The sequence below is a fragment of the Triticum urartu genome, chromosome 2A (assembly GCF_056163025.1).
Source record: "Triticum urartu cultivar PI428250 chromosome 2A, HENAU_Tu73, whole genome shotgun sequence".
NCBI lineage: Eukaryota > Viridiplantae > Streptophyta > Magnoliopsida > Poales > Poaceae > Triticum > Triticum urartu.
In genome coordinates this window covers 38,233,036-38,305,124 of record NC_141874.1, presented here as the reverse complement: position 1 = coordinate 38,305,124, position 72,089 = coordinate 38,233,036, and the positions used below count along the sequence as shown (strand labels likewise).

The window sequence follows — 72,089 nt, the reverse complement described above, 5'->3', positions numbered from 1 at the left end:
TGCTCCAGCAGCAGGCCTGGGACCCAGCGGTGCTTCCAGGACGTAATTCTTCTGTGCAACAATGAGGATAATCCTCAAGTTACGGACCCAGTCCGTGTAATTGCTACCATCATCCTTCAACTTTGCTTTCTCAAGGAACGCATTAAAATTCAATGGAACAACAGCACGGGCCATTTATCTACAATCATACATAAACAAGCAAGATACTATCAGGTACTAAGTTCATGATAAATTTAGGTTCAATTAATCATATTACTTAAAGAACTCCCACTTAGATAGACATCCCTCTAATCCTCTAAGTGATTACGTGATCCAAATCAACTAAACCATGTCCGATCATCACGTGAGATGGAGTAGTTTCATTGGTGAACATCACTATGTTGATCATATCTACTATATGATTCACGCTCGACCTTTCGGTCTCCGTGTTCCGAGGCCATATCTGTATATGCTTGGCTCGTCAAGTATAAACTGAGTATTCCGCGTGTGCAACTGTTTTGCGCCCGTTGTATTTGAACGTAGAGCCTATCACACCCGATCATCACGTGGTGTCTCAGCATGAAGAACTTTCGCAGCGGTGCATACTCAGGGAGAACACTTCTTGATAATTTAGTGAGAGATCATCTTATAATGCTACCGTCAATCAAAGCAAGATAAGATGCATAAAAGATAAACATCACATGCAATCAATATAAGTGATATGATATGGCCATCATCATCTTGTGCTTTTGATCTCCATCTCCGAAGCACCGTCATGATCACCATCCTCAACGGCGCGACACCTTGATCTCCATCGTAGCATCGTTGTCGTCTCGCCAATCTTATGCTTCCACGACTATCGCTACCGCTTAGTGATAAAGTAAAGCATTACAGCGTGATTGCATTGCATACAATAAAGCGACAACCATATGGCTCCTGCCAGTTGCCGATAACTTGGTTACAAAACATGATCATCTCATACAATAAAATTTAGCATCATGTCTTGACCATATCATATCACAACATGCCCTGCAAAAACAAGTTAGACGTCCTCTACTTTGTTGTTGCATGTTTTACGTGGCTGCTACGAGCTTAAGCAAGAACCAATCTTACCTACGCATCAAAAGCACAATGATAGTTTGTCAAGTTGGTGCTGTTTTAACCTTCGCAAGGACCGGGCGTAGCCACACTCGGTTCAACTAAAGTTGGAGAAACTGTCACCCGCAAGCCACCTATGTGCAAAGCACGTCGGGAGAACCGGTCTCGTGTAAGCGTACGCGTAATGTCGGTCCGGGCCGCTTCGTCCAACAATACCGCCGAACCAAAGTATGACATGCTGGTAAGCAGTATGACTTATATCACCCACAACTCACTTGTGTTCTACTCGTGCGTATAACATCAACATATAAAACCTAGGCTCGGATGCCACTGTTGGGGAAGGTAGTAATTTCAAAAAATTTCCTACGCACACGCAAGATCATGGTGATGCATAGCAACGAGAGGGGGCGAGTGTGATCTACGTACCCTTGTAGATCGACAACGGAAGCGTTAACTTGGTTGATGTAGTCGTACGTCTCCACGGCCCGACCGATCAAGCACCGAAACTACGGCACCTCCGAGTTCTAGCACACGTTCAGCTCGATGACGATCCCTGGACTCCAATCCAGCAAAGTGTCGGGGAAGAGTTCCGTCAGCACGACGGCGTGGTGACGATCTTGATGTACTACTGTCGCAGGGCTTCGCCTAAGCACCGCTACAATATTATCGAGGACTATGGTGGAAGGGGGCACCGCACACGGCTAAGAATATGATCACGTGGATCAACTTGTGTCTCTCTGGGGTGCCCCTGCCTCCGTATATAAAGGTCCAAGAGGGGGAGGCCGGCCGGCCATCATAGGGCGCGCCAGGAGGAGTCCTACTCCCTCCGGGAGTAGGACTCCCCCATTTCCTAGTTGTAATAGGATTCGCGAGGTGGGAAAAGAGAGAGAGAGAGAGAGAGAAGGAGGGGGGCGCCGGCCCCCTCTCTCCTTGTCCTATTCGGACTAGGGGGGAGGGGCGCGCGGCCCTGCCCTGGCCGCCTCTCCTCTTCTTCCACTAAGGCCCATATAGCTCCCGGGGGGTTCCCGTAACCTCCACGTGCTCCGGTAAAATCCCGATTTCACCCGAAACACTTCCGATATCCAAATATAGGCTTCCAATATATCAATCTTTATGTATCGACCATTTCGAGACTCCTCGTCATGTCCGTGATCACATCCGGGACTCCGAACAAACTTCGGTACATCAAAATGCATAAACTCATAATATAACTATCATCGTAACCTTAAGCGTGCGGACCCTACGGGTTCGAGAACAATGTAGACATGACCGAGACACGTCTCCGTTCAATAACCAATAGCGGAACCTGGATGCTCATATTGGCTCCTACATATTCTACGAAGATCTTTTATCGGTCAGACCGCATAACGACATACGTTGTTCCCTTTGTCATCGGTATGTTACTTGCCCGAGATTCAATCGTCGGTATCCTATACCTAGTTCAATCTCGTTACCGGCAAGTCTCTTTACTCGTTCTGCAATACATCATCCCGCAACTAACTCATTAGTTGCAATGCTTGCAAGGCTTGAGTGATGTGCATTACCGAGAGGGCCCAGAGATACCTCTCCGACAATCGGAGTGACAAATCCTAATCTCGAAATACGCCAACCCAACATGTACCTTTGTAGACACCTGTAGAGCTCCTTTATAATCACCTAATTACGTTGTGAGGTTTGGTAGCACACAAAGTGTTCCTCTGGCAAACGGGAGTTGCATAATCTCATAGTCATAGGAACATGTATAAGTCATGAAGAAAGCAATAGCAACATACTAAACGATCGGGTGCTAAGCTAATGGAATGGGTCGTGTCAATCAGATCATTCAACTAATGATGTGATCCCGTTAATCAAATAACAACTCTTTGTCCATGGTTAGGAAACATAACCATCTTTGATTAACGAGCTAGTAAAGTAGAGGCATACTAGTGACACTCTGCTTGTCTATGTATTCACACATGTATTATGTTTCCGGTTAATACAATTCTAGCATGAATAATAAACTTTTATCATGATATAAGGAAATAAATAATAACTTTATTCTTGCCTCTAGGGCATATTTCCTTCAGATACTAGGGATCAAACCCTAACAAAACTAACTCGATTACATGATAAATCTCATCCAACCCATCACCGTCCAGCAAGCCTACGATGGAATTACTCACGCACGGCGGTGAGTATCATGAAATTGATGATGGAGGATGGTTGATGATGACGACGACAACGAATCCCCCTCTCTGGAGCCCCGGACGGACTCCAGATCAGCCCTCCCGAGAGGTTTTAGGGCTTGGCGGCGGCTCCGTATCGTAAAACATGATGATTTCTACTCTCTGATTTTTTTTCTTTCCGAAAGCAAATATATAGAGTTGGAGTTGGCATCGGAGGGCATCCAGGGGGCCCACGAGGTAGGGGGCGCGCCCTCGGGGGGGCGCCCCCCACCCTCGTGAGAAGGGTGTGGGCCCCCTGGTCTTCATCTTTGGCGATGATTTTTTATTATTTTTTTCTAAGATGTTCTGTGGAGTTTCAGGTTATTCCGAGAATATTTGTTTTCTGCACATAAAACAACACCATGGTAATTCTGCTGAAAACAGCGTCAGTCCGGGTTAGTTCCATTCAAATCATACAAGTTAGAGTCCAAAATAAGGGCAAAAGTGTTTGGAAAAGTAGATACGATGGAGACGTATCAACTCCCCCAAGCTTAAACCCTTGCTTGTCCTCAAGCAATTCAGTTGACAAACTGAAAGAAAGAAAGAAAAACTTTTACAAACTCTGTTTGCTCTTGTTGTTGTAACTATGTCAAGCCAGCATTCGAGTTCTCAGCATAGATCATAACTAACCACATTTGCAATAATTGTCAGGTCTCATGATTACTCATATCAATAGCATAATCAACTAGTAAGCCATAATAATAGATCTCGGATGACAACACTTTCTCAAAACAATCATAATATGATATAACAAGATGGTATCTCTCTAGCCCTTTCTGAGACCGCAAAACATAAATGCAGAGCACCTTTAAAGATCAAGGACTGACTAGACATTGTAATTCATGGTAAAAGAGATCCAATCAAAGTCATACCCAATATAAATTAACACTGATGAATGTAAATGACAGCTGTGATCTCCAGCTAGTGCTTTTTAATAAGAGGGTGATGACTCAACATAAAAGTAAATGGATAGGCCCTTCGCAGAGGGAAGAAGGGATTTGTAGAGGTGCCAGAGCTCGGTTTTGAAATAGAGATAAATTGTATTTTGAGCGGTATACTTTCATTGTCAACATAACAACTAAGAGATGACGATATCTTCCATGCTAAACACAGTATAGGCGGTTCCCAAACAGAATGGTAAAGTTTATACTCCCCCTCCACCAACAAGCATCAATCTATGGCTTTGTCGAAACAACGAGTGCCTCCAACATACATCAGGTCCCAGGGGGAGTTTTGTTTACAATTAATTTTGATTTAGTTTGCATAAATCATGGGACTAGGCATCCCGGTGACTAGCCATTTATCTCGTGAGTGAGGAGCGGAGTCCACTCCTCTTGAGAATAACCCGCCTAACACGGAAGATAAGGACAACCTTGGTCGATACATGAGCTATTCGAGCATACAAAACAGAATATTTATTTGATGGTTTAGAGTTTGGCACATACAAATTTACTTGGAACGGCAGGTAGATACCGCATATAGGAAGGTATGGTGGACTCATCTAGAATAACTTTGGGGTTTAAGGGATTGGATGCACAAGCAGTATTCCCGCTTAGTACAAGTGAAGGCTAGCAAAAGACTGGGAAGCGACCAACTAGAGAGCGACAACAGCCATGTACATGCATTAAAATTAATAAACATTGGATGCAAGCATGAGTAGGATATAATCCACCATGAACATAAATATCGTGAAGGCTATGTTGATTTTGTTTCAACTACATGCGTGAACATGTGCCAAGTCAAGTCACTTAAATCATTCAAAGGAGGATACCACCCCATCATACCACATCATAACCATCTCAATAGCATGTTGGCACACAAGGTAAATCATTATAACTCATAGCTAATTAAGCATGGCACAAGCAACTATGATCTCTAATTGTCATTGCAAACATGTTTATTCATAATAAGCTGAATCAAGAACAAGGGACTCATCATATTTACAAAAACAAAAGAGGTCGAGTTCATACCAGATTTTCACATCCCAGTCAGTCCATCACATATCATCATAATTGCCTTTCACTTGCACGATCGAACGGTGTGAATAATAATAAGAGTGTACGTGCATTCAATTAAGCTGGAATCTGCGAGCATTCAATAAACAGGAGAAGACAAGGCAATATGGGCTCTTGGTTAAATCAACAATAATACATATAAGAGCCACTTCAACAATTTAATTATGGTCTTCTCCTACTTACCCCCAAAGAAAAGAAAAGAAATAAAACTATTTACATGGGAAAGCTCCCAACAAGCAAAAGAAGAACGGGAAATATTTTTAGGTTTTCTTTTTAATTATTACTACTACAGCAGAAAAATAAACTACTACTAATTTTTTTTGTTTTTCTTAAGGTTTAACAAACACACAAGAAGAAAGCAGGAAAAAGAAAATAAACTAGCATGAATATTACAGTGAAAAAGTATGAGCACCGACATCTAGCAATGAGTGTGTGTGAACATACATGTAATGTCGGTGAGAAATACATACTCCCCCAAACTTAGGCTTTTGGCTTAAGTTGGTCTATGGCCACGGCTGGCCTGGCGGATATCCATAATAATAGTTGTTGGGGTCGTACTGTGATGAGGAAGAATAGTTGGGATCATACTGATGTGCAGCGGTTATCACCTGTTGAGCTGCAGCGTGGAGTCGAGCTGCCTCCGCTCTCCTCTCGTACTCTTCTGCCTCCTCTCTGGTAATAACATATCTTATTTTTGTCTGTGAATCAAACAAGGCAGGAGCAGGGAGAGTAATACGGAAAACACGTTGTTTATAAAAAATTAAACGATATAAGAGAGGTGATTCAGGCCTCTCGACAAACTGATGCAAAGCCATAGAGTTATAATCTAAATATGCAGGAGGCAACTCCGTATCACCCTCACGAATGTCAATCTCAAGAAAATGAGCTAAGCGGGTTGCATAAATTCCTCCAAAGAAATCTCCATTATGTCTATTATGATGCAACCTACGAGCTACAAACTCACATATGATAAGATTGGTCTCCTAACATAGCACTCCTAAGAATGCTAAGATCAGGGACACACATGTAACATGCTTCATCATTAGCATTTATGCATCTACCGATGAAGAGAGCAAAATAATGTATGGCAGGAAAGTGAATGCTCCCTATGGTAGTCTGCGTTATATCTCTAGATTCCCCTACAGTTATACTAGCAAGGAAGTTTATAAATTCAGATTTACGGGGATCCCTAATACTGCCCCATGATGGAAGTTTGTATGCAAGAGTGAAATCCTCTAGGTCCATGGTATAAGATTTGTCATAAAGATCAAACATGACTAAAGGAGAATTACGCGAAGATGAATACTCAAACCTCCTCACAAATGAACTTGTGAGATCATGATACTGGGGGCATTTGTTAGCCTCAAAATCCTTAAGACCGGCATTGCGCAAATATGCTTTGAATTCTTCTTTAATCCCCGCACGGTCCATAAAATTTTCCGACGGCCATTCGCAAGGCCGTACTGGAGTGTCTCTTGGTGGATCCTCGTCAGCATCACACATAGCAATCCTAGGTCCTTGCTTCTTAGAGGAACCACCTTGGAACATCTTCCTAAGCATATTGTTTTTCTCTGAAAAAATCTGAAATTTTTAGTGACTTCAAACAAAAGTAAACCAACTTCAATAAAACTGATAGCAACTACTCCTACAAGTGCCTAGAGCCTATATCAAGCATTAGAACTACTTAGAACCATATAACTTTGACATGCAAGCTCAAGAACATGGTCACATATGCATCATAATTTTGCAAAGAATAAAGCACTAGAACAAAAACTAATTGGACCAATGGAGGAGTCACATACCAAGGAACAATCTCCCCAAGCAGTTTTGCGAGAGGTGCTTTGAGCAAGGAGATCGAAAATCACAGCAAAAGTGGCTGGAACTCGTGCTTGAGTTGGTTCTTCGGGTTTGTGTGAGACAGAGGAAGAAGATGGGTGCTGGGATAAGTGGACGAGGGCCACCGTGGGCCCACGAGGCAGGCGGGCGCGCCCTAGAGGGGGGGCGCCCACCACCCTCGTGGCCAGGTGGCAGCTCCTCCCGTGGTAATTTTTGCATAGTAAATCCTCAAATATTCCCGAAAAAATCATATTAAATTGGCATGGCATTCTGAGGACTTTTATTTTCGGGATATTTTTATATTGCACGGATAAGTCAGGAAACAAACAGAAAAATACTAATTTTACTTTATTTAATATAAATAACAGAAAGTAAAAGTGGGGTACAGAGGGTTGTGCTTCTAGTTTCATCCATCTCATGCTCATCAAAAAGAATCCACTAACAAGATTGATCAAGTCTTGTTAACAAACTCATTCCAATAATCATGAAACCGGAGAAATTCGAATAACACTAAGTTACCTCAACGGGGATATGCACATCCCCAATAATATGTATATCATATTTCTTTTTGACAGTAGGAAGAGGAAATTCAAAACCTCCAATTATAATTGATGGAATTTTTCCAATGGAGTTGATACTATGAACTTGAGGTTGTTTCCTCGGAAAGTGTACCGTATGCTCATTACCATTTGTTGGGGAACGTAGTAATTTCAAAAAATTTCCTACGCACACGCAAGATCATGGTGATGCAAAGCAACGAGAGGGGAGAGTGTTGTCTACGTACCAACGCAGACCGACTGCGGAAGCGATCACACAACGTAGAGGAAGTAGTCGTACGTTTTCCCGATCCGACCGATCCAAGCACCGTTACTCCGGCACCTCCGAGTTCTTAGCACACGTACAGCTCGATGATGATCCCCGGACTCCGATCCAGCAAAGCGTCAGGGAAGAGTTCCGTCAGCACGACGGTGTGGTGACGATCTTGATGTTCTACTGTCGCAGGGCTTCGCCTAAGCACCGCTACAATATGATCGAGGTGGAATATGGTGGCAGGGGGCACCGCACACGGCTATGGAACGATCACGGGGATCAATTGTGTCTCTAGAGGTGCCCCCTGCCCCTGTATATAAAGGAGCAAGGGGGGAGAGGTGCGGCCAGCCTTGGGGCGCGCCAGGAGGAGTCCTACTCCCTCTGGGAGTAGGATTCCCCCCCCCCCAATCCTAGTTGGAATAGGAATCCTCAAGGGGGAAAGAGAGAGAGGGGGGCCGGCCACCTCTCCTAGTCCTAATAGGACTAGGGGGGAGGCGCGCGGCCACCTAGGGCTGCCCCTTTCTCCTTTCCACTAAAGCCCACTAAGGCCCATTTAGCTCCCGGGGGGTTCCGGTAACCTCCCGGTACTCCGGTAAAATCCCGATTTCACCCGGAACACTTCCGATATCCAAACATAGGCTTCCAATATATCAATCTTTATGTCTCGACCCTTTCGAGACTCCTCGTCATGTCCGTGATCACATCCGGGACTCCGAACAACCTTCGGTACATCAAAATGCATAAACTCATAATAACTGTCATCGTAACGTTAAGCGTGCGGACCCTACGGTTCGAGAATAATGTAGACATGACTGAGACACTTCTCCGGTCAATAACCAATAGCGGGACCTAGATGCCCATATTGGCTCCTACATATTCTACGAAGATCTTTATCGGTCAGACCGCATAACAACATACGTTGTTCCCTTTGTCATCGGTATGCTACTTGCCCGAGATTCGATCGTCGGTATCCAATACCTAGTTCAATCTCGTTACCGGCAAGTCTCTTTACTCATTCTGTAATACATCATCCCGCAACCAACTCATTAGTTGCAATGCTTGCAAGGCTTATGTGATGTGCATTACCGAGAGGGCCCCAGAGATATCTCTCCGACAATCGGAGTGACAAATCCTAATCTTGAAATACGCCAACCCAACATCTACCTTTGGAGACACCTGTAGAGCTCCTTTATAATCACCCTTTTACGTTGTGACATTTGGTAGCACACAAAGTGTTCCTCCGGTAAACGGGTGTTGCATAATCTCATAGTTATAGGAACATGTATATGTCATGAAGAAAAGCAATAGCAACATACTAAACGATCGGGTGCTAAGCTAATGGAATGGGTCATGTCAATCAGATCATTCAACTAATGATGTGACCTCGTTAATCAAATAACAACCTTTGTTCATGGTTAGGAAACATAACCATCTTTGATTAACGAGCTAGTCAAGTAGAGGCATACTAGTGACACTCTGTTTGTCTATGTATTCACACATGTATTATGTTTCCGGTTAATACAATTCTAGCATGAATAATAAACATTTATCATGATATAAGGAAATAAATAATAACTTTATTATTGCCTCTAGGGCATATTTCCTTCAGTCTCCCACTTGCACTAGAGTCAATAATCTAGATTACACAGTAATGATTCTAACACCCATGGAGCCTTGGTGCTGATCATGTTTTGCTCGTGGAAGAGGCTTAGTCAACGGGTCTGCAACATTCAGATCCGTATGTATCTTGCAAATCTCTATGTCTCCCACCTGGACTAGATCCCGGATGGAATTGAAGCGTCTCTTGATGTGCTTGGTTCTCTTGTGAAATCTGGATTCCTTTGCCAAGGCAATTGCACCAGTATTGTCACAAAAGATTTTCATTGGACCCGATGCACTAGGTATGACACCTAGATCGGATATGAACTCCTTCATCCAGACTCCTTTATTTGCTGCTTCCAAAGCAGCTATGTATTCCGCTTCACACGTAGATCCCGCCACAACGCTTTGTTTACAACTGCACCAACTGACAGCTCCACCGTTTAATGTAAACACGTATCCGGTTTGCGATTTAGAATCGTCCGGATCAGTGTCAAAGCTTGCATCAACGTAACCGTTTACGATGAGCTCTTTGTCACCTCCATATACGAGAAACATATCCTTAGTCCTTTTCAGGTACTTCAGGATGTTCTTGACCGCTGTCCAGTGATCCACTCCTGGATTACTTTGGTACCTCCCTGCTAGACTTATAGCAAGGCACACATCAGGTCTGGTACACAGCATTGCATACATGATAGAGCCTATGGCTGAAGCATAGGGAACATCTTTCATTTTCTCTCTATCTTCTGCAGTGGTCGAGCATTGAGTCTGACTCAACTTCACACCTTGTAACACAGGCAAGAACCCTTTCTTTGCTTGATCCATTTTGAACTTCTTCACAATCTTGTCAAGGTATGTGCTTTGTGAAAGTCCAATTAAGCGTCTTGATCTATCTCTATAGATCTTTATGCCTAATATGTAAGCAGCTTCACGAGGTCTTTCATTGAAAAACTCTTATTCAAGTATCCCTTTATGCTATCCAGAAATTCTATATCATTTCCAATCAGCAATATGTCATCCACATATAATATCAGAAATGCTACAGAGCTCCCACTCACTTTCTTGTAAATACAGGCTTCTCCGAAAGTCTGTATAAAACCAAATGATTTGATCATACTATCAAAATGTTTATTCCAACTCCGAGAGGCTTGCACCAGTCAATAAATGGATCGCTGGAGCTTGCACACTTTGTTAGCTCCCTTTGGATCAACAAAACCTTCCGGTTGCATCATATACAACTCTTCTTCCAGAAATCCATTCAGGAATGCAGTTTTGACATCCATCTGCCAAATTTCATCATCATAAAATGCGGCAATTGCTAACATGATTCGGACAGACTTAAGCATCGCGACGGGTGAGAAGGTCTCATCGTAGTCAACCCATTGAACTTGTCGAAAACCTTTTGCGACAAGTCGAGCTTTGTAGACAGTAACATTACCATCAGCGTCAGTCTTCTTCTTGAAGATCCATTTATTCTCAATTGCTTGCCGATCATCAGGCAAGTCAACCAAAGTCCATACTTTGTTCTCATACATGGATCCCATCTCAGATTTCATGGCTTCAAGCCACTTTGCGGAATCTGGGCTCACCATCGCTTCTTCATAGTTCGTAGGTTCATCATGATCTAGTAGCATGATTTCCAGAATAGGATTACCGTACCACTCTGGCGTGGATCTTACTCTGGTTGATCTATGAGGTTCAGTAGTATCTTGATCTGAAGTTTCATGACCATCATCATTAGCTTCCTCACTTATTGGTGTAGGTGTCGCAGAAACAGTTTTCTGTGATGTACTACTTTCCAATAAAGGAGCAGGTACAGTTACCTCGTCAAGTTCTACTTTCCTCCCACTCACTTCTTTCGAGAGAAACTCCTTCTCTAGAAAGGATCCATTCTTAGCAACGAATGTCTTGCCTTCGGATCTGTGATAGAAGGTGTACCCAACAGTCTCCTTTGGGTATCCTATGAAGACACATTTCTCCGATTTGGGTCCGGGCTTATCAGGTTGAAGCTTTTTCACATAAGCATCGCAGCCCCAAACTTTAAGAAACGACAACTTTGGTTTCTTGCCAAACCACAGTTCATAAGGCGTCGTCTCAACGGATTTTGATGGTGCCCTATTTAACGTGAATGCGACCGTCTCTAAAGCATAACCCCAAAACGATAGCGGTAAATCAGTAAGAGACATCATAGATCGCACCATATCTAGTAAAGTACGATTACGACGTTCGGACACACCATTACGCTGTGGTGTTCCGGGTGGCGTGAGTCGCGAAACTATTCCACAATTTTTCAAATGTACACCAAACTCGTAACTCAAATATTCTCCTCCACGATCAGATCGTAGAAACTTTATTTTCTTGTTACGATGATTTTCAACTTCACTCTGAAATTCTTTGAACTTTTCAAATGTTTCAGACTTATGTTTCATTAAGTAGATATACCCATATCTGCTTAAGTCATCTGTGAAGGTGAGAAAATAACGATATCCGCCACGAGCCTCAATATTCATCGGACCACATACATCGGTATGTATGATTTCCAACAAATCTGTTGCTCTCTCCATAGTACCGGAGAACGGTGTTTTAGTCATCTTGCCCATGAGGCACGGTTCGCAAGTACCAAGTGATTCATAATCAAGTGGTTCCAAAAGTCCATCAGTATGGAGTTTCTTCATGCGCTTTACACCGATATGACCTAAACGACAGTGCCACAAATAAGTTGCACTTTCATTATCAACTCTGCATCTTTTGGCTTCAACATTATGAATATGTGTATCACTACTATCGAGATTCATCAAAAATAGACCACTCTTCAAAGGTGCATGACCATAAAAGATATTACTCATATAAATAGAACAACCATTATTCTCTGATTTAAATGAATAACCGTCTCGCATCAAACAAGATCCAGATATAATGTTCATGCTCAACACTGGCACCAAATAACAATTATTTAGGTCTAATATTAATCCCGAAGGTAGATGTAGAGGTAGCGTGCCGACCGCGATCACATCGACTTTGGAACCGTTTCCCACGCGCATCGTCACCTCGTCCTTTGCCAGTGCCCTCTTATTCCGTAGTCCCTGTTTCGAGTTGCAAATATTATCCACAGAACCAGTATCAAATACCCAGGTGCTACTGCGAGCTCTAGTAAGGTACACATCAATAACATGTATATCACATATACCTTTGTTCACCTTGCCATCCTTCTTATCCGCCAAATACTTGGGGCAGTTCCGCTTCCAGTGACCAGTCTGCTTGCAGTAGAAGCACTCAGTTTCAGGCTTAGGTCCAGACTTGGGTTTCTTCTCCTGAGCAGCAACTTGCTTGTTGTTCTTCTTGAAGTTCCCTTTCTTCTTCCCTTTGCCCTTTTTCTTGAAACTAGTGGTCTTGTTAACCATCAACACTTGATGCTCCTTCTTGATTTCTACCTCCGCAGCTTTCAGCATTGCGAAGAGCTCGGGAATAGTCTTGTTCATCCCTTGCATATTATAGTTCATCACGAAGCTCTTGTAGCTTGGTGGCAGTGATTGGAGAATTCTGTCAATGACGCAATCATCCGGAAGATTAACTCCCAATTGAATCAAGTGATTATTATACCTAGACATTTTGAGTATATGCTCACTGACAGAACTGTTCTCCTCCATCTTGCAGCTATAGAACTTATTGGAGACTTCATATCTCTCAATCCGGGCATTTGCTTGAAATATTAACTTCAACTCCTGGAACATCTCATATGCTCCATGACGTTCAAAACGTCGTTGAAGTCCCGATTCTTAGCCGTAAAGCATGGCACACTGAACTATCGAGTAGTCATCAGCTTTGCTCTGCCAGACGTTCATAACATCTGGTGTTGCTCCAGCAGCAGGCCTGGCACCCAGCGGTGCTTCCAGGACGTAATTCTTCTGAGCAGCAATGAGGATAATCCTCAAGTTACGGACCCAGTCCGTATAATTGCTACCATCATCTTTCAACTTTGCTTTCTCAAGGAACGCATTAAAATTCAACGGAACAACAGCACGAGCCATCTATCTACAATCAACATAAACAAGCAAGATACTATCAGGTACTAAGTTCATGATAAGTTTAAGTCAATTAATCAAATTACTTAAGAACTCCCACTTAGATAGACATCCCTCTAATCTTCTAAGTGATTACGTGATCCAAATCAACTAAACCATAACCGATCATCACGTGAGATGGAGTAGTTTTCAATGGTGAACATCGTTATGTTGATCATATCTACTATATGATTCACGCTCGACCTTTCGGTCTCCGTGTTCCGAGGCCATATCTGCGTATGCTAGGCTCGTCAAGTTTAACCTGAGTATTCTGCGTGTGCAAAACTGGCTTGCACCAGTTGTAGATGGACGTAGAGCTTATCACACCCGATCATCACGTGGTGTCTGGGCACGACGAACTTTGGCAACGGTGCATACTCAGGGAGAACACTTCTTGATAATTTAGTGAGAGATCCTCTTATTATGCTACCGTCAACCAAAGCAAGATAAGATGCATAAAAGGATAAACATCTCATGCAATCAATATAAGTGATATGATATGGCCATCATCATCTTGTGCTTGTGATCTCCATCTCCGAAGCACCGTTATGATCACCATCGTCACCGGCGCGACACCTTGATCTCCATCGTAGCATCGTTGTCGTCTCGCCAATCTTATGCTTCCACGACTATCACTACCGTTTAGTAATAAAGTAAAGCATTACATCGCGATTGCATTGCATACAATAAAGCGACAACCATATGGCTCCTGCCAGTTGCCGATAACTCGGTTACAAAACATGATCTTCTCATACAATAAAATTCAGCATCATGCCTTGACCATATCACATCACAACATGCCCTGCAAAAACAAGTTAGACGTCCTCTACTTTGTTGTTGCAAGTTTTACGTGGCTGCTATGGGCTTAAGCAAGAACCAATATCACCTACGCATCAAAACCACAACGATAGTTTGTCAAATAGATTCCGTTTTAACCTTCGCAAGGACCGGGCGTAGCCACACTTGGTTCAACTAAAGTTGGAGAGACAGTCGCCCGCAAGCCACCTGTGTGCAAAGCACGTCGGGGGAACCGGTCTCGCGTAAGCGTACTAATGATGGTCCGGGTCGTCTCGTCCAACAATACCACCGAACCAAGTATGACATGCTGGTAGGCAGTATGACTTATATCGCCCACAACTCACTTGTGTTCTACTCGTGCAAATAACATCAAACCATAAAACCTAGGCTCGGATGCCACTGTTGGGGAACGTAGTAATTTCAAAAAATTTCCTACGCACACGCAAGATCATGGTGATGCAAAGCAACGAGAGGGGAGAGTGTTGTCTACGTACCAACGCAGACAGACTGCGGAAGCGATCACACAACGTAGAGGAAGTTGTCGTACGTTTTCCCGATCCGACCGATCCAAGCACCGTTACTCCGGCACCTCCGAGTTCTTAGCACACGTACAGCTCGATGACGATCCCCGGACTCCGATCCAGCAAAGCGTCGGGGAAGAGTTCCGTCAGCACGAAGGCGTGGTGACGATCTTGATGTTCTACTGTCGCAGGGCTTCGCCTAAGCACCGCTACAATATGATCGAGGTGGAATATGGTGGCAGGGGGCACCGCACACGGCTATGGAACGATCACGGGGATCAATTGTGTCTCTAGAGGTGCCCCCTGCCCCTGTATATAAAGGAGCAAGGGGGGAGAGGTGCGGTCAGCCTTGGGGCGCGCCAGGAGGAGTCCTACTCCCTCTGGGAGTAGGATTCCCCCCCCAATCCTAGTTGGAATAGGAATCCTCAAGGGGGGGGGAAAGAGAGAGAGGGGGGCCGGCCACCTCTCCTAGTCCTAATAGGACTAGGGGGGAGGCGCGCGGCCACCTAGGGCTGCCCCTTTCTCCTTTCCACTAAAGCCCACTAAGGACCATTTAGCTCCCGGGGGGTTCCGGTAACCTCCCGGTACTCCGGTAAAATCCCGATTTCACCCGGAACACTTCCGATATCCAAACATAGGCTTCCAATATATCAATCTTTATGTCTCGACCCTTTCGAGACTCCTCGTCATGTCCGTGATCACATCCGGGACTCCGATCAACCTTCGGTACATCAAAATGCATAAACTCATAATAACTGTCATCGTAACGTTAAGCGTGCGGACCCTACGGTTCGAGAATAATGTAGACATGACTGAGACACTTCTCCGGTCAATAACCAATAGCGGGACCTGGATGCCCATATTGGCTCCTACATATTCTACGAAGATCTTTATCGGTCAGACCGCATAACAACATACGTTGTTCCCTTTGTCATCGGTATGCTACTTGCCCGAGATTCGATCGTCGGTATCCAATACCTAGTTCAATCTCGTTACCGGCAAGTCTCTTTACTTGTTCTGTAATACATCATCCCGCAACCAACTCATTAGTTGCAATGCTTGCAAGGCTTATGTGATGTGCATTACCGAGAGGGCCCCAGAGATATCTCTCCGATAATCGGAGTGACAAATCCTAATCTCGAAATACGCCAACCCAACATCTACCTTTGGAGACACCTGTAGAGCTCCTTTATAATCACCCTTTTACGTTGTGACGTTTGGTAGCACACAAAGTGTTCCTCCGGTAAACGGGAGTTGCATAATCTCATAGTTATAGGAACATGTATATGTCATGAAGAAAAGCAATAGCAACATACTAAACGATCGGGTGCTAAGCTAATGGAATGGGTCATGTCAATCAGATCATTCAACTAATGATGTGACCTCGTTAATCAAATAACAACTATTTGTTCATGGTTAGGAAACATAACCATCTTTGATTAACGAGCTAGTCAAGTAGAGGCATACTAGTGACACTCTGTTTGTCTATGTATTCACACATGTATTATATTTCTGGTTAATACAATTCTAGCATGAATAATAAACATTTATCATGATATAAGGAAATAAATAATAACTTTATTATTGCCTCTAGGGCATATTTCCTTCACCATTAACATGAAAAGTGACATTGCCTTTGTTGCAGTCAATAACAGCCCCTGCAGTATTAAGAAAAGGTCTTCCAAAAATAATAGACATACTATCATCCTCATGAATATCAAGAATAACAAAGTCTGTTAAAATAGTAACGTTTGCAACCACAACAGGCACATCCTCACAAATACCGACAGGTATAGCAGTTGATTTATCAGCCATTTGCAAAGATATTTCAGTAGGTGTCAGCTTATTCAAGTCAAGTCTACGATATAAAGAGAGAGGCATAACACTAACACCGGCTCCAAGATCACATAAAGCAGTTTTAATATAATTTCTTTTAATGGAGCAAGGTATAGTAGGTACTCCGGGGTCTCCAAGTTTCTTTGGTATTCCACCCTTAAAAGTATAATTAGCAAGCATGGTGGAAATCTCAGCTTCCGGTATCTTTCTTTTATTAGTAGTGATATCCTTCATATATTTAGCATAAGGATTTGTTTTGAGCACATCAGTTAATCTCATACGCAAAAAGATAGGCCTAATCATTTCAGCAAAGCGCTCAAAATCCTCATCATCCTTTTTCTTGGATGGTTTCATAGGAAAAGGCATGGGTTTCTGAACCCAAGGTTCCCTTTCTTTACCATGTTTCCTAGCAACAAAGTCTCTTTTATCATAACGTTGATTCTTTGATTGTGGGTTATCAAGATCAACAGCAGGTTCAATTTCTACATCATTATCATTACTAGGTTGAGCATCATCATGAACATCATTATTAATATTTTCATTAGGTTCATGTTCATTAACAGATTGTGTTTTAGCATCAGACATAGAAATATCATTTGGATTATCAGGTGGTTCAGCAATAGGTTCACTAGAAATTTGCACAGTTCTATCATTTTTCTTCTTCTTCTTTTTAGAAGAACTAGGAACATCAATATTATTTCTTTGAGAATCTTGCTTGATTCTCTTAGGGTGGCCTTCGGGATACAAAGGTTCCTGAGTCATTCTACCAGTTCTAATAACAGCATAATCATTTTTCTTACTATTCATTTCATCAAGCACTTCTTTTTGAGCCTTAAGTACTTGGTTTACTTGAGTGGTAATCATAGAAGCATGTTTGCTAACAAGTTTAAGTTCACCTTTAATATTAGCCATATAATCACCCAAGCGTCTAATCATATAAGAATTTTCTTTTAATTGTCTACCAAAATAAGCATTGAAGTCGTCTTGCTTAAACATAAAGTTATCAAACTCATCCAAGCACTGACTAGCAATTTTAGTAGGAGGGACTTCAGCTTTATCATATCTATAGAGAGAATTTACCTTTACTACCTGTGTCGGGATATCAGGATCAGGAGGTTCTTCAATAAATAAAGAATTGAGATCATATGTTTCTTCAACAGGCGGTGAATTAAGACCATGTATTTCTTCAATAGGAGGTAAATTCTTAACATCTTCAGCTTTAATACATTTTTCTTTCATAGATTTCTTTGCCTCTTGCATATCTTCGGGACTGAGAAATAGAACACCTCTCTTTTTCGGAGTTGGTTTAGGAATAGGCTCTGTAATTGGAGCAGGAGCTGGCTCAGGAGGTGCCCAATTATTTTCATTTGTCAACATATTATTCAGTAGAATTTCAGCTTCATCCGGTGTTCTTTCCCTGAAAAGAGAACCAGCACAACTATCCAGGTAATCTCTGGAAGCATCGGTTAGTCCATTATAAAAGATATCAAGTATTTCAGGCTTCTTAAGAGGATGATCAGGCAAAGCATTAAGTAACTTGAGAAGCCTCCCCCAAACTTGTGGGAGACTCTGTTCTTTAATTTGCACGAAGTTGTATATTTCCCTCAAAGCAGCTTGTTTCTTATGAGCAGGGAAATATTTAGCAGAGAAGTAATAAATCATATCCTGGGGACTACGCACACAACCAGGATCAAGAGAATTAAACCATATCTTAGCATCACCCTTTAATGAGAACGGAAATATTTTGAGTATATAAAAGTAACGGGATCTCTCATCATTAGTAAACAGGGCAGCTATATCATTTAACTTAGTAAGATGTGCCACAACAGTTTCAGATTCATAGCCATAAAACGGATCAGATTCAACCAAAGTAATTATACCAGGATCAACAGAGAATTCCTAATCCTTATCAGGAACACATATAGGTGAAGTAGCAAAACCAGGGTCGGGTTTCATTTTATCTCTAAGTGATTCTTTGTTCCATTTAACTAATAACCTCTTAAGCTCATATCTATCTCTGCAAGCTAAAATAGCGGCAGAAGATTCCATATCAAAAAGATAGCCCTCAGGAATAACAGGCATATTTTCATCATCACTATCATCATCGTATTTAGATTCAATAATTTCTTTTTCTCTAGCCCTAGCAATTTGTTCATCAAGAAATTCACCAAGGGGCACAGTAGTATCAGGCATAGAAGCAGTTTCATCATAAGTATCATGCATAGCAGAAGTGGCATCATCAATAACATGCGACATATCAGAACGAATAGCAGAAGCAGGTGTAGGTGTCGCTAGCTTACTCATAACAGAAGGTGAATCAAGTGCAGAGCTAGATGGCAGTTCCTTACCTCCCCTCGTAGTTGAGGGATAGATCTTGGTTTTTGGATCTCTCAAGTTCTTCATAGTGTCCAGCAGATATAAATCCCAAGTGACTCAAAGAATAGAGCTATGCTCCCCGGCAACGGCGCCATAAATTTGTCTTGATAACCCACAAGTATAGGGGATCGCAACAGCTTTCGCGGGTAGAGTATTCAACCCAAATTTATTGATTCGACACAAGGGGAGCCAAAGAATATTCTCAAGTATTAGCAGCTGAGTTGTCAATTCAACCACACCTGGAAACTTAGTATCTGCAGCAAAGTGTTTAGTAGCAAAGTAATATGATAGTGGTGGTAGCGGCAACAAAAGTAAAGACAGCAAAAGTAATGTTTTTGGTATTTTGTAGTGATTGTAATAGTAGCAGCGGGGAAGTAAATAAGCGAGAACCAGTATATGAAAAACTCGTAGGCACCGGATTAGTGATGGATAATTATGCCGGATGCGGTTCGTCATGTAACAGTCATAACATAGGGTGACACAGAACTAGCTCCAATTCATCAATGTAATGTAGGCATGTATTCCATATATAGTCATACGCGCTTATGTTAAAGAACTTGCATGACATCTTTTGTCCCACCCTCTCGTGGCAGCGGGGTCCTATTGGAAACTAAGGGATATTAAGGACTCCTTTTAATAGAGAACCGGAACAAAGCATTAGCACATAGTGAATACATGAACTCCTCAAACTATGGTCATCACCAGGAGTGGTCCCGATTATTGTCACTTCGGGGTTGCCAGATCATAACACATAGTAGGTAAATATAGACTTGCAAGATAGGATCAAGAACTCACATATATTCATGAAAACATAATAGGTTCAGATCTGAAATCATGGCACTCGGGCCCTAGTGACAAGCATTAAGCATAGCAAAGTCATAGCAACATCAATCTCAGAACATAGTGGATACTAGGGATCAAACCCTAACAAAACTAACTCGATTACATGATAAATCTCATCCAACCCATCACCGTCCAGCAAGCCTACGATGGAATTACTCACGCACGGCGGTGAGCATCATGAAATTGGTGATGGAGGATGGTTGATGATGACGACGGCGACGAATCCCCCTCTCTGGAGCCCCGAACGGACTCCAGATCAGCCCTCCCGAGAGGTTTTAGGGCTTGGCGGCGGCTCCGTATCGTAAAACGCGATGATTTCTTCTCTCTGATTTTTTCTCTCCGAAAGCAAATATATAGAGTTGGAGTTGGCGTCGGAGGGCATCCAGGGGGCCCACGAGGTAGGGGGGCGCGCCCTAGGGGGGCGCCCCCACCCACATGAGAAGGGTGTGGGCCCCCTGGTCTTCATCTTTGGCGAGGATTTTTTATTATTTTTTCTAAGATGTTCCGTGGAGTTTCAAGTCATTCCGAGAATATTTGTTTTCTGCACATAAAACAATACCATGGCAATTCTGATGAAAATAGCGTCAGTCCGGGTTAGTTCCATTCAAATCATACAAGTTAGAGTCCAAAACAAGGGCAAAAGTGTTTGGAAAAGTAGGTACGACGGAGACGTATCAATGTTTGAAGAGGCCCCAGTGCGATCGACAGCCCAAGAAATTTTCACACATTGACACAAAAGCAGCCAAATAGACTATAGTGTTTGGAGTGAACTGGTGGAGCTGAGCCCCAAAGAAGTTCAAAAATCCCCGAAAGAAAGGATGGGGAGGCAGAGAAAATCCGCGATCGACGTGAGTGGCGAGGAGAACGCGCTCACCCTCCCTTGGCTGCGGCTCGGTCTCATTCCCCGGGAGCCGCACCGATTTGTGAGGGATCAGTCCCCCCTCCACCAGGTCGTCGAGGTCGTCCTGGCTGATCGTCGAGCGGATCCAGTCGCCCTGGATCCAGCCCGGCGGCAGGCCGGATCTCGACGAGGATCCGCCCCGGCGGGTCCGCTTGCCCTTCACCTTCGCGGTAGCCTTCTTCGCGCGCTCCAGCGCCACCGTCTTCTCTTTTCCCATGGCGGCGGATCGAGTTCGAGCGAGGGTTCGGCGATGAGAGCAGAAGCGAGCGTGGCGGAGAGGTCGGAGGAAGAAGAAAAGAGAATGGGAGCGCACGGTGCGAAGACCTGGTCCGGTACCTTTTATAAGGTCATTCTCCGAGTGACTGACTGGTAGGCCCAAACGATCTAAACAAATCCGGCAACAGTCGCGCGTGCAATACGTGGCGAAAAAGGTGGCGCGGCGATCGAGGCGACCTACCTAATCCGTCCCGATTACCACGGCCTCGCCAGTCCGGCGTTCTTCCCGAAATTCGAATCCCGCGAAATCCGCGGGGAGCAGAGCAGCTTGTCAGACTAAAAACGTCCTCCGCATTATCATTCGGAATTCTACCGTGAAAATTCACTCGACAAAAACCAAGAATGGACCAAGGCGACTGAAAAAGAAGTTGATGTTGTCTCCTCAGTTCATGGCTCCACAACAAGTTATACTCACAACACGAAGAATGAGTCGGAAGTGTTCTCAACTCCTTCCCCACTCAAACCCTGATCCATTTGGAGGCTAATGACGAAGCTATGTACCTAGGGTAGGGTCATGGATCTGTCCAAGATACCCTCCACAAGGACATCTCTAAAAAAACCAGAAGCAGTTAAGGAGAAATCATCATCCACTCGACCATGAAGCTATGTTCCACTCGACAGTCTTGAAGACACTTGACTATGCAAACAACCACTCGACGATACAAGAAACCACTCAGAGTGTAGAAGGCCTAATGTCACTCAGGATGACAACGGTCGATCATTCACTCTATAACCTTAAAGATCATTTATATCTCTTTATTACTAGCGTTACCAGTAACGTCCTGCCTTAATGTACATTGAACCCTTTGTAACATGGGCTGGCTGGGGTCCTGGCGCACTCTATATAAGCCACACCCTCCTCCGGGACAAGGGTTCGCACCCCCTGTAACTCACACGCATATATCCAGTCGACCGCCTCCGGGCTCCGAGACGTAGGGCTGTTACTTCCTCCGAGAAGGGCCTAAACTCGTAAAATGCGCGTGTACAACTCCTCCATAGCTAGAATCTTGCCTCTACATTCCTACCCCCTATTCTACTGTCAGACTTAGAACCACGACAACCACCATAACGGAAGGACGTGGTGGCGATCCAGCCTCCATCGTGAATCCCGACCACGCTGTTGAGGACCTCGGGTGGGAGCGGAACGCATAAGGATACACCATCCACGGGGCAGAACACACGCATCACGCCGCCTCCGCACGATGAGAAGATGAGCCATAGGAAAGTCAGCGCCGGCCGTTGCCATGTCTTCACAACACGCCATGAGCGGCAGACTGCGATGAAGCGGACGTGGTCGATCGGAGAAACGATCCGGCCGTAGACCTCGCCGAGAAGATCAGCCGGGAGCTTTGACCATGTATCATCGGCCGCCGGCGCAGCAGACACGCTCATCTGGGCCTCCATCTTCTTCCTTCTAGATTTTCACCACAAGACGGCTTATGCATATATGCGGCTGGATTTTTTTTGAGACCGCCATCATGGCAATTTATTATTGAACAGGCGGTACAACCTCTGATTGCACAATAGCATTCAAGAAGTCAGGGATTACATCAAACGAGGAGCTAGAAGTCTCCATATTTCGTGCTTCTCTTGCACACACATGAGCTGCAAAATTAGCACTACGGTGAGAAAAAACTAAGGAAAATCCCTGGAAGTTTGGGAGATATGATCTCATCTCCCTGAAGATATGACCAGCACCAGACCGATCAGTTGCATCCCCCCATGCAGACGCCACCATCAGACAATCAGTCTCCAGCACAACTCTCTGAATTCCTTTCTCCATAGCCAGCTTCATACCATCTCTACAAGCTAACGCTTCCACGATGAATGGATCTGATACAGCATCATACTTTGTCATCATTGCAGCAGCAAACACTCCCAGGTGGTATCTCAAAATTGCACCCGTCCCAGCACAGTTTCTGACCGCCCCAACTGCACCGTCGGTATTAACTTTGATCCAGCCTTCCTCGGGAGGTTTCCACACTGGTTGAGGCTTCGGTTGTTGCGCCTCCGTCCCTGGGATATCCAGAGCTCTCATCAGCTCCTGTACCAACTGCATTGACCGCAACGGCTGGTAGACTGCTTCATTATGAGTATATCTATTTCTGTTGTTCCAAATCGCCCACATAACCGAAACGGCCACTGCTGCATCCTTCTTACTAATGAAGTTATGATCGAGCACATCCCTAGCCCATGTCACTGGATGTAATGCGGGCAGTCTAAGCTCAAAAAAATCCTTTGCCTCTTCCTAGAACAGCAGTGCATGCTCGCATGTCACTAGCGTATGAAATAACGATTCGTCGCTTCCTCCACACATGGGGTAGATAGCATCCGTTCTGATATGTCGCCTGCATAATTCCCCATGTGATGGTAACATATTCTTCAAAGCTCTCCACATAAATACTTTTATTTTTGGCTGCACTTGCAACTTCCAGAGAGCTTTCCAAGTACTCTGACCTCCATGAGACGAAGAAATCTGAGTTTGTAAGTTAAACTTGTTCTCAATGGCCATACGATAGGCAGACCTAACCGTGAATAATCCTGATTTCTCCCATGCCCAGCTCCAGAAGTCTGGGAGGCTCACTCTTGGACGCGGCATACTTAAGATAGCATCCGCATCTGGTGCTATGAACATAGTTCGTACCAATTGTACATTCCATTGTCCTATATCATCCAATAAATCAGCCACTAGCTGAACTGGTACCTCCGAGAGACGACATATGGGCTTCATGGACAATGTCCCAGCTATCCATTTGTCGTGCCAAATTTCTGTCGTCCTCCCATCTCCCACTCGCCTTATTAGGCCATCTTTTAGCATGTTTCTACCGGTGATAATTGGTCTCCATGTAGGTGATGCACTTATTGGGCAACCAGCACTCAAGAATTCACCATTAGGGTAATATCTTCCCTTCAAAACCCGTGCACATAAGCTATCTGGTCTCTCCAGTAGCCTCCATGCCTGCTTTGCCAACATTGCATCATTAAATATCTCCAAATCTCGGAATCCCATGCCACCCCTAATCTTTGAGATGGACATTTTCTCCCACGATTGCCAATGCATTCCTCTCTTATCCAGTGATCCCGCCCACCAGTACTTGGACATTACTGCCATAACTTTTTTGCACAACCCCTTTGTGAGCTTGAAATAGCTCATAGCGTAGGTTGGTAAGGCCTGAACCACTGTCTTGAGAAGAACTTCCCTCGCTGCACAAGACAACTTCTTTTCACACCATCCTTGCACTCTACACCTTGAACATTCAAGAATATGCTTAAAGTGCTGCTCCTTGAGCCTACCAGAAGGAGTTGGTAGCCCAAGATATTTCTCCGTAAGCGCTTCCCTATGAATATCCAGTGCATTCCGCACACCCACCCGAACAGATGCTCCCGAATTTGCACTGAAAAAAACTGAACTCTTTTGCTTATTAGCTCTCTATCCAGATCCATCACTGTAAATATGCAGTATCTCAGTCAGCCGAGTTGCACTCCTAACATCGGCTTTCATGAATACAAGACAATCATCCGCAAATAAGAGATGTGAGATCCACGGGGCTGTAACACCCATTCGAATACCTCTGTCAATCCATCCTGCATCATAATTTTTCACCAGGCACGACAATCCTTCTCCACACAACAGAAACAAATATGGGGAAATTGGGTCCCCTTGCCTCATCCCTCTTGAAGGCTTAAAAGATGGTAACAGCTCACCGTTTACCTTTATCTGGAAACTAACTGAAACAACACATCTCATTACAAGAGAGACCCATTCTTCTGCAAAACCTAGTTGTTGCATGATTCCCTGCAAATAGGGCCATTCAACACGGTCGTACGCCTTCATCATATCGATTTTGACTGCACACCATCCCTGCTTCCCTTTCTTTCGCTTCATGGAGTGAATACACTCATAAGCTGTCAGCACATTGTTTGTTATTAACCTCCCAGGTACAAATGCGCTCTGCTCTTCTGCTATGATCTCGTCAAGGATCTCACGGAGACGGTTAGCCAATACTTTAGAACATAATTTGTAAATTACATTGCACAAGGAGATCGGTCTATATTGGGTAATATTCCTTGGATTTTTCACTTTCGGGATTAGAACGATTACCGTTTTATTGACCGAGTCCGGCATGTGACCACCATGGAGGAAGCCCAAGACAGCACGGGTCACATCCTCCTTAATAAGATCCCAATGTCGCTGATAGAATCCGGCGTTGAAACCATCAACACCCGATGCCTTCGACGGCTTCATCGCAAACATGGCACTATTCACCTCCTCTGCCGTGAACGACCTAGTCAGTCGTGTATTCATCTGGTCTGTTACCATAGGTGGAACATGGTGCAGAACAGCTTCTACATCTAGCTCCTCTTGCGCTGTATAAAGGTCAGTATAGAACCCTTGGATTTCTGCCACGACTTCTTTCTTACTCTCGCAAAGAACACCTGCACCATCTTCAAGTGATACAATACGGTTTTGACTCTTTCGAGCAGATGCCTTCGCATGGAAAAAATCAGTGTTGCGGTCGCCCGCATGTAACCAGTCAACTCACGACTTTTGTCTGGCCATGATTTCTTCTTTATGTAATAGTTCATTCAGATTTCTGGCAAGCTCCCTCTCCCGCTGTGACGTGCCCCTGTAAAGGGAATTCGCACGCTCATGCTCGTACTCCCGACGAATCTTCTTAATCCTCTTCTTAATGTCACCAAACTTCCTGTGTTTCCAATCGGTAAGCTCATTTTGCATGTGCACTAGGGCATTATTCAACTCCTGAAGGTCATTCATTGCCCCGGCCGTACTCCAACCTGCCAAAACAGCAGCGTTGTATGATTCTTCTCTCTGCCACGCATCCTCGTACATAAATCCTCGTTGGCCTCTTCCCTGCCAAGCATCTGTCATCTTTCTGATTTTCACCTCGACCACACAGTGATCAAATCGGGGAGACCAAACATGTTTGACACTTGACGCATCATATAATTGCATGAACGTCGGGTCTGCCAACATTCTGTCCAAACGAACTTTGACGTTTGCGATACCATGCTGTTTATTATCCCATGTGAATGGGGTACCATGGTAGCCTAGGTCACGGAAATCGCAGAAATCAATCGTTTCCCTAAAGCTCTCCATCTGCCACTCAGCTCGCTCATGACAGCCAAAATACTCTGAATTATCCAGTATTTCATTAAAATCACCCCCACAAAGCCATGGGAGGTCACTTTGGGTTCTAAGCCACCTCAACAATTCCCAACTTTGTGACCGTTCAGAGCGTTTTGCCTTAGCATAAAGGCCAGTAAACCTCCACCTCTGACGTTCACCTCCTACATTTATTACATTTGCATCAATATGCTGATCAGAGACATTATTCACCTCAACATCTACCACCTTAGACCAAAATAAAGCCAAACCGCCACTTAAGCCGTTACTGCTTACGGGCATACAACCAGCGAACCCTAACCTTGAAGCTATGCCCGCTACTCTCCTTCGGTCGATCTTTGTTTCAGACACAAAGACCAAGGCGGGCGCTTCCAGCCTCACTAAGTTGTGAACCTCACGAACTGTCTCCGGGTTCCCAAGCCCGCGACAGTTCCAAGCGAAGCAACTCATTTGTCTTGGCGGGGCTGACTCGCATCCTCCGCCTCTGAGCTTGCACTATTGATCTCTTGAGCCTTCTTCTTCTTTGAGTCTCTGCTATCTCTAGAATCACTTGACACGTCCTCTCCGCCATGCCTCTTCTTGTTCAACGTATCCTGATCAACCAGCATCAATGTCCCTCCAGAAGTACCCTTTGGATGTGCGTCTTTGCCATCCATGCTGACACGCCTATAAACTCCATGATTTGTCCGACCACGTCCACGGAGAGGAGGTGAACCTTCCACTCCGTTGCTTCCTCCACGTGCATTGAACTGATACACAAACCTGCTGACATTGCCTTTAGTATTTTTGTTTGGTGAGGTAACTTCCTCCCCAGCCTCCACTTCTTCTTCCACGTATTCTCCTTCTTCCTGGGTAGCCCCATAGGACTGTTTTGGGTATCTCGGTGGTGCACTCTCCCAGTTCCTCTTCGGAAACGAGAACCTCAGGGACTCCTTATATGGCAGCCGCCCCTCTACATCTCTCTCTGCGGGACAGGGACAGTATAATTCAGCATGTCCAAGTACACCACAAGAGAAACAGAAATAAGGCAGGTGCTCATACTGAATATCATAGAACATCACCTCCTTAGTTCTAGCTGATTCCAACTGCACCCAACGCATCAGGGGTTCCTTGACCCTGATCGAAATTCTAGCACGTAAGGCATCTCCCCATGCAAACCCCTTCGCATCAGTATCAACCTTGACCACATCCCTAAGCAAATCCGCAATCTTCCTCGGCCATGGGGGACAACGAAGGTTATATGGGAGCTTAGTGACCCTAGCCCAAATCTGCATCTGCTCGAACTTCCAATCATCCGGATTCGACCTGAAATCAAATATCTCAAGAACCACCGCATGCTTGCCAACAGTCCATGGACCGCCTTCCCAGATGCGATCTCGATCTCTCTTAGTCTCCAGATTGGCTACAAACATATTTTCCCCCACCGAACTGAAGTACAGCCCTTTAGGGTTCCCCCACGCAGGTCGCATCGCATCAGCAATGGTGTTGACATGTAGCACACGTCGATGCAACACCTTCCCGATGAGCGCAAAGCTTGGCACTTGCGTCTCCTCTTGGTCATCCACAGTCAGCCTCACACTTTCCTTCTCTGTAAGGTTCATCTTCTCCATCATCCTCTCCACTCCTTCACGATCCTTTCCCAGATTGTTGCTTGAACTTGCCATCCCCGCCGAAGCCGCCTAACCCTAGAAATCTACTCTCCTTGCGAGTTCCAAGGACGGGCAGGACCGCTAGGGTCCCCCTTGATGGTCCCGAGAAGCAACAACGAGGGAGGAGCAGAAACCAGGGAAGTTCGGGTGAATCGCAGGTGAATTTTCTTACGATCGAGCCTCAGGAGATGAGATCGCCTGAGCGCCGCCTCATGCCACTCGAAACCCTAAAAACGCTTCGGGGCCTATGCGGCTGGATTTGTATTTGTATTGATCGGCGTAGGACTAGTAGAAAGAGGCCTCACGTCCCTTACCAATGTATCTTTCGTCGCGGGCAATCAGGTCACGTCCCTACTCCACCAGCAATTTTTCTTTTTTTGCGGATGTCCAGGCAAGTTATTTTATAGAAGAAAAAAACAGAAAACTTATTTGATCGCCACACCAGGGTCAGCATGGAAGTTTTTGTAGTGTCCAAGATTTTTTCATCTTTATGTACTCATTTATTTATAGGTGGAAGAATTTACAAAGCTCCCAAGGGAGCAGTAAGCAACACATGGTTTTCACTTTCAATGAGATTTCAGTAATTTCAGTAGATAGTGAAATATTTACTTTTTGGCCAAAATATTTCTGCAACTTCAATAGTACACACAATTTCAAATCTTTTTAAAATCTTTTTGAAAAATTAGAATAGTTATCTGAATTCAAGTGAATATAAACAAACCGGAATCACTGAAATTCAGTGAATTTCGATGATTTAGGTTGGTGCTGAATATTTTCTGAAGCTGAAGCTGAAAACCATGAGCAACACTCAATTGTATGCATGCATTTGGCCTTTTAATAGCTAGTTCGAGTACAAAGTTTCGAGTACAATCTAGAAGACTAGAATAGAGAGCTTACACGCAAATGCTCATTATGGATAGAAATGGCAAGCTTGCGAAAATTCCAGCAGTATAAAACTATTAGTTGTCCCTGCCAAGGTTGTACTAAAGCAATGACAAGTAATATGGATCAGAGGGAGTACCAAATCTAATGGTGCAGCAAGCGAGCTAGCTCGAACCACAACACAACATGTACCCTTTTAGCTCAAATACAGAATGTTCGCCTTCTGGCTAGTTCTATAAATCCGCAATTCCTTCTTAGATATTTCTTACCTTAACTTGATCAGAAAAGCAAATATATTCCTTAAATAGGATTACATGAATGCTCAATGTTACATGAATTTATTTTGCTGGTAATATTCACAAAATATTACCCTTCAAGCCATCATATTTACAGTGAACCAACCTGTATTTGAATGGTTATAAGGACAGTGATATCCTCAGCCCACCAGGATTCCAGTCCTAGACTTGACATTGATGCTCGCATTATTCCTGAATGTATTCCAGCCTTCCGGTCGGCTAAGTCTCTCAAAGGTGCTCATAGAGATAGAGTGTGAATGCGTGCATTTATATGGGTGAGTCTATACTCGTGTATGTGAGCGATGTACTGTGTTCAAAAAAGTCATCACATTTACATTACTTATTCATGTTGTCTTTGACTGCATATTAATCAGAATTGGTCTGCCTACGATTGAACCATGTGCGATGTATCACACAGAACTGTTTTCTAGCGTGTGCGATAGGGTGGCTTAATAGCACCATTCTACACTAGTGGATTTTGTGTACAAAGATGTAACACAACTACACATGTCTTATATTTTGTTCCTCTCTACAACACGCACACTTGATATATGGTATTGTAACTGTAGTTGACAGAAACACCATTTATGTCACTATCCTAGTTCTTTTGCTAACTTTGTGGTTTAACAACATCACTCCTATAATTAATGTAGGAAAAAATGTGCATAGGTATTTTGGATCTTCCATAATTGTCGGCTTATTACCCGACAATGTGCTCCACTAAGAACTATTCTAAAAGTAAAATGATATTACTTCAATTTATCACAAGTGATCTATTATAAAACTAAATATTTCTGTGTGTAATGGCAGATTTTGAGACAACAAATGGTTAAATTTATACATGGTAAGTTGTTGCCGGAGCAATGCGCGGCCACTGTGCTATTTTGTTAAAAGCCAAATCATGCATTACCTTAGTGTTGACTACAGTCAATATATATGTTTGTTAGAACAGAATGTAACTCAAAAAATTGCTCTACGAGAGATCGACATGCTAAAATGTGGAAACACAAGGCTCATGACATGCTCCGCCCACTCAATCAAGTATATCACCTAAAATTTAGTTGGCTCTTTGCACACAGCCGAACGTTGGGGCCGCGACAAGGCATGCGATCGAGTTTCGCTAGCCCGAGTTCATGCAAGAGGCGCATCGCTGATCTTACCCCATTCTCCCGGAGCGCCTCACGTGCTCGTGTTGGTCTTTGGGTCGAGTTGGGCCTAAGGATGACCACACGAGCACGACTCATAGGATTACAGGACTAAGGACTTGGCGCATTTTTGGAATATTGATGTGTTCATTACCAAATTGCACACATATATATCGAAGACTCCTTAATCAAACACATAGCAACGGTTGCACACTTTCGTAAAGAAACATATAGTTGGACGGTGACAAATAATGTCTCCCTAAATCGAACTAAGAACTAGCACTCTCTTCTAAAAATGATGCTAACGGATCTTGACATACGGCATCTTCAGCTTCCGCACATGCATCTTGTTTCTGTAATGCTGCTATTACGTACGAGGACGATGGCTCTGCAAAGAGCAAATCAAGAGAAGTTAACGTACAATACGTAAATAAGTATACCTCACCCTAAAATAAAAAAGTATACCTAGTTGATTCAGCCATGCATGAATAAATGGGCACAAAAAATTGGTTCAATTTTATCAGGAAATAAACTGGTTACCTGACTTGCCCGATTATGGAGCAGCTTTAGGGGTAGGTGCGGCCCTCATCGGTGGCACGGGTCCTGCACTCAGATACATCAAAAAGATTCACACTAAAGACAATAAGAAATGCGCAAATGAAAAGTTTACATATGGTACCGGGAGAGGAGATCAACAAGTTACCTTCACAAGAACCAAATTCACCGGGGCTCGAGTCGCAGATGATCATCGTCCGAATGAATTTCTCTCTATCCACGGTCGCAGACATGAGCTTGTCGAGGTCGGTGCCCTCCAGTATGCGGCAGAGGCAGATGGGAGCGTCTTGGACGAGCGACCTGAGGCCGTCGCAGCACTTGCCCTGCTTCGGAGGCTCCGGCGCGGCGCTGTTGGTGAGGAAATCCTTGCATGGCATCAGCCCCATCAGCGGCGTCCGGCACTCCTTCGGCTGAGGCTTCGATGTGGGCGGGGGCGGCGGTGCCGGCGCCGGTGGTGGCGGCGTCGGTGGACAGAATATGGGTGGTATACACAATATCTGTGGTATAAACGAAAAGCAGGGGATGATGCACCATGACCATGATGATGGTTTCGCTACTAAGTCGCCGTTGGGGGAGGGAGCGGGGGCCCTGGCCGTGACGGCCGCTGAAAGCGAAGGCTCGGGCGCGGCGGCGGCGGTCAGGACGGCGACGGCGAGGAAGAAGCAGGCGAGATGGGACTTGGATGCCGCCATGGGTCGGTCTCTTTCTTGGTTTGTGCTTGCTGGCCAGATGTGAATGGTGCGACGAACGTCTTATGGTTGGTGATCAGTGAATGTATATATAGGGTGGATGCACGTGAAATGCTCCATGTGATGCGTTGGGATAAGGAGATAAGAGATGTTTTCTGTTGGGGCCGATCCATATCGTGTTTCCGTGATCTTCTCACGTACCTTTCGATGGTTTGTTAGGCGGGAGTGTTAGTGCGTGATTATGTTATTTTTTTTTGACAAGTGATTATGTTATTTTAGTTAGTGCGTGAGTACTTAGTTCGTTAGTATCTTATATAAACTTTCAACCGGTGATTATGTTAGTTTAGTTAGTGTGTGTAGTTCAGTTGAACCCATGTAACATCGGGTCGGACAGTCCATCGACGGCGCGGTCGGTGCCATGGACGGCTGGCCAAGTTCAACAGCGCAGAACCAGCATAGGCAAGACTCTTCAGGGCTTGGTCTCTTTCAGCATTCTAACGACAGTAAAAATAAAAGCAGCAAACTGCAAGCACTTCTATGCTCTAGCATAAAACTGCAAAGCTTGGAGAGATTAGAGAATGCAAAAGTTGAACCAATTACCCAAAGGTAACTTTGAACAATATGCGGCATAACACTGCAAGCACTTGAAATGGTTAAACAAGGAAACATCTGCGTTTGTACCACATTTCTAAGAAAAGGATGAAACAGTTGCACAAGGCACGGGGATCCCCTGAAGTGAGCGATGCTGCCTCCGAGTCACTGACATGTGGGTCCCACCAAGCATGGGGCCCACCTGTCAGAGACTGAAATGCAAGGATAGCTACGTCAAATGGTCCATATCCCAAGGCAAAAACCTAAGATGACGCAAGCATAAATTGAAATCCTCTAGACTGAAATTATGTCCGCTTATCATTCAAACTAGGTAATCTTTTGTCCACGGGCCACTAGTTGGGCTAGGACTAGAGTAGTGGCCCATGAAAGGGGGATTCCCTCCATCATATGAAGGTTTTTCTTCTTGGCTTGAGTTTCTTTGTTGCTTTGCCCCCGTCTTTGCCTTAATGTTTAATTTGCTCTTCTTTCTTTGACTTGTTGGCCATGAAGACTTTTGGATGATTGTTGACCAGGGTGACTTGCTTGGACCCATGGTAGCTTGCTTGGACTTTTGCTAACCTACATGACTTGTGTTGACTGCCTTTGAATTTTGTTGACCGTTGGTCCATGTGGATTGCCATGTAGAACTCAGAAGGAACCCTATAATTTTGGCTATTCTTAACACTACCCCCAAGGACATATGAATCACATATTTGGTAAGGCTTGAATTCGAACTTGCAACTTTTATTGATGATATGAGAAAAGATGAGAGATTTTGATGTCTACGTATATGAGTGAGCTGTCTGTTATGTTCACAAAAAGGCCTGGTCTTCATCATTTGGTCTACTTTCTTACCAAATTGGTACCAATGTTACCACTGGCAACAGGTAGTTTCAGCGATGAGTCCAGTAATAAATAAGTTGGATGACGATCTGATGAACCATTGCTCGGTTACAATTATTGAGCGACACGTATTGTTGAAAGTAAGTGAACATGGCATAGTTAAAGCTTTCATGGAAAAGATACTTAACCTAATGCCGTAGTATTCTACTTATGTGCATCTTGCATGTAAGACTATTTCTATTTCTGATTACAAATTTGGAATATATTTAATGAACTAAAATGGTGTGCGACATGATTGGGATATTTATGTGCTTTTGTTAAATATTGTATGACACTTGGATTAGGTAGATTATAATTGGAGTGTGCACACCCTCCATTTCCCCACCACTGCTTTGTAGTGTGTGAGAGAGTGTATGTTGGTACCTAGGTCAGTTGGTGGATCCCTATCTTTGGATATTGTAGGTTTCTCTATTTAGCTAGGTGGCACTCGTCCTAACCAATGGGTCGAAGTAAGCTGACAATGAGTTTGAAAAAAATCTATGAAATGAAATGGTTGGAATTTAAACCAATTCTATTATCAGTGAATATTGATGGAGCAACTGATACGTATCCATATAAAAACAGGCGGATCATCAGACAACCATTCATTGGATAAAATCTAGTCCATTATTAATGAAATTTCATGAATCAATCTGTATTTCCTTATCTGAAAAACCAAGAATGATTGTAAATCGAGTAACTATTAAAGAACATTGATGGAATAATTGATGTATATCCTTATCCAAAGAAAGATAAGATCATTCAATAAATGTTGAGCAAACATCTACAAGAAACGTTCTAAAGCTTTACATACAAGAACTTACCTCTACTCTATATGTATATATAGCACTGCCCAGATCAGAGAAAAGTGTAAGGAACCACACAATTTTAAGTTTTCTTGAAGGAAGACAGTTGCTTGTACCAATGGGTCGTGGTCAGGGTCATGTTATCATACCAATATTTCTCTTCTTTTCATTTGCACCTTACTACATCACTTTGGCCGAATCGATAGATCTGGGTGGCACTCTACAAACAAATGAGAAGGTATGCATTTAGCTTGTCAACACATATAACCCTTTCTAATATTTCTTATGTATCCACCACGTTCTTGTACCTACATGACCACTTGATCATGACAAGTACCAATATTTGTATTCTGGTTATTATTCATTGTTAGTTATGTGGCCCATTAGACATTAGAACAACATATGTGCAAGGAAATAACTATGTTTTATGGACTTGGTACAACAATCGTCCTAACTTTCCAGATAAAACTTTTTTCTAGGATGGTACTCTTTCAAGATCCAATCCTTTTCAGCTCAAAGGGAGAATGAAAACTGATGGAAAAGGCAACACTAAATCTCATGTATGACCCTCCCTCCCTCCCTCCCTCCGTGTTAGTTTTTCATAACAGGAGGAAATATTTGGTCAATTTAAATTACATAGATATGTTTCTCTTTAGCGCAATATACAAAATTAATGCACCACACCCAATGGATTCAGAAATAGATCTTTTTTCGCACAAAAAGTAAGAAACAGGTCTGGTTTGACAAAGGATGCAATATAGGAGTATAAAATCAATGCACCACACTCAATGGATTCAGAAACAGATCTGGTTTGACAAAGAACGCAATATACAAAATTAATGCACCACACCCAATGTATTTAGATACAGACCTAGAAAAATAATGCAATATATAAAAAATTAATACACCACACCCAATGGATTCAGAAACAGATGTAGTTCCATGCATGATCTATGTAATACTAATCCCGATGTTCAAACACTTAGCTTGGAGTGCACATCGCACTTCCTTACCAAGAAGATCCATGTATGCATGCACTATGTAATACTAATCCCGATGTGCCAACACCAAGCTAGGAGTTAACCGATGCACCAATTTCCCGTGCTACATTGGCATGACCCATACACCTTGTAGAGAAGGTAAGTTCGAGCCAAACCTACTTAGTTAAGGCATAGGAAAATCTTGATAGCATCTAAAGGATCACCTAAAAACACCACGTCATAAGTTCTAGGAAGAAGAGCGTCCTACCGCTGCCAAGAAGCTACCCAAAAATTGTAATATGCTTGTGCACAAGTACAATTTTTTTCTGACTATTCACTAATTTGAGCTACGTCTTTATATAAATAGTATGCAATGTGGCACACGGAGCCAGGAAAATTCTATGGTCTTCGAGCTGAAATGAGTATATGGGGTTCACCTAATCAAGAAAACTCTCAAGAATCCGGATCAGCCATACAGATCTACTGTCAAGAAGGGGAACACTACAGCTTAATTGAAGCTGGGTTTCATGTACATACATATCACCCATTCTAACAAACTCAAATGCTTTTCAAGAAGTGCTATTTAAATTATGGGTTGGCTTGCAGGTTTCCCCCTCTTTGTATCATAACCGAGACGTTCGATTCTTTACATACACGACGGTAAGTGTATACCATGCCATTCTGATAAAGTACATAATGTTGAGGTGTCACTAAACTTATCCTTTTTTTCCTCATTGGACTCATTTATACTAATTATAGCTATGTATACATTAACATTAATACATGTCGCCTTGTATCATTTCTCAGAGGGACACCAAATCTGCAGGCTGCTATAACTTGCAGTGCCCAGGATTTGTCCCTGCAAGAGGAGCTGCTCTAGTGCCTGGCCAAGCTATTTCTCCCCCGTCAATTTATGGCCAAGCCGATCACTACGCCAGGCTTAGCCTAAACAAGGTCCCCCCTGTTGTCCTAGTAGATATCCCTATAGGATTGCATTGGCATGTGTTCACAAGAGATTCCTTGCAAGCATGAAAAATATCATTTATGACCATCATCCCTTGTTTATTGTATACTGCAGGATCCGAACTCTGGGGATTGGGTGGTGTATCGACACGATTTAGACCGTCCATCATTCTTGGGGCATTTTCCAGGACAACTTTGCCCTGGAGAATCACGAATACAAGCCCTGACAGGATTTGTTAATTACCTAAATAATACACATGGCCCTCCAATGGGAAGTGGTCAATTCCCAGATGATGAAGATGATAAGAGATCTGCATACTTTAAGCATATTAAGATCTACGATGCCAACGGCCATGCTCGGGACCCAATTACAACTCACATGATCAAGTTAGTTGACAGGCCAGATTGCTACAAAGAAACTGACTTCACTGTTAAAATCAATAGGGGCTACATATTTTACTATGGTGGTCCAAATGGTTGTATTGGTTGAAGACACAAGTTTTTCATGCCTTTGATGATGTAACAAATCATAAACTATTATCTACAAATGGTTGTATTGGTTGAGGACACAAGTTTTTCTGGCCTTTGATAACTTAATAAATCATAAACTATTTTAAATATATTGAAGGACAAACAAGAAACCATGTTTTATAGAGAAAACCCAGTGAGCTAAATTCCATTTGGTATTATATGATGGATTACTGTAACTTCGTCCAGCCTATGAGATTAGCTCTTAGATTATTAGATATTTGGCTTCATACTTATTTTTTGATCAAGTTGTGTTCTGACAAAAGGTGGAAGGGCAACCATGGGATAACAAAAATTCTTGATATGTAATCTATAATAAGAGTAATAGAACAACCGTTAATTTTTCACCGGCAGCTTACAAAATAAGCACACTGCAACTCAGTTCAGAAAGTGCAAAGTAATTCTATATCTCTTGATAATTTAATTTTTGAAAGAAGATAATCAAAAAGAGAAGGCGAGAAAGCTTGTGAGTGATCCCTAACTAAAAATGTGAAGATGGATAAGAGTAGGCACCGCTTGGCCCCGGCTTCATGTCGACCACCGCCGCAAGTCCCTCTACAGGAGCTCCGGACGCCATGGGGCAGAAGGACACCCACGACGCCTGGGGGAGTAACCCGAGAAGGGGGAGACAGCCGATGACGAGTTTCTGATGCAGGCTCAGCTGCAACAGTCGATCGACGGGGCTGTTGGTACCATGGATGGCCGGTTCAACAGAGCAAAAAGGCAAAACTCTTCAGGGCTTGGTCTCTTTCAGCATTCTTGCGACAGTAAAAGCAGCAAACTGCAAGCACTTGAAATTCTCTAGCATAAAACCATAACGGCCTGAACAGATTATAAAATGCAAACGCTGAATCAGTTACACAAGGAAGCTCTGAACAACTATGTGGCATAACACTGGAAGCACTTGAAATAATGTAGCGCAAAACCGCAATTACTTTGAACTGATTACACAAGGAATGATTGAACTGATTGCACAAGGCAAACATTACACAAGCATAGCATTGAACTGATTCCCAGATTAAAAGTAGGCAAGTACCAAGTAGGCAACATAATTTAAAAGTAGGCAAGTAGGCCTTCAGCCTATCGAAACATGGACTTGACCCACTGACAACACGATCTGGTATATGCTTTCGTCTCGAATAATTCAGCAGATGCACTACTTGGTATGTTCATCTTCAGCGATCAGGCTTAAATAGGAGGCTGGCGCTCACGGTTCAGATCACAAATAGATGTGTACCAAATTAAGGTGTCAGCTCATTTCGCCCAAACATGCATCCTAGTAGCAAACACCTAAAACCCTTGTAAAGTTACCGTGCAGACCACCACCATTAGTGAGCGCAACAGTAGAAATCATATTTACCACAAGGTTTGTGAACGCAAGCTTATCTTAGCTATAAAGCCTCGAATTCTCCATTTCCCCCACCAACAACAACCAGGCACATATTTAGCACAAATTTTGTGATGTAACATCACAGAGTCAACTTGCTACATGAATGACATGGACTGTGGATACTAGCTGCTGCCGACTCGATCTGGTAAGGTTAAAGTACCAGTAGTCCTCTACAAGAGGAATAGCTACAAATTAACCTTACAGCAATTCATCGTAGTAGATATGGTCAAAAGGGTCAGCACACGTAGACTCAGATGCTAGTCGGATGTTATAAACTGGACCTCCACTTTTGGTGATTGTGCTCTTGTAGACTTGAAGCTCACAATCTCCGTTGGCCCATTTTGCGCAAGTCAGAGGCTTGAGTGTGGCTTTCACATCAACCCCCGAAGTTAAGAACTTATACGACACCATAATCACCATCTTCTCTAGCATTTCAGCTCTCTCGGCGATGAACTTGAGGAACACAACTTCATTTCTTGACCCTTGCAACTCATAGAAAACCACCTTCTTCATATTCTTCCGGATACATGTAATGGGACCACCCTCTAGCCAGAAGTTGGCACTCACCTTACCAGTGGGATCCTCATAAACCCTTGCAGACTGAAACAACAAAAAACACATGCGTAGTTCAGCTAGCAGTTAATCGAAACATGCACCTCCCTCCATCCCAAAAATAAGTGTCGCTGGTTCCCTCCGTCCCAAAATAAGTGTCGCTGGTTTAGTAGAAAGTTTACAACTTGCGACACTTATTTTGGGATGGAGGGAGTATAAATATAGATAGTGGTAATGAAAAATGGTCTTTGAAGCAAACCGGGATTAACTATTGTACCTGGATATATAGTGTCTCAACGTTGGGAAAACATCTAAGGAAATTAGGCACTTTCTTGAGCTCATTGCGGACACTCGGCACACTGGCACTGGTGCTCACCTTAGTCCCAGCGTGCAATACAAGTGTGCAAATGCAATGCCGCTAATTAAGATAAGGGAGCCATGCTTCGGTACACCCCCCCCCCCCCCTTCACAAACCGTATAAGGGTAGTATAGTCATTTGACCATAACGTATACACACCTCCATATGTGAGGCGTATGAGCTGTTTGTAGACGTACATAGCAGATCCGCCAGCCTATCAGACAACTGGAGCACGTCCCCCCTCCATCCTGGCCCTGGCCCATTTATTAATTTATTATTATTTTAAGCTTCAAAAACTAAGTGGGTGAGGCAGTATCGAACACCCAACCTCTTGGTTTATCACTACCTACAGTAACCAACTAGGACAGCGCACTGGATTCTTCTTTTATTCGTCCTTTTTTTAAGGGATTCTTTTATTCGTCTTGTTGGGTATCTTATCAGTCTGTTTTTCTTTTTTGCCTTTTTTTTCTTTGGTTTATTTTTATTTATTTATTCTTATTTTTCTATTTTCTTTTTTCATTTTCTTAAATTCATGAACATTTTTTAAATCCCTGAACTTATCCTTTAAATCTGTGATCTTTTTTCATATAAATGAATATTTTTCAATATCGCAAACTTTTATCAATTTCAAGATTTTTTTTCTAATTTGTTTTTAACTTTTTTACTAATTATTTAACCTTTTTTCAAGTCGATGAAATTTTTGGAATTTCACAAAATTTTATCAAATTCGTGAACTTTGTTTTGTCAAAATTGTGAACTTATTTTATTTTGCGATTTTTTTTCAAATTTGTAAACTTTTTTATCAAATTATTAACCTTTTTCAAACCGATGAACTTTTTTCAATTCCACAAACTTTTGTCACACCAGGAAGCTTGGATTGCACGTCTCAGCTGACACATGTAATCATATATAGGATAACCTTCCCTAAAAATAATAGTTTAACCCTTTTGAAAATTTGAAATTTCACACGAAGTGTATAGTACCTAATTCTTGGCATACATAATTTGAAATATCATTTATCGTAAATCAATATTCCTTTCACGTACATTTCACCCAAACAATTTGAATACCTTCTTTACTCAAGAAAACAATATGAATACTCTTTTTATCGCATCAGCCAAATTTAGAGTGCATGCTTTCTAATATGCTATCTATTTAGGAATAGACATAGTAGTTCATAACCAGGCTGATAGCAAGTCCATCACCCAATTCTCCTCTACTGAAGCAAGGTTACTTGCAAATTGCAATGCAACATGTACTGGTACGTGAACGGTTGGATGAACTCGCATGACCTGACTCAAGCAGAAACAGGGAAAAAAGAATCAGAGATTCATCTGAAAGTTCTAAGAAAACAATAGCACCCCAAAGACCATGTGCAACGAAGGGTGTTCAGGTAGGGTGAGAAAGATCCTTTTGAAAGTACGTTGATTTTCGACATCCGTAGAATGGCTCCAATTTTTTTCCACCAACTTCTATGATAAATTCAAGGCATCGTGCCAAATTGTTTGGATTTTTAACAAGTTTTGCATTTTCTAGAGTTTTCTCGGTGAAAAAAAGCTGATAAATGGGCGGACGTGTCACAACGTGCAAACGGTGTCGGAAGTTGTTCAAACCTGGCATTGATGTTTCATATATCCGTGTCAAGCTGTTGCAAGAAGTTGGGGTTATTCATCCATAGAAAAAAAACACCTATTGAGAGGAGTGGGCTAGACTAGGCCAAACGGGTGCATCGCTGAGCATGTAATTTCTAATTAAGAATGCCTCTGTTATTTCCAATTTTTGGCATTATCAATCAACATGAACATTCTCCTATATCCTAACAATCTATTGAAATTAGTGAACAATTATGGAATTTCAAATTGTGTATGAAAATTTTATAAACTTAAACACTTTTTCTAAAATTGTGGACAAATTCCCAACAATTGATATTATCCACAAATTGCAAACATTTCTTAAATTTGTGAACAAAAATGTAAACGTGAATAGTGTTTTTAATTTCAGAATATTTTTAAAAATTGAGAACAATTTTTGAAAATATGAACATTTTTGGCATTACAAAAATATTTCAAATTTTTAGATAGGTTTCAAAAAGGAGAAAAACAAATTAAGGAAAAAAGAAAAACTAAAAAGAGAAAAGAAAAAAAAGCTTATGTTTTAGCCCAACTAGGCAATGCATCTTTCCTGTCGCGTGCCTGTTGGGCCTGCCGAGGCATTCATGGATTTGAAAAAAATCATGAATTTTAAAAACAGATGCTCACGAATTTGAAAAAAATCCCGGGCATTGGAAAATGTTCATAAAGTTCAAAATAGTACTTGGATGTGTAAAAACGTTCACAGATTTGAAAACAAAGTTCACGATATTAAAATAATATTTCTGCATTTGAAAAGTTCATGGATTTAAGAGAAGGTTCGCGATTTAGAAACCGTTTGTGATTTTTTAAAGAGAATTAAGATCAAAATAAAATTGAAAAATAAAAAGGAAAATGGGACAAACAAAACCCCCCAAAAAAGAAACCACAATTTTTTTAAAAAAAATCATGTTTCGAAAGATGTTCAGAAATTGTTTGTGTTTCAAAATTTTGTTCATTTTCAAAGTAAAATTGCTCAAATTTCGTTCACAAATTCCAAAACTATTCGGCATTTTAAAATTGTTCACATTTTTTAATAATAAAAGTTTCAGATTTTTTCAGAAAATATTTCATATATATGTACGCTAGTGTGTTTTCTTTTATATTTCTCGCTAGAACGTAACACAAGCAGTGGTTGGTTGAAGTGGCTATCGGCATGTGTCGTTTAGTGGGAGGCCTTGGGTTCAAATCCTCATAATCTTAACCTTTTCCCTATAGTTTTAGGGTTGCGCTTATATTTGAACACCCTAGCTTAATGGGTCGGCCCAGCACCTGTGCAATTTGTATACGACAGACGTAGACGTACTTTAACAAAAGACCAGCTGCTTAAAAAAACGTTAAGAAAAGACCATCCTGCCCTTTGTTATGAAGGGGTATGAAATAATCTGAGCCCTTGATGACATTGGCATATGTATGTTATTGTTGACAAATGCATACATGTGAACTAGAGTCTAGTGTGCTGCACACCTTGATGACGGTGTTGCTAATCTCCAAGTCATGCTGTCCTGGCTGAAAGTATCCAAGAACACGCAGCTTGGGTGCATGGCCAATCTTGATCCTGGAACACTTGGTTGACTCATCCCATGTTGTCCACTCCAAGAGCTTCTCCAGGCGAGGGGCGTCCACCACCATGACCTCCTCCAAGATGCAAAAGCACAACTGAAGGCACCGCACGCTCTGGCTGACAAGGCGGAGGCGCACTCCGGTCTGTGACCCAATGATGGTGAGGATCTCCAGGGCGGGGCTTCGGTCGAGCAGGAAGGCAAGGTTGCGGTCCTCCATGACGACGACGCAGAGGGCGAGCTCCCAGAGGTTGGGGAAGGCGGCGGAGCGCGGGATGGCGGCCGTTTCCGGGAGCCTCCAGAAGCCAAGGAAGAGGCGGGTGAGGGTGGCGCAGTGGAAGAGCGTGGCGGGCAGGCGGAGGTCGAGCGGCCACGGGCGATTGATAAAGGCGAGCTCTTGGATGCCCTTGGCGGCGAGGATGTCGAGCCACCGGGAGATCATGCCCCGGTGCGCGTCCATGGCGCTGCAGGTGAGGTGGACACAGCGGAAGGGGCCCGGGTGCGCCGCGAGCACGCCTGTGACCACGTCCGCGACGCCGGGCGAGTCCTCGCCGAAGGCGGGCCGCCCTCTCGGGAGGAAGTGGGTGTTGTCGAGGACGAGGTGCACGGAGCGCCAGAAGGGGGCGCCAGCGCGAGGCGAGCACCGCGGTGCAAGCGGCGTCCGCGTCGGGGATGCGGGAGACGATGCCACGGAGGACCTGGTCGGGGAGGAGGCTGATGCGGTCGGCGCCGCCGGGAACCCAGGTCGTGCTAGCGAGCGAGAGGGGGGCGGCGGGGGAGACGGGCGGTTGGGGGAGGAGGGCGTCATAGACGACCGTTGCCATGATCTCCATGCTGAGCCGGAGCGTTCCGGGCTCCAGCCCGTCGCGCTCGTGGGCGGCCTCCGCCTGCTCCATGCTGAAGCCGATTAGCGGCCCCGGTCCGCGGCTGCCGCCGGCGAGCGGCGGCGAGGGTTTCGGTGTGCCATCGTCGGAGAATTGGGGGAGTGAAAACTAAGAGCATCTCCAGCCGCGCCCCCAGAACGGCCTCCCCAGGTGATTTTTTTGCACCGGCGCCGAAAAAACGGCCAGTCGCGTCCCAGGAGCCTGTTTTTCGCCGGCTTGGGCCAAAATCAGCGCCGGCGAACCCAGGCCGAACCTGACACGCCGGGGGGGGGGGCCAGGGCGAGTGTTTTGGCGCGAAACAGCCGCGGGCCCACCGAGTCAGCAAGACAGCCGCTTTGTCGACCTCATCGCCTCAGTTCCCACGGGAATCAATGCGAAGGCTGCCGCGCTGCAGCCTCCATTGATGCCTCACGGGCGGTGCAGTGAAGACGTCGCCGACGCGCGCCCCGCCCGCATGCGCCACGCATCCGCCCTCATGCTGCCCCCGGCCACCCCGTTTCGGCTATAAAAGGCGCCCCTCCCCGCCGGTGAGCACAACAGCCTCCCCCTCTACCTCGAGTGAAAGCCTTTTCCCCGCTGGTGAGCTCTCCCACCACTCCCCTGCCCGCCGACGAGCGAAACCATGGCGGAGAGATACGCAGGCGACGGCGCAGCGGCGAATGGCTTCGGCCGCCGACACCTCCAAGAGTCGGAGGCGCGCCTTCTGTACAAGGCCGGGTACCCGGCGCCCCCCGACATGCGCGTGCCTGGTTCGTGCAGACTGAGCGCGCGCCGGCGGCGTCCCGGTGCCGCCGGTGCCCGAAGGGGCCGCACGGCGGGCGGAGATCACCTGCATCCGCTCCTCATTGACAGAGGAGCAGCGGAACGAGCCGAGGTACGCGCGCGACAGCGAGACGCTGTGGACGATGTACTTCCAGCGCCGCCGCGAGGAGCAGATCGCCTCCGTCAACGACATCATCCCCCGCGGCCGCCTCAACTCCGAAGGACGGCGCGAGTGGTGGGGCGTCCCCGGCCGCACACTCGACGCCGTCCTCGACCACATCGAGACCAGCAATGTGCCGTGGCTGGAGTGCCCGATGCGGCCCACCTTCTCTCGCCGCCGCGGCAGTTCCTGGATGCCACGGCGAATGGAGCCCGGGTCGTCCTCGTCGTCGGGCTCCGGCTCGCCGGCCCTCCGCCCCGTCAAGGCCGAGCCGGAGGAGACACCGCTCGGGCGTCGTGCTCGCAGCGGCGCCCTCGTCATCAACGAGCCCTCGCCTGTGATGGCACCGACGAGGCGCTCCCTCCGCCTGGTCCGGCCGAAGCCCGAGCCGGATATGCTCCCCGTGAAGTCGGAGCATGCCGGCATGGTAGGCCCCGACGATGAGTCCGCCCTCAAATGGGCGAGGGAGCACTATGTCCGCGAGCAGGTGTGCCGCCAGCGTTGGGCGTACCTGAAGACCCAGGCCCGTAGCCGCGCCGAGGAGGGCGGTGTTATCATCATCGACAGCGAGGGCGAGGGCGAGGTCGGGCCGTCAAGCGCTGTCGGCGACCCCGGCGAGGGATGCAGCAGGTACGCCGCACGCGAGGTGCGCGACGACGACGACGACGGCAGCGGCGACTACACTCGCTTCTATAGGCTTCTCGGCATGTAGACGGCGGCGGGGCGATGGTGGCGGCAATGGCTAGGCTTTTTAGTTTGTTTTTAAGTTAGTTCATGCATGTTTTTAAGTTTTTGTACAAATTTTGTCGAAAATTGGCCGAGTTCATGCAAAAGTCGCCGAGTTTGCAAAAAAATTGAAACGAACTTCGCCCAATCCGCGACGACCGTGGGCGCGTGACTGGGAGCGAACCGAACCCTAGAGGGCGATCTACCGCCGGCTCGCCCCCAGGCCGCTCTTTTTGGGCGCCCTGGGGGGCTGAACGGCTGGAGATGCTCTGAGGAGTGGTGGGGACTGGGAGTGTGCTCCTGTTTTATTTATTTTTTAGAATCAGTGGGCTCCTTCTTAGGGTTCGGCATGTGCTGTTGGGCTGGGCCAAATGAATGTTGGAAGCAGAAGCAGCTTGGAGCTTTGGACAACTATTTACAGCTCTGTAACATGTGGGCATCACATCCATCTCAAAAAGAACCCCTAAAATACCATCTCAAAAATAAAAAAAGGCCTAAAAAATCTCAAAAAGAAAAAGGAAAAAAGTCTCACTTCCATCTTCTGAAAATAATCTCCAAATGAAAACTTTTCTCAAAAGAAAAAAAAAGTATCACTTTCATCTTCCAAAAATAATATCCAACAAAAATAAAAAATTTCTAGCCACGGCCAACCAGCATGCGCCACATGGGCATGCTGGTTGGCCGCCTTCTCCCGCACGTTAACGTGTTTAATTTGAGTATAGACATGCTTATATGCTAATTTAAATAATGTAGTCATGCTTGTGGTAATTTTGTAACAGATTGGTTTAATCGATTTAGGCTAGTCTGAGTTTAGGTCTTGCTATGTTACTCGTGCATTAATTTGAATGCTGATTGTGCCTATGCCAACTTGAATGGGAGCATGCACTTATAGCCCTTTTGAATTATGGAACAGAGGGAGCAGTTCTGACCCAATTCATGTCAACTTTGTCGAACCCTTGAGGCTAAAAAATAACTTTGTCGACCCTTTTCGCATGCGTTTGCTTTAGAGATTTATTGCAGTTTATCGACACGTGATTTTGATGAGGCAATTCATACATATATATGCTGGTACCATTTCTTCGTTTTTACCACACTAGTGTTTTCAAAGCAAAGGCCAGTAGGCTCCGGTTCAAGAATGCCTTACTATAATGATTATTCTTCCCAATTTTACAAATCAATTCTCTCTACAGATCCATCATCGTACCTTTTACAGGATCATACATACATATTGGGAACAAAATATGTATGACAACAAAATACAAGAGGGTAGGGGATCAGAGCTATTGTATCTATGAACATATAATCATATTCATCCTCTCAAGAAAGTAAAAACAAAACAAAATGGTTATATTCTACAGAAGAAAAAAATGAGGGTTAGAAAACAACAGAAAGGGTTGTTGTTAGGCATGATCAGAAATGGGAAGGAAAAACGATCATTATTATTGGAGATTTAATCTATGGAGAGTAGATTCTCTACAGATTTTATATACACTGTGTATTTTTTCTATCGATGTGAATGGCTTCAATTCGATAAAAGAATGAAGCAACTATTATGCACGCTTTGTTCTGTGAAGACATCCCCACACTCCTGATTTCAAGTCGATGGCTTGGGACGTCATCACTGGAGAACATGCTCAACAATCATGCTACAATGCAGGCTATAACCACCAGTCAGATGGGGGCGTCTGATCATGTGAAAAGTGTGACAACATCTCTTCTGTATCCCCTAACCATCAACATCCGTGGCACGTTCTCAACGAGCAGATCCATGTATTCCATGTAGCAGTAGGCGGGCTGGTTCAGCGGTGGCGCCGGGAGGCTCACCATCACCACGACGGCCATCCTGGAGTGCCTGAGGATGGTAGCGTTCAGCTTCAGCATGGTGTTGAGGAACTTGTCCACCTTCTGCTCATTAACCACGACCTGCTTGCCGCCCTCCATCAGGGGCCGCCCTTCTCTCTCCGCAGTCTCCTTCATCTCTGAAAGATATACCCTGATTCTGTTCTGTGCGCTTCTGTAAGCTTCTTGAGTGTCATCAATCCTGGAACTGCCGTCCGCATGCGCTTCAAAGGATTTCATGGTGACGACAATAACCTCTGCTCGCATCCTGAGATCATACAGGAACTTCTTGACGTCAGCCTTTAGCTCCTCGGCCTCGGTGTCCTCTTCGGCGATGCAGAAGACCTGGATCTTACAGTCCTCGAAACTGTCCTTGGTTAGTAGGAGCTGAGACAGCAGAAGCATCAGCCCTCCATCTCGCACGATCCAGTATAGGTCGATGGTCCCGTACTGTCTCTGGTACTCGTTGGGCCACTCATCAAGCCCCTTCACTGTGACAACGGCCTTGTTAGCAGTAATGCAATCGTTTATAATGCCGACAAATGTCGATGGTATTTGTGTCAGGTTCTCGCTGCGCCAGATTTCAGGGTAGCGCATCACGACGATGTTTGGCTTCAAGTTTCCCAGGCCCATTGTCTGAACAATGCTGCGAAAACCATCGGACATAGAGGGTGCCACGATAATCTCCGCAACACCCTCACAGCGCTTGTCATCAATATAAGCACTTAGTTTCCTGCAGACTGCCTTTGCATCCTCAGCAGATTCATGATAGTCACCATCAATTATAGAGACGAATATCGACATGCCACGTCCCTTTTTCTTCATGAAATTAGCAAAATCTGCAAGCTTTGGGTGGCATGGGACATCTTCTGGAAGTCTGCCCCAAGGCCGGCAGAATATGAGAGGAATAGGGTACCAATTTTTTGGATGAACTTGATTTGCTGCAACAGACATATGGTCAAAATTAAAAGAATGTTGCTTAGTGTGTTGTGAGGTACGTTTAATTCCGATGTATGATAATAACAGTACCTCCCAGTGATCGAAGACTTCGCAGAGCTAGTTGAAAGTAGGCACTCTTAAATCCATCTCCCCAGTCTCCAGCCTTTCCTTTTAAGCTGACATAGTAGTAGATAAGGCTTGCAAGGGCAAGAGAGACCACAGTAAAAGCCCAAGAGATCATAAACATGATAACTGGAAATTAAGAGGGAGAAATCATCTGTTAACGGTCTGCACCTTTGTAATGTATTCAATATTACAATCTAAGGGTGCAATTTTTTCAGTTATAGAAAAAGAATAAAGTACACAAGAGCTGTAATGCATGTAATTTTAAAAGGTAGCTGGCATCCCTTGACCACAACAAGAAATCTTGGACAAACTAACATACAAGTGTTTAGTAAACATTTTCCATCAACTCATTGTTAGAAAATTATAGTGTCCGTTTCTGTATACGTGTTATAACATGCGATCTTAAATAGATATATTAAAATGGGGAAGCATACCAATGCAAAGCAATGCACCGATGAGAGAAAGGCTCCAATGGTGAAGCTTCCATCGAGGACGCCAACTTGGAGCATCGAGGAGGTCAAGCAGAAAGCAGGAAAGGTTCACACCAGCATAGCACAGAAGGAAAAACATAGTGATAGTGGGTGTAATTAGATCCAAGTTCCCAATCACAACACAACTAATACAGATGAAGCTTGTAAACAGAGTTGCCACGTGTGGCTCAGATCCTTCATAAGCATTAAAACAGTTTAGAACAGGAAGAATGTCATCATTCGCTATTGCCACAAGTAACCTTGGAGCCCCTGTTAGACTCTGCAGCGCTGCACCTAAAGTAGACAAGATAATGCCAATGTGAATTACTGCTGGGGCAGGCCAAGCAACTGTAGCTGTTAGGAGCCTGCATTAACAAAATCGGTGAGCTGAATATACGAGAAAAAGGTAGTGTTACTAACTTACAGCAATCCAAGATGTCAAATGTTACTAAATGCTGAATAGCAGCTTGACAGTGTCACACTAACACAAAAATAACTCTATGTGCTTGCTCACTATGTTGTGTAGAACACCCTATTTTTCATATTGGTTTCAAGCAGTCAGTCATCTTAGGCTTCGATGTTTGGCATGAGCTTAAGTACATTGGTTTTGATTCAATGCTTCCGCCAGGCCATATATTCAGTACATTTGCAGGTACTGTCAGGCGTGCATAAGCAATACTGCAGTAGTGATAGACTATCTTTCTCTCCTTGAGCACCATTACGAGTATGGGAAGTGTCACAATTCCCCACCTTTAGCCACACTCGCTGGGACGCGCAAGTCCTGAATGTTTTTCAATATATGCAGTAGCGCTTGTGTACTGGTTCATGCCATCTTTCAGCGTTAATGCACTTGCTTTTAATTTAGCAACGATCATATGAATCTTATGCTTATGGAGCTATCAAGCTCTCTCTTAAATCTCAAATCGGAGATGCTCTAAAAATGCCCCCATACTGTCACAGCATATCTAACACACTATCAACATCCAGAAATCAGAAGGTTGATGAAGAAAGCTCGGACCTGTCAGTTAGAAGCTCTTGTCTTGTAGCCAAGGCTCCGAACAGAAACACAGACAGTAGATACATCATAGTAGTTAAAAGGGTAGCATATAATGTTCCAATTGGTATTGAACTTTGTGTGTCTTTAAGTGAAGCAGAGCGGTTCGAACCAGCCATGATTCCTGTAACAGCTGGGAAAAAGAGACCTAACAATGTGCTGAAAGACAAATAGCAAACCGATTAGCAGGTGAACACTAAATAGCATATATATACAGAAAGCATGAGAATTAGCAAACTGGAAGGAACTTAAGTATGAGAATTAGCAGTAAGAAAGACGCACTTAAAATCCCAATATATAGACCCATTTGGATCAGGAACTCCAGCATCGTTTGTAGGTTGGTAATCTGCACTCCAGTTGTCAACTAGTGTAGTCGTACTTAATCCAGTGATTCCCTCTACGTAGGAAAAAAATGATTTACAATAAATAAAGAAATAAACACAATCATAAGCAAAGCTACTTACTTGGAGAGTTGGGCCCTGGAGCACTCAAGACACCAATGTAAATGCAGAGTATTGAGAAGAGGACTGGCATTAAGAAAGCAGGGGCAACCTTGTTGATAATTTTGACACCACCAAACACAATAAAACACAACAGTATGGTCACAATGACACCATAGATCTGGAGGTCATGCAAGCTGGGTGTTGATATAGTTATTCCACCGCCTCCATTTGCTGTACCATTGACCACTGTAACCTTCTCTGCATTTGAAAATTGCTAAGAGTTAAATTAAATAAGAAATGATGAAAGATAAAAATTTAGAATAAAAATTGCATACCACTACAGAAGAAAGCATTTGCAAAAGCAATGCTATCATTTCAGAAAATTGTGAGAGGGTTTTCTCGATTAAATAAGCATTTGGTAAGTTTTGTTAGAATTTGGTATAAACTACTTTTACAAGTTTTGTTCTGCATATAGGACCTGTAAAAACAAACCAACATCGACTGCATTGTTTTGAGCTAATAGTAATACAACACCTTGAAAAAATCCAGCAGAAGGAACAGCATCCAAAAAGGTTTCTACAGCTCCCAGCACATACCTGCAACTAGCAATCGTGTGTTAACAACACAACAGCTCATAAACTGATAATGCGTCAGAGAGAGGGAGAAAGCCACGCCAAGAAAGAAATAAAGCATTGAAAGCTGCAATAGTAACACTTGCAATCTCAATAAGCAGAACTGCACAAGCAACAAATGGCAATTCTATCATTTCCTCTTTTGGTCCTACATAGAACGATGAGCTCTCCTAATTAACATACAGGTTTTTTTCTTAAGATTGCATACTAGCATAAAGGTTCAAATCCCACACTGCAATACTGCATAATATCCAAATATAATTGTATAATACTGATATTTTACTGGCTATTCTACCAATATTTGACTCGTTGTACTATACAAATGTATATAACTGCAGAAACAAGAAGAGAGCTATATTCCTGCCCAAGTAGACATAGTAGCAAGTCTAGAATATGATATATAAAACTATTTGGCCAAAAGGAAGTTCCAAGAAAAACAAATTTTACGAAGGACACTGTCAAGTAATCAATCGGCATGCTCTAAGTCTAACGCAGACTTACATAGCTCCAGCAACTGCATTTCCAAGGAAGAAACATAATCCAATACTAACTCCAACTTCTGGACCTAGTGCACGGCCAATTAGATAGTATGGTCCACCACCCTGAAACAAAAAGAAACTTATCTGAATACATCGACGATCTAGCATGTAGCGCAGAAAAATGAGACGTAAACAACAAACTCTCTTGCGATGATTGGCTGAGAAGTCTAACTTGCTGATCTGAACGTAATTGACTGAGAAATACAGAGATTCTAAGTCTGATATTCAAGTAGTAGATGGGCCTCAAGTAGGGATGTAAATGGCCAATAAACGGCACCAGCTAGTCCTGTTTAGTCAGCTTTAGTTAGCTCGATAGTTCATTTTTCCTAGAAAAAACCTTTATTGAACTGTTAGACCCAACTGGACCCGGTTTACATCCCTCGCCCTCAAAGGATATCAAAATATGAATTTGTTTTCCTCAATTTTGAAATTACTGGACTATATTTTACTGTCTACTGGATGGTGATGAGTTTGCCTCTCTATCGTGTTCGACAAACAACAAGAAAAAAATAAAGAAGTTATTTACATAAGAGACATATAGAGCCTTACTCAAGAATCTATCACTTACCTTCATTGCCCCATTTGTTGCAATCGCGCTTAATGATATTGCAGTTAAAAATGTGCATGCACCACATAATGCAACTAAAACAAGGGACTGCCATATGCCTCCCATACCGACGATCCTACAAGGAGAAATGAAAGGTTGTCCTGTTTAATATTCGAATATATGGTTTATCCTAAATCTTTTCTAAAGCTAAGTAAGAAACACAATCAGAGGACGTGTCACGTCTTTATCACCTACTGTTAGATGAGAACCCAATGAACAAGAACGTCTCTCAAACTGGACAAGTCATTTTAAAGAAGTAACCATTGATGGGTGAACTCAAAGCCCCCTTACACATACACAATAGTAAACTCAAAGCCCCCTTACACATACACAATAGTAAACTCAAAGCCCCCTTACACATACACAATAGTATGAATATCAATCAGCAGAATTTACATGTTAAATTCTTATTTAGTTCCAAGAGTACAGGGAGTGGCATTAACGAACTTCAAAATGCCAGTTCTTCAGTACAGTAATATGGAACAATATGAAGTATATCAAGGTCCTCAGATAGGGCAATTCTCTGAGCCAACGGTTCCTAAAGTGGTAATCAATGTTTTGCAATTTTAGAGTAATGTTTCTTAACTTAGTTAAACTATGGAAACAGTGCATTCAATAGTAAATAAATACTCCCTCGGTAGAGTAATATAAGACCTTTTAGATCACTAAACTAGTGATCTAAAAGGTCTTATATTTCTTTACAGAGGGAGTATATGATAAAGTTACATGAAGGCTGTTTACCACAATGGCTATAAAGTATACTAGGGAAAGACAGAAATATGACTTCCACCATAGCATCTTTATGCTGCAGAAACTAACTAGAAAGTAGTGGATAATGGCATAACGCACTGATAAAGAACAGATGCAAAATTTTACCATGTGAAACGTATATAATAGATTATTCCCAATATATTCTGCAAGCACGGCACAAAGACACCCATCAGGGTACCGAGTTTAGGGTCGGTTTCCTGCATAGCAAAAAAAATGAGTGCAACGAACAGTGACGCTTTACCAAAAATAAACTAAAGTAAAATTAAGCAAAGGGACCAAGAGCAATAAAAAAATAGAATAAGTTCGTTTACAAATAAAAATAAACAAAATCAATTACAATTAAATTTGGAAATTGGCCTTGACCTAACAAGCTTGGAAATGGCATTAGATAATTGGACGGGGAACAAACCTGAGCGCGTCCAATGGTAATACCCATATCCTCACTATCTGTAGGACTAGCAGGTGTCTGAGCTGGTTCTTCTGCCATACTGTACAGAATCAGTCAGACGTATGACATGGCCCCAGCTATGTTCAGAGCAAAATTAAACATATATATAGGCTTCTAGTGATTTCCTCAAATATTATATTTTAACGCGCAATAAACACGTGCAGGAAAAAACATTGAAGCTCTAATAAAAAAAATGAAGCAAATCCATGCAGTTAGTGATGGGCTGATGATACCTCTTAAGTCCCAAAATATTAACCAACGAGTCGAAACCAAAGAGTTCAAGCTTTGAATCACTTTGACGTGCACTAGATGTACGGTGCGCATTGGAAGAAGCCACACGCATTCTTGGATCCATACTTCTGTTCCTACCAGGATTAATGGGCCTATAATATGAATAATTAAATGTGTTATTGCTAGCATTTCCGATCAAGAAACTAAAAAATTACTTTCAGAAACAGATAATTCTTCGGGTAGCAGGGAACCAGTAGCTATGGCAGTTGCAACGCTGGGGAAGTGGCACTACTTAAATAGAAGCAACAATAGCAATTCATCCGTTTTGAAATAAATCTACCAGCAACTTCAAGTGGCAACAAACTAAGATATGTTTAAATCTGAACTAACAACACATTAATTATCTGAAGATTCATGGCATCATCAAGTCTTACAATATATACGTGAGTACACGAACCAAAATAAACACTCTACAAGTAATTTTTTTGTCCAAATTTGAACCACCATCTTCCAATCAAAGGAACCCAGAGTTTTCGATCCTGACTACTGCAACGAAGATATTGTCAGCAATGCGATGATCCGCGCAATAAGCCCCTCCCCGGATGCACTGCACAAGACGAACGGCACCCAGAAGACAGAACAGGAACAGAACAGACGCGAAATGCGCGTCGTCCAACCGAATCACCTGGGCGCCGCGGAGGCGTCGGCGGAGGCGCCGGGGTCGAGGGGCGCCATCTGGACGACGGCGGGGTCGTGCGGCTCCACGGGGCGGTAACTCTGCTGCGACGCCTGCGGCACCGGGTCCTCCTCCTCGTCGCCGTCGTCGTCGGCGGCGGCGCCCCGTGGGGCTCCCCTGCTCCCCATCGCCTTGGGATCGATTTCGGATCGTGGCACGCTCGGCTCGACTAGCTGGGCGAGGGCGCGAGTCTAGCTGGGACAGGGCACCTGGTTCCAAATGCAGCAACCCTTTTTTTTTTGCCCCTAGGCAAGAGGATTTTGCAACTGAAATTTGATTCGATCTAGCAAAATCTATGTCCAATATAACTCTCTTTTTTTAACGAGGGAAAATTTGTGTTCATTGTAATTTTTTTTCAAAAAATCCTCCCACCTAATATGATAAGTTGAGTCACTTATTTTGGGACGGGCGGAGTATTAGATGTAATAGTGGTACACATATCCACAGAAATAATAGAAATTTACAACCAGATACATCGACGACTACATGCATCGGTGCGGGTCGAATGTGCACTGCCATCATCGTCCCTCCCTCGTCAGAGCCGAGCAAATCATGTTATGGTTGACATTCGGGAAATCATTATGCTAAACCTTGGAGGACAAGTGTCGCAGAGCACTAGTTGTCGCTGGCGAAGACAAAACGTCGATCTGGAGGACCGTACCTGCAAGCACACCAACGGCCACAAGCGCTAGCCAGATCCAAGCACATCTGCCTGAGATCAATGACGATTGGATTCAAGCACATCCGTCAGAGACCAAAGCCTACATGACCCAATCAAGTCCACAAGAGACACCTCCATGTGCACTTTATCGGCGCTAGACGCAAAACCGAAATGAGGATAGGGCGGTGAGGACACTATTTTAGCTCTAGGATGCCGCCGCCGCCTTGCCGCCTGACTAAAACACCGAGCACTACCGTCACCACAACCATGGCTGGAATGTCGGATGACTCAGCAACCCTAACCACAAGAAGAACCCAAATACTAGCACAACTACCATACTAGCATAACCACAAGACTAAGAACAAAGGAAAAACACACGAGAAGAACATGGATAGCTAGTGATGCGAAGGCAACACACCTATAAAATGTAGATTCACACTACACGTTTGAATGGTTTCTCACAAATTTCATAGGAGGCACAAGAACAAATGTGGAGGTTCTTCCTCAAGCCCGAAATCAAGGAGTTATGTGCTTTGTGGGAGCCTTCACCCTTATGTGGTCTCCTACTCAATAGGAATCTTCACTTTAAATTGTCCCTGTACTCCAATGAAATCTTCTCCTGTGGGAGGCTTTGCAATCCTTCAATAAGTAAGACTATAGAACCTAACAAGGAGCAGAAGAAATTATTGTGTGGAAATTAGCTAGGAATCATAGTGATTGTAAAAAGAAGTACGTATACGAGTATTATTTGTTTGGTTGATTAAATGATTGCAAAATTAAAGGCTTAATTTGTTAGAGTATAACAGCCCTCTCCCAAAAACTCAAGCTGATGAAAAAAGGTGTACTATGCATTTATACATCAACACTACCCCTCACGCGTGGCTACCTCAGGCCTAAACATGGACCGAAGGATTGCAGCTTTTGGGTCAATTGGCTAACGCATGCAGTTCTACATAATTAAAGTAAAACAGTGTGGCAAATAGGCCAATCCTTACAAGTGCTAGCGGACCAAATCCGAACACATAAATATTTCTACACGTGTTTCTTTTGTCGTGTTTTTTTGGATTTCCTTCATATCAGAATATCTTAATCACCTCCTATGAAAAGTAGAAGACACGGTTGCATATCTATATCTATACCTAATAATTAAGAGGCTATTGTTTCTTGTGGTATGTCACGAAAATTTCCCTCAAAATTGCAAAATATTACCTATCAATGCAACCCATAAATGATTAACAAAACATTTCGCACAGGGAATCACCGACGGGGCCGGCCCATGCAGTAGGGACATCGTATACTGTGCTTTGCGCGCTAGGAGAAGATGGAGCGCACCAGTTTGGGCCAGCCCATGCTTGGCCGGCCTGTTTTCTAAATTTCGTTTATTATTTTTTCTTTTTTGTTTCATTTTTTATACTTTAAATAATTTAGGACTTCAAAATAATGTCTGAAAATAAAAAAAATAGAATTTATAAATAATTATTTGTAGTAAATCATAAAATGTTTATGGATTCAAAAAATGTTCACAATTTTATAAAACAATGTTTGCTTATTCAAAAAAGTTCGAAATTTTGTAAACAAATGTTCGAGAAATCAGAAAATGTTTATGTTTTCTAAAAATTCCTTGTATTGAATTGTTTTAATAAAATTGAACGAAATTTCAGATCCAAAAGATATTTATGAATGGAAATAATATCCTAAAATTCAAAAACTGGTTGTGACTTACAAAATATTTATTCTTCATCAATTATTAGGTGATTCAAAAAATGATCGTTAAATCAAAAAATTGTTCTTGAATTTTGAAGATCGTTCCACCAATTTTCAGAACAATGTTCGTCCATTCTAGAAATGTTCGCCGATTCAAGAAAATTGTTAAAAAAATGGTTGCAAACATTATAAAACTGAAAAAAATCTTGATTGTCAGAAATGTTTCAAAAATTGTGAAAGTCGTCATGAATATGAAAAATGTTCACGATTTCAAATATGTTCACAAGTCTAAAAATATATTCATGATTTTCACGAAATTGATGCAGAGGACCGGCCCTTTTTCTAATGTTTGATAAAAGAGCAATTTATCTTACGAAATAGTGATGGAAAATGCACGTATTCAGTGACGGTGATGCAACAAAATGTGATCATGGCCATTAGAGATTATGATTTTTTTTCTCCCATTGCAACGCACGGGCCCTTTTGCTAGTATATGATAAAAGAGAAATTTATCTTACGAAATAGTGATGGAAATGCACGTATTCAGTGACGGCCGAGTCAAAAATTTAGGAGTAAACTGACAAAACTTTTGCTTAATAGGGGTAATTCAAATAAAAATTCATGAAATGAGAGGTAATAAGAATAAATAATGCCAATGTATAGGAGATAGAAAATGAAAGAAAAAAGGTATATTTTACTACCCTGAAGAAACTTGGTGGTTCACATAACCCCCTGACCCCCCCCCCCCCCCACCTCAACTATCCCATACCAATCAAAAAACGCTCCTAGCTGGTTTATCCTGATCTGATGCGCACGTGGACATGGTCAAAGGCGGTATTTGACCTGCAGGTGGGTCCCTCTCGGCTAGACAGTCTCACTGATTGTTGGGCCTAGTCAACGATGACTGTGCCAAGTCAAATGTCATGGGGCCCACATCTTGGTTGCGCAGAGACTAACATGGGATTAATTTAGTTCTAACATCGTCATTAACTGAGGGGCCCCACATGTCAGTGTCTCGGAATAACCTTAATCAACCTAAACTAATGACGCCACGTCGGCACGACTAGCGTAACCACCGGCAACCTCAAATCACGGTGGTGTCCCTCCGGAGGCCACGACAGACACGCTACAGGTTACCAGGGTATAGTCCATGCTCGCGCGCGTCCATGGGTGGTCGCGAGAGGCTGTGGGTGGCTGGAAGCGGGCAAGCGTCAGATCTGGGCGGCGGCAGAGCCATGACTCCGACGACATTGGCGTTACGACACGACTTTGAGCAAACTAGGTTGATGTGTGGAATATACCAACCAAGGGGAGCAGGGCAAGCAGCAGAACGACATAAGGGGAGCTCAGCAATGAGGAGCACATCGACCATGGCAGACGGCGGCACTCAGCTCGAGTGGACGACGACTACAACATGCGTTTGAGCTCTAGATGAGAGGGGAAACTAGGATAGGCTCGCCGCGAGTCTAACGGAGGTGAAGGCTAGGCCGGGGCTCGTTTGTGCTCGGCAAATCATTCATCAGCGCCCGGCAGCCGCAGTTGGAGAAGACATCTCGATTTGGTTGGCTCCAGGCTTCGTGATGTAGGGTGGAACCCTAATCGGCCGATCTTTCATGAAAGGAGCGGATCCCGCGATGAACACGAAGAACACGAGGAGGGAAACGAGGGGAAAATCAGAAGGGGAACACAAGAGAACACTCAAACCAACAAGAATGATTACACAAGTGCTAGATCCTTGAAACACGGTAGGAGATACAAGATCCAAAGTCAACAACGAATGGTACACGATAGCCGGTTCTTCTCCAAAGGAGGTCTTGAGTTCTTCCCTAAAAGGGGTCTTGAATCCGCTTGGGGGATCTTCTCCGGTGGAGGCTCGAATCTCCGAGGAGAAGGTAAGCAAGTGGATGAGCAAAGCTCTCACACAAAATATGAGCTAATCCTTTGCTAACCCTAGCTAGAAGGAATAGGAGGTCTATATATAGTCTTAGTGCAAAAGTGTTGGGTTTCGTAGTAATTTCAAAAAATTTCCTACGCACACGCAAGATCATGTGATGTATAGCAACGAGAGGGGAGAGTGTTGTCTACGTACCCAACGCAGACCGACTACAGAAGCGCTGACACCACGTAGAGGAAGTAGTCATACGTCTTCACGATCCAACCGATCAAGCACCGAAACTACGACACCTCCGAGTTCGAGCACACGTTCAGCTCGATGACGATCCCCGGACTCCAATCCAGCAAAGTGTCGGGGAAGAGTTCCGTCAGCACGACGGCGTGGTGACGATCTTGATGAACTACAGTAGCAGGGCTTCGCCTAAACTCCACTACAGTATTATCGAGGAATATGGTGGCAGGGGGCACCGCACACGGCTAAGGAATAGATCACGTGGATCAACTTGTGTGTTTCTGGGGTGCCTCTGCCTCAGTATATAAAGGAGCCAAGGGGGAGGGGGCGCCGGCTAGGAGGAGGGCGCAGGAGGAGTCCTACTCCTTCCGGGAGTAGGACTCCCCCCCCAATCCTATTCCAACTAGGATTCCCAAGGGGGGAAAAGAGGGAGAGGGGGGCCGGCCACCTCTCCTAGTCCTAATAGGACTAGGGGAGGGGGAAGGTGCGCAGCCACCTTGGGCTGCCCCTTTCTCCTTTCCACTAAGGCCCATGAAGGCCCATATGGCTCCCGGGGGGTTCCGGTAACCTCCCGGTAACCCGGTAAAATCCCGATTTCACCCGGAACACTTCCGATGTCCAAACATAGGCTTCCAATATATCAATCTTTACGTCTCGACCATTTCGAGACTCCTCGTCATGTCCGTGATCACATCCGGGACTCCGAACAACCTTCGGTACATCAAAATGCATAAACTCATAATATAATTGTCATCGTAACCTTAAGCGTGCGGACCCTACGGGTTCGAGAACAATGTAGACATGACCGAGACACGTCTCCGGTCAATAACCAATAGCGGGACCTGGATGCCCATATTGGCTCCTACATATTCTACAAAGATCTTTATCGGTCAGACCGCATAACAACATACGTTGTTCCCTTTGTCATCGGTATGTTACTTGCCCGAGATTCGATCGTCGGTATCCAATACCTAGTTCAATCTCGTTACCGGCAAGTCTCTTTACTCATTCCTTAATACAACATCTCACAACTAACATATTAGTTGTAATGCTTGCAAGGCTTATGTGATAGAGGGCCCAGAGATACCTCTCCGACAATCGGAGTGACAAATCCTAATCTCGAAATACGCCAACCCAACATCTACCTTTGGAGACATCTGTAATGCTCCTTTATAATCACCCAGTTACGTTGTGACGTTTGGTAGCACCCAAAGTGTTCCTCTGGCAAACGGAAGTTGCATAATCTCATAGTCATAGGAACATGTATAAGTCATGAAGAAAGCAATAGCAGCATACTAAACGATCGGGTGCTAAGCTAATGAAATGGGTCATGTCAATCAGATCATTCAACTAATGATGTGACCTCGTTAATCAAATAACAACTCATTGTTCATGGTCAGGAAACATAACCATCTTTGATTAACGAGCTAGTCAAGTAGAGGCATACTAGTGACACTTTGTTTGTCTATGTATTCACACATGTATTATGTTTCCGGTTAATACAATTCTAGCATGAATAATAAACATTTATCATGATTATAAGGAAATAAATAATAACTTTATTATTGCCTCTAGGGCATATTTCCTTCAGTCTCCCACTTGCACTAGAGTCAATAATCTAGATTACACTGTAATGATTCTAATACCCATGGAGCCTTGGTGCTGATCATGTTTTGCTCATGGAAGAGGCTTAGTCAACGGGTCTGCAACATTCAGATCTGTATGTATCTTGCAAATCTCTATGTCTCCCACCTGGACTAGATCCCGGATGGAGTTGAAGCGTCTCTTGATGTGTTTGGTTCTTTTGTGAAATTTGGATTCCTTTGCCAAGGCAATTGCACCAGTATTGTCACAAAAGATTTTCATTGGACCCGATGCATTAGGTATGACACCTAGATCGGATAAGAACTCCTTCATCCAGACTCCTTCGTTCGCTGCTTCCGCTTCACATGTAGATCCCGCTATGACGCTTTGTTTAGAACTGCACCAACTGACAGCTCCACCGTTTAATGTAAACACGTATCCGGTTTGCGATTTAGAATCGTCCGGATCAGTGTCAAAGCTTGCATCAACGTAACCTTTTATGGTGAGCTCTTTGTCACCTCCATATATGAAAAACATATCCTTAGTCCTTTTCAGGTATTTCAGGATGTTCTTGACCGCTGTCCAGTGATCCACTCCTGGATTACTTTGGTACCTCCCTGCTAAACTTATAGCAAGGCACACATCAGGTCTGGTACACAGCATTGCATACATGATAGATCCTATGGCTGATGCATAGGGAACATCTTTCATATTCTCTCTATCTTCTGCAGTGGTCGGGCATTGAGTCTTACTCAACTTCACACCTTGTAACACAGGCAAGAACCCTTTCTTTGCTTGATCCATTTTGAACTTCTTCAAAATTTTGTCAAGGTATGTGCTTTGTGAAAGTCCAATTAAGCGTCTTGATCTATCTCTATAGATCTTAATGCCTAATATGTAAGCAGCTTCACCGAGGTCTTTCATAGAAAAACTCTTATTCAAGTATCCCTTTATGCTATCCAGAAATTCTATATCATTTCCAATCAGCAATATGTCATCCACATATAATATCAGAAATGCTACGGAGCTCCCACTCACTTTCTTGTAAATACAGGCTTCTCCAAAAGTCTGTATAAAACCAAATGCTTTGATCATACTATCAAAACGTTTATTCCAACTCCGAGAGGCTTGCACCAGTCCATAAATGGATCGCTGGAGCTTGCACACTTTGTTAGCTCCCTTTGGATCGACAAAACCTTCCGGTTGCATCATATACAACTCTTCTTCCAGAAATCCATTCAGGAATGCAGTTTTGACATCCATCTGCCAAATTTTATAATCATAAAATGCGGCAATTGCTAACATGATTCGGACGGACTTAAGCATCGCTACGGGTGAGAAGATCTCATCGTAGTCAATCCCTTGAACTTGCCGAAAACCTTTTGCGACAAGTCGAGCTTTGTAGACAGTAACATTACCATCAGCGTCAGTCTTCTTCTTAAAGATCCATTTATTCTCAATTGCTTGCCGATCATCGGGCAAGTCAACCAAAGTCCATACTTTGTTCTCATACATGGATCCCATCTCAGATTTCATGGCTTCAAGCCACTTTGCGGAATCTGGGCTCACCATCGCTTCTTCATAGTTTGTAGGTTCATCATGATCTAGTAGCATGACTTCCAGAACAGGATTACCATACCACTCTGGTGCGGATCTTACTCTGGTTGATCTACGAGGTTCAGTAGTATCTTGATCTGAAGTTTCATGATCATTATCATTAGCTTCCTCACTAACTGGTGTAGGTGTCACTGAAACAGTTTTCTGTGATGAACTACTTTCCAGTAAGGGAGCTGGTACAGTTACCTCGTCAAGTTCTACTTTCCTCCCACTCACTTCTTTCGAGAGAAACTCCTTCTCCAGAAAGGATCCATTCTTAGCAACGAATGTCTTGCCTTCGGATCTGTGATAGAAGGTGTACCCAACAGTTTCCTTTGGGTATCCTATGAAGACACATTTCTCCGATTTGGGTTCGAGCTTATCAGGTTGAAGCTTTTTCACATAAGCATCGCAGCCCCAAACTTTAAGAAACGACAACTTTGGTTTCTTGCCAAACCACAGTTCATAAGGCGTCGTCTCAACGGATTTTGATGGTGCCCTATTTAACGTGAATGCAGCCGTCTCTAGAGCATAACCCCAGAACGATAGCGGTAAATCAGTAAGAGACATCATAGATCGCACCATATCTAGTAAAGTACGATTACGACGTTCAGACACACCATTACGCTGTGGTGTTCCGGGTGGCGTGAGTTGCGAAACTATTCCACAGTTTTTCAAATGTACACCAAACTCGTAACTCAAATATTCTCCTCCACGATCAGATCGTAGAAACTTTATTTTCTTGTTACGATGATTTTCAACTTCACTCTGAAATTCTTTGAACTTTTCAAATGTTTCAGACTTATGTTTCATTAAGTAGATATATCCATATCTGCTTAAATCATCTGTGAAGGTGAGAAAATAACGATATCCGCCACGAGCCTCAATATTCATCGGACCACATACATCGGTATGTATGATTTCCAACAAATCTGTTGCTCTCTCCATAGTACCGGAGAACGGTGTTTTAGTCATCTTGCCCATGAGGCACGGTTCGCAAGTACCAAGTGATTCATAATCAAGTGGTTCCAAAAGTCCATCAGTATGGAGTTTCTTCATGCGCTTTACACCGATATGACCTAAACGACAATGCCACAAATAAGTTGCACTTTCATTATCAACTCTGCATCTTTTGGCTTCAACATTATGAATATGTGTATTACTACTATCGAGATTCAATAAAAATAGACCACTCTTCAAGGGTGCATGACCATAAAAGATATTACTCATATAAATAGAACAACCATTATTCTCTGATTTAAATGAATAACCGCCTCGCATTAAACAAGATCCAGATATAATGTTCATGCTCAACGCTGGCACCAAATAACAATTATTTAGGTCTAATATTAATCCCGAAGGTAGATGTAGAGGTAGCGTGCCGACCGCGATCACATCGACTTTGGAACCGTTTCCCACGCGCATCGTCACCTCGTCCTTTGCCAGTGCCCGCTTATTCCGTAGTCCTGTTTCGAGTTGCAAATATTAGCAACAGAACCAGTATCAAATACCCAGGTGCTACTGCGAGCTCTAGTAAGGTACACATCAATAACATGTATATCACATATACCTTTGTTCACCTTGCCATCCTTCTTATCCGCCAAATACTTGGGGCAGTTCCGCTTCCAGTGACCAGTCTGCTTGCAGTAGAAGCACTCAGTTTCAGGCTTAGGTCCAGACTTGGGTTTCTTCTCCTGAGCAGCAACTTGCTTGCCGTTCTTCTTGAAGTTCCCCTTCTTCTTCCCTTTGCCCTTTTTCTTGAAACTAGTGGTCTTGTTAACCATCAACACTTGATGCTCCTTCTTGATTTCTACCTCCGCAGCTTTCAGCATTGCGAAGAGCTCGGGAATAGTCTTGTTCATCCCTTGCATATTATAGTTCATCACGAAGCTCTTGTAGCTTGGTGGCAGTGATTGGAGAATTCTGTCAATGACGCAATCATCCGGAAGATTAACTCCCAATTGAATCAAGTGATTATTATACCCAGACATTTTGAGTATATGCTCACTGACAGAACTGTTCTCCTCCATCTTGCAGCTATAGAACTTATTGGAGACTTCATATCTCTCAATCCGGGCATTTGCTTGAAATATTAACTTCAACTCTTGGAACATCTCATATGCTCCATGACGTTCAAAACGTCGTTGAAGTCCCGATTCTAAGCCGTAAAGCATGGCACACTGAACTATCGAGTAGTCATCAGCTTTGCTCTGCCAGACGTTCATAACATCTGGTGTTGCTCCAGCAGCAGGCCTGGAACCCAGCGGTGCTTCCAGGACGTAATTCTTCTGTGCAGCAATGAGGATAATCCTCAAGTTACGGACCTAGTCCGTGTAATTGCTACCATCATCTTTCAACTTTGCTTTCTCAAGGAACGCATTAAAATTCAACGGAACAACAGCACGAGCCATCTATCTACAATCAACATAAACAAGCAAGATACTATCAGGTACTAAGTTCATGATAAATTTAAGTTCAATTAATCATATTACTTAAGAACTCCCACTTAGATAGACATCCCTCTAATCTTCTAAGTGATTACGTGATCCAAATCAACTAAACCATAACCGATCATCACGTGAGATGGAGTAGTTTTCAATGGTGAACATCGTTTATGTTGATCATATCTACTATATGATTCACGCTCGACCTTTCGGTCTCCGTGTTCCGAGGCCATATCTGCATATGCTAGGCTCGTCAAGTTTAACCTGAGTATTCTGCTTGTGCAAAAACTGGCTTGCACCCGTTGTAGATGGACGTAGAGCTTATCACACCCGATCATCACGTGGTGTCTGGGCACGACGAACTTTGGCAACGGTGCATACTCAGGGAGAACACTTCTTGATAATTTAGTGAGAGATCATCTTATAATGCTACCGTCAATCAAAGCAAGATAAGATGCATAAAAAGATAAACATCACATGCAATCAATTTAAGTGATATGATATGGCCATCATCATCTTGTGCTTGTGATCTCCATCTCCGAAGCACCGTCATGATCACCATCGTCACCGGCGCGACACCTTGATCTCCATCGTAGCATCGTTGTCGTCTCGCCAATCTTATGCTTCCACGACTATCACTACCGTTTAGTAATAAAGTAAAGCATTACATCGCGATTGCATTGCATACAATAAAGCGACAACCATATGGCTCCTGCCAGTTGCCGATAACTCGGTTACAAAACATGATCATTTCATACAATAAAATTCAGCATCATGCCTTGACCATATCACATCACAACATTCCCTGCAAAAACAAGTTAGACGTCCTCTACTTTGTTGTTGCAAGTTTTACGTGGCTGCTACGGGCTTAAGTAAGAACCAATCTCACCTACGCATCAAAACCACAACAATAGTTTGTCAAATAGACTCCGTTTTAACCTTCGCAAGGACCGGGCGTAGCCATACTTGGTTCAACTAAAGTTGGAGAGACAGTCGCCCGCAAGCCATCTATGTGCAAAGCACGTCGAGGGAACCGGTCTCGCGTAAGCGTACGCGTAAGGTTGGTCCGGGTCGTTTCGTCCAACAATACCGCCGAACCAAAGTATGACATGCTGGTAGGCAGTATGACTTGTATCGTCCACAACTCACTTGTGTTCTACTCGTGCATATAACATCAACATAAATAACCTAGGCTCGGATGCCACTGTTGGGTTTCGTAGTAATTTCAAAAAATTTCCTACGCACACGCAAGATCATGTGATGTATAGCAACGAGAGGGGAGAGTGTTGTCTACGTACCCAACGCATACCGACTGCAGAAGCGCTGACACGATGTAGAGGAAGTAGTCGTACGTCTTCACGATCCAACCGATCAAGCACCGAAACTACGGCACCTCCGAGTTCGAGCACACGTTCAGCTCGATGACGATCCCCGGACTCCAATCCAGCAAAGTGTCGGGGAAGAGTTCCGTCAGCACGACGGCGTGGTGACGATCTTGATGAACTACAGCAGCAGGGCTTCGCCTAAACTCCGCTACAGTATTATCGAGGAATATGGTGGCAGGGGGCACCGCACACGGCTAAGGAATAGATCACGTGGATCAACTTGTGTGTTTCTGGGGTGCCTCTGCCTCAGTATATAAAGGAGCCAAGGGGGAGGGGGCGCCGGCCAGGAGGAGGGCGCAGGAGGAGTCCTACTCCTTCCGGGAGTAGGACTCCCCCCCAATCCTATTCCAACAAGGATTCCCAAGGGGGGGAAAGAGGTAGAGGGGGGCCGGCCACCTCTCCTAGTCCTAATAGGACTAGGGGAGGGGGAAGGTGCGCAGCCACCTTGGGTTGCCCCTTTGTCCTTTCCACTAAGGCCCATGAAGGCCCATATGGCTCCCGGGGGGTTCCGGTAACCTCCCGGTAACCCGGTAAAATCCCGATTTCACCCGGAACACTTCCGATGTCCAAACATAGGCTTCCAATATATCAATCTTTACGTCTCGACCATTTCGAGACTCCTCGTCATGTCCGTGATCACATCCGGGACTCCGAACAACCTTTGGTACATCAAAATGCATAAACTCATAATATAATTGTCATCGTAACCTTAAGCGTGCGGACCCTACGGGTTCGAGAACAATGTAGACATGACCGAGACACGTCTCCGGTCAATAACCAATAGCGGGACCTGGATGCCCATATTGGCTCCTACATATTCTACGAAGATCTTTATCGGTCAGACCGCATAACAACATACGTTGTTCCCTTTGTCATCGGTATGTTACTTGCCCGAGATTCGATCGTCGGTATCCAATACCTAGTTCAATCTCGTTACCGGCAAGTCTGTTTACTCGTTCCGTAATACAACATCTCACAACTAACATATTAGTTGTAATGCTTGCAAGGCTTATGTGATGTGTATTAACGAGAGGGCCCAGAGATACCTCTCCGACAATCGGAGTGACAAATCCTAATCTCGAAATACGCCAACCCAACATCTACCTTTGGAGACACCTGTAATGCTCCTTTATAATCACCCAGTTACGTTGTGACGTTTGGTAGCACCCAAAGTGTTCCTCCGGCAAACGGGAGTTGCATAATCTCATAGTCATAGGAACATGTATAAGTCATGAAGAAAGCAATAGCAACATACTAAACGATCGGGTGCTAAGCTAATGAAATGGGTCATGTCAATCAGATCATTCAACTAATGATGTGACCTCGTTAATCAAATAACAACTCATTGTTCATGGTCAGGAAACATAACCATCTTTGATTAACGAGCTAGTCAAGTAGAGGCATACTAGTGACACTTTGTTTGTCTATGTATTCACACATGTATTATGTTTCCGGTTAATACAATTCTAGCATGAATAATAAACATTTATCATGATTATAAGGAAATAAATAATAACTTTATTATTGCCTCTAGGGCATATTTCCTTCAAAAAGAGGGGGGCGAAGGGGTACATGGGCTACGACCCAACACTAAACAACACACAGGTGTCAGAAGTCCAGGAGTCACCGGTCGTCCGGAGGCTCGCGAGGGCCCGGACGTCTGGTGCCTGTCGGACGTCCGTAGATTCGACTCGGCTAGTCTTCGGTCGGACGTCCGGTCGGGGTCGGGCGTCCGGGCATCGGTCGTCCATAGTTTTGGATCGGGTGTGGAAGCGTCGGACGTCCGGTCTGGGTCGGACGTCCGGAGCCTGGAGATCGTTGGACGTCCAGTCTGGGTCGGATGTCCGGAGCCTGGAGATCGTCAGACGTCTGGTCCTAGCCGGTCGTCCGGAGCCTGTAGCTTCTTCTGCATCATCTCTTCTTCTTCTTCTTCTTCTTCTTCTTCTTCTTCTTCTTCTTCTTCTTCTTCTTCTTCTTCTTCTTCTTCTTCTTCTTCTTCTTCTTCTTCTTCTTCTTCTTCTTCTTCTTCTTCTTCTTCTTCTTCTTCTTCTTCTTCTTCTTCTTCTTCTTCTTCTTCTTCTTCTTCTTCTTCTTCTTCTTCTTCTTCTTCTTCTTCTTCTTCTTCTTCTTCTTCTTCTTCTTCTTCTTCTCCATCTTCACGTCCATCTTCCTCTTCTTCTTCTCCTTGCTCCTTAGCTTCTCCATGATACCTGAGTATGCACAATGTGTCCATATGAGGTAGTAGGCATGTCTCATGTGCATCAAAGTGAAAATGTCAGAGGAGAGATGTCACCTTGGTTTCAAGAGCTCTTGCACATGCTCGTGTCATGGGTCCGCTAGGCACTTGGTGAGACGATGGTAGATCCATGGGGATGACCTTGGGATGCTCCGCATCATCTCCCCTTCCTTGCGGAAGATCCGTCCTCGGATCAAATTCTTCATCACCATGGTAGGGAGAGAGATCTTTGACATTGAAGATGTCGCTCACGGAGTACTTGTCGCATGGAATGTCGATCTTGTAGGCGTTGTCATTGTAGCGTGCAAGCACCTTGAAGGGTCCATCCGCTCGTGGTCGAAGCTTGGACTTGCGTTCTTATGGAAAGCGGTCCTTGCGAAGTTGTAGCCACATGAGATCACCAATGTTGAAGACCATGGGGTGCTTGTTGATGTTGAGTTTGGTCGCAAGTTGTTGTACTTGGCGCTCGATAGTATGTCTTGTATCTTCATGCACCTTCTTGAGATGAGTCACAATGCACTTGCGTCCAAATTGATGCGCTCTTGGAGTGGTAGAGGGAGAATGTCCAATGGGGACAAAGGGTTGAATCCGTAGACGACCTCGAAGGGTGACTTGCCGGTTGTTGAGTGTCTTGCTCGGTTGTAGGCGAATTCGGCGATAGGTAGGCACTCCTCCCACTCCTTGATGTTCTTCTTGATGAGTACTTGAAGTAGAACGGAGAGTGTGCGGTTGGTAACTTCTGTTTGGCCGTCGGTTTGTGGATGATACACCATGGAGAAGAGTACCTTGATTCCGAGCTTGGCGCATAGGGTCTTCCAAAAGTAGCTAAGGAACTTGACGTCGCGGTCCGAGACGATCGTCTTTGGCACTCCGTGTAGACTCAATATTTCCCTACAAAAGAGAGTAGCAACATGTGAAGCATCGTCTATCTTGTTGCAACGAATGAAATGTGCCATTTTTGAGAAACGGTCCACAACGACAAATACCGAATCCTTCCCATTTCGAGTCCTAGGCAAACCAAGTACAAAGTCCATGCTAATGTCTTCCCATGGTTGATATGGAATTGGTAGAGGCATATAAAGGCTATGGGATTGAGCTTTAGACTTAGCTTTGCGACATGTAGGGCATCGGTTGGTGAATCGGTTGACGTCACGAAACATCTTGGGCCAATAGTAGTTCTTTGAGAGCGTAGCGAACGTCTTGTCGCATCCAAAGTGTCCCATTAAGCCTCCTCCATGAGATTCCTGCAAAAGCAACAAACGAAGAGAAGACTCGGGGATGCAAAGTTTGTTAGCTCTCATAAGATATCCACGTTTAATGTAATAGCGTTCCCAAGAGGTGTGCATCAAACACTTGGCATAAGGAGTAGCAAAAGTAGGGTCATGCTCATACAAGTCCTTTATATGCTCAAAACCAATGACATCCAATTCAAGTTGAGTAACAAGCATGCATATGCGGGAAAGAGCATCCGCCACAATGTTTTCCTTACCCTTAATGTACTTGATGACATAAGGGAAAGACTCAATAAATTCACTCCATTTAGCGTGACGCTTGTTCAACTTGGTTTGGCCCTTAAGGTACTTGAGCGTTTCATGATCGGTATGAATGATAAATTCATGAGGGCGAATATAGTGTTCCCATTCATGCAAAATGCGGACTAAAGTATAGAGCTCTTTGTCATAGATGGGGTAATTGAGTTGCGCGCCGGAGAGTTTCTCACTAAAGTAAGCTATGGGGCGCTTCTCTTGCGTTAACACACCTCCTATTCCATTACCACTAGCATCGCAATGAATCTCAAAGGGTTTGTCAAAGTTGGGTAATGCAAGCACGGGAGCATGAGTAAGAAAATTCTTAAGCCCATTGAAAGAGGTATCTTGGGATGGTCCCCAAACAAAAGGCACATTCTTCGTGCTCAAAGCATGCAAAGGCGAAGCAATGGTGCTAAAATCTTTCACAAAGCGACGATAGAAACCCGCAAGGCCAAGAAAACTACGGACTTGAAGCAAGTTGGTTGGTTTTGGCCAAGTCTTGATAGCATTGATCTTGGACTCATCAACATGAACACCCTTAGAGGAAACAACAAAACCCAAGAAAACGAGCTTGTCAACGCCAAAAAGGCATTTCTCCATATTAGCATAGAGATGCTCTTTTCGAAGAGTTTGCAAAATGGTTCGGACATGGGTGACATGCTCTTTGAGAGACTGGCTAAAAACAAGGATATCATCGAAGTAGACCACAATAAACACACCAATGTAAGGGCGAAAGACATGATTCATAAGACGCATAAAAGTACCCGGTTCTTCCGATAGACCCATAGGCATGACTAACCACTCATACAACCCAAACTTGGTTTTGAAAGCGGTTTTCCATTCATCACCCTCTTGTATGCGGATTTGATAGTAACCACTATTAAGATCAATTTTTGAAAAGATAGTGGCACCACTGAGTTCATCAAGCATATCGTCAAGGCGTGGAATGGGATACCTATAGCGAACGGTGATAGCATTGATAGGCCTACAATCGGAGCACATGCGAAAACTACCGTCTCGTTTTGGCACAAGAATGACCGGGACGGCACAAGGGCTCAAACTTTCACGCACATGTCCATGGTCTATGAGATGCTTTACTTGCCTTTGTATTTGTTTGGTTTCTTCGGGGTTGACGCGGTAGGGAGCTTTATTCGGAAGCGGTGCTCCGGGGATGAGGTCGATGCGGTGCTCGATGCCGCGTAGTGGAGGTAGTCCCGGAGGTAGCTCGTCGGGGAAAACATCGTGAAATTCCTGCAAAAGAGAAGACAACACTAGAGGAAGAGTATGAGAGGTGTTAGCTTGTGGTGCATTGTCCTTGTACAAAAGGACGTAGTGTAGTACACTAGATGAGTTCTCACACACTCCTCTCATCTCACTTTTGGTGGCAAATAAGACTAAGTTCTTCTTTTCGCTCATCGTGGAGGTGCTCGATTTGGGCTTGTGGCGCTCACTCTCTTTTTGGTGGCTCGCTCTCTCACTATTATCTCCACGATGGGTGGCTTGCTTGTCGGCGATCACTTGGCTTGGCGACATTGGACGAAGTACGTACTCCTTCCCTTTCATATTGAAGATGTAGTGGTTTGTTCGGCCGTTGTGGATGACTCTTCTATCAAATTGCCATGGGTGTCCAAGGAGGAGGTGGCAAACGGTCATAGGAATGACGTCGCACTCCAAAGTGTCTTCATAGGCGCCAATTTTGAAGGAGATCGACTTGTACTCGATTCTCGACTTGGAGAGTGCCGGAGTCGCTAAGCCATTGCACTTTGTATGGATGTGGGTGATTTCTACTACACAACCTTCTTCTTGTAGACGTTGTTGGGCCTCCAAGTGCAAAGGTTTGTAGCACAGTAGCAAATTTCCCTCAAGTGGATGACCTAAGGTTTATCAATCTATGAGAGGCATAGGATGAAGATGGTCTCTCTCTAACAACCCTGCAACCAAATAACAAAGAGTCTCTTGTGTCCCCAACACACCCAATACAATGGTAAATTGTATAGGTGCACTAGTTCGGCGAAGAGATGGTGATACAAGTGCAATATGGATGAAAGATAAAGGTTTTTGTAAGTTGAAAATATAAAAACAGCAAGGTAACTAATGATAGAAGTGAGCACAAACGGTATTGCAATGTGTTGAAACAAGGCCTAGGGTGCATACTTTCACTAATGCAAGTTCTCTCAACAATAATAACACAATTGGATCATATAACTATCCCTCAACATGCAACAAAGAGTCACTCCAAAGTCACTAATAGCGGAGAACAAACAAAGGGATTATGGTAGGGTACGAAACCACCTCAAAGTTATCCTTTTTGATCGATCTATTCAAGAGTCCGTAGTAAAATAACACGAAGCTATTCTTTCTGTTCAATCTATCATAGAGTTCGTACTAGAATAACACCTTAAGACACAAATCAACCAAAACCCTAATGTCACCTAGATACTCCAATTTCACTTCAAGTATCTGTGGGTATGATTATACGATATGCATCACACAATCTCAGGTTCATCTATTCAACCAATACAAAGAACTTCAAAGAGTGCCCCAAAGTTTCTACCGGAGAGTCAAGACAAAAATGTGTGCCAACCCCTATGCGTAAGTTCACGGAACTCGCAAGTTGATCACCAAAACATGCATCAAGTGGATCACGTGATATACCATTGTCACCACAGATAAGCACATGCAAGACATACATCAAGTGTTCTCAAATCCTTAAAGACTCAATCCAATAAGATAACTTCAAAGGGAAAACTCAATCCATTACAAGAGAGTAGAGGGGGAGAAACACCATAAGATCCAAATATAATAGCAAAGCTCGTGATACATCAAGATCGTACCACCTTAAGAACACGAGAGAGAGAGAGATCAAACACATAGCTACTGGTACATACCCTCAGCCCCGAGGGTGAACTACTCCCTCCTCGTCATGGAGAGCGCCGGGATGATGAAGATGGCCACTGGAGAGGGATTCCCCCCTCCGGCAGGGTGCTGGAACGGGTCTAGATTGGTTTTCGGTGGCTACGGAGGCTTCTGGCGGCGGAACTCCCGATCTATTCTGGTCTCCGATGTTTTTAGGGTATATGGACATATATAGGCGAAAAAAGTACGTCGGTGGAGCAACGAGGGGCCCACGAGTGTCGAGGGCGCGCCCAGGGGGGTGGGCGCGCCCCCCTGCCTCGTGGCCGCCTCGTTGATTGCCTGACGTATACTCCAAGTCTCTTGGATTGCTTCCGTTCCAAAAATAACTCTCCCGAAGGTTTCATTCCGTTTGGACTCCGTTTGATATTCCTTTTCTTCGATACACTGAAATAGGCAAGAAAACAACAATTTGGGCTGGGCCTCCGGTTAATAGGTTAGTCCCAAAAATAATATAAAAGTGTATAATAAAGCCCATAAACATCAAAAACTGGTAATATAATAGCATGGAACAATCAAAAATTATAGATACGTTGGAGACGTATCAGCATCCCCAAGATTAATTCCTGCTCGTCCTCGAGTAGGTAAATGATAAAAACAGAATTTTTGATGTGGAATGCTACCTAACATATTTATCATGTAATTCTCTTTATTGTGGAAAGAATATTCAGATCCATAAGATTAAATACAAAAATTTAATATTGACATAAAAACAATAATACTTCAAGCATACTAACAAAGCAATCATGTCTTCTCAAAATAACATGGCCAAAGAAAGCTATCCCTACAA

The 72,089-nt window shown here is 43.8% G+C and overlaps 4 protein-coding genes across 6 annotated transcripts; 1 reads left to right on the top strand and 3 right to left on the bottom strand.

The window, feature by feature from the left end:
• Positions 1 to 30,824: 30,824 nt before the first annotated feature.
• Positions 30,825 to 31,554, bottom strand: LOC147983386 (uncharacterized). The gene is made up of 2 exons (XM_087540708.1): positions 30,975 to 31,554; positions 30,825 to 30,874 (listed from the first exon to the last, which is right to left on the bottom strand). Exons 1-2 carry the CDS (start codon positions 31,516 to 31,518, stop codon positions 30,825 to 30,827), a joined length of 594 nt encoding a protein of 197 aa, XP_087396834.1. The 5' UTR covers positions 31,519 to 31,554.
• A 2,321-nt stretch (positions 31,555 to 33,875) lies between these two features.
• Positions 33,876 to 36,355, top strand: LOC125540788 (protein neprosin-like). Its single transcript, XM_048704348.2, has 6 exons — positions 33,876 to 34,032; positions 34,274 to 34,354; positions 35,142 to 35,303; positions 35,381 to 35,434; positions 35,582 to 35,728; positions 35,853 to 36,355. The coding sequence occupies exons 1-6, from the start codon at positions 33,913 to 33,915 to the stop codon at positions 36,225 to 36,227; spliced, it is 939 nt and encodes a 312-aa protein (XP_048560305.2). The 5' UTR covers positions 33,876 to 33,912; the 3' UTR covers positions 36,228 to 36,355.
• A 1,498-nt stretch (positions 36,356 to 37,853) lies between these two features.
• Positions 37,854 to 42,722, bottom strand: LOC147983385 (uncharacterized). Of its 3 annotated transcripts, none has more exons than XM_087539492.1 (4): positions 41,639 to 42,722; positions 39,837 to 39,847; positions 38,485 to 38,583; positions 37,854 to 38,255 (listed from the first exon to the last, which is right to left on the bottom strand). In XM_087539492.1, exons 1-4 carry the CDS (start codon positions 42,561 to 42,563, stop codon positions 37,854 to 37,856), a joined length of 1,437 nt encoding a protein of 478 aa, XP_087395618.1. In that variant the 5' UTR covers positions 42,564 to 42,722. The 3 variants fall into 3 exon arrangements, with proteins under 3 accessions (XP_087395618.1, XP_087395620.1, XP_087395619.1); XM_087539494.1 differs by lacking the exon at positions 39,837 to 39,847 and adding an exon at positions 41,440 to 41,465 and having other exon boundaries at positions 38,485 to 38,557; positions 41,661 to 42,621; XM_087539493.1 differs by lacking the exon at positions 39,837 to 39,847 and having other exon boundaries at positions 38,485 to 38,597; positions 41,663 to 42,621.
• A 2,743-nt stretch (positions 42,723 to 45,465) lies between these two features.
• Positions 45,466 to 53,331, bottom strand: LOC125540789 (cation-chloride cotransporter 2). Its single transcript, XM_048704349.2, has 13 exons — positions 53,072 to 53,331; positions 52,389 to 52,538; positions 52,117 to 52,195; positions 51,813 to 51,904; positions 50,898 to 51,012; positions 50,292 to 50,392; positions 49,693 to 49,754; positions 49,180 to 49,416; positions 48,998 to 49,112; positions 48,680 to 48,874; positions 47,626 to 48,026; positions 47,156 to 47,317; positions 45,466 to 47,067 (listed from the first exon to the last, which is right to left on the bottom strand). The coding sequence occupies exons 1-13, from the start codon at positions 53,248 to 53,250 to the stop codon at positions 45,977 to 45,979; spliced, it is 2,979 nt and encodes a 992-aa protein (XP_048560306.2). The 5' UTR covers positions 53,251 to 53,331; the 3' UTR covers positions 45,466 to 45,976.
• Between the last annotated feature and the right edge of the window lie 18,758 nt (positions 53,332 to 72,089).

Coding starts and splice junctions, on each gene's coding strand:
- LOC147983386 (XM_087540708.1), bottom strand. CDS start 31,518: ATGGCGGCATCCAAGTCCCATCTCGCCTGCTTCTTCCTCGCCGTCGCC. Junction 30,875..30,974: donor TGAATTTGGTTCTTGTGAAG/GTAACTTGTTGA, acceptor ATCTGAGTGCAG/GACCCGTGCCACCGATGAGG.
- LOC125540788 (XM_048704348.2), top strand. CDS start 33,913: ATGGGTCGTGGTCAGGGTCATGTTATCATACCAATATTTCTCTTCTTT. Junction 34,033..34,273: donor CTCTACAAACAAATGAGAAG/GTATGCATTTAG, acceptor ACTTTTTTCTAG/GATGGTACTCTTTCAAGATC. Junction 35,729..35,852: donor CCAGGCTTAGCCTAAACAAG/GTCCCCCCTGTT, acceptor TGTATACTGCAG/GATCCGAACTCTGGGGATTG.
- LOC147983385 (XM_087539492.1), bottom strand. CDS start 42,563: ATGACGCCCTCCTCCCCCAACCGCCCGTCTCCCCCGCCGCCCCCCTCT. Junction 38,256..38,484: donor TTGAGACACTATATATCCAG/GTACAATAGTTA, acceptor TTGTTGTTTCAG/TCTGCAAGGGTTTATGAGGA.
- LOC125540789 (XM_048704349.2), bottom strand. CDS start 53,250: ATGGGGAGCAGGGGAGCCCCACGGGGCGCCGCCGCCGACGACGACGGC. Junction 51,905..52,116: donor TTACCATTGGACGCGCTCAG/GTTTGTTCCCCG, acceptor TTTGCTATGCAG/GAAACCGACCCTAAACTCGG. Junction 50,393..50,897: donor CAACAAATGGGGCAATGAAG/GTAAGTGATAGA, acceptor TTTTTGTTTCAG/GGTGGTGGACCATACTATCT.